The sequence below is a fragment of the Trachypithecus francoisi genome, unplaced genomic scaffold (assembly GCF_009764315.1).
Source record: "Trachypithecus francoisi isolate TF-2019V2 unplaced genomic scaffold, Tfra_2.0 Lachesis_group17, whole genome shotgun sequence".
NCBI lineage: Eukaryota > Metazoa > Chordata > Mammalia > Primates > Cercopithecidae > Trachypithecus > Trachypithecus francoisi.
The window spans coordinates 36,631,535-36,701,175 of NW_022681462.1; the positions used below are offsets into that span (position 1 = coordinate 36,631,535).

The following is a 69,641-nucleotide window of genomic DNA, read 5'->3' on the forward strand; positions in this document are numbered from 1 at the left end:
GGGATGGGTGAGGTGGGGACTTTATTTATACAGACAGGGTTTTGCCATGTTGCTCAGGCTGGTCTTGAACTCCTGAGCGCAAGTAATCTACCTGCCTTGGCCTCCCAAAGTGCTGGGATTACAGGCATGAGCCACCGCACTCAGCCCTGAGCTGTATGGTACTTCAAACTGCCAATACGCCAGCCCCCGACACTCGGATCGGTATTCCTTTCATTCATCAGACCCCCATGTGCAATAAAGGACTGAACGTTGAAATTGTTCTTCTTTGTTTGCCCAATCAGTAGATGGCCACTTTTTATAACTTTATAATTACTTAATTTTATTTTTTAAAGCTTATTTTGCTGTTTTTCGTGTATAGTATTTTACTGAGCTTCTGCAAATGCCATCGCAATTTTGTTTTGTTGAACAAAAAACATAAACTTCAAATGTTAAAGCAAGGGAATCAGTAAATTTATTGTTACATTAACACGAACTACAAAGCAACCTTTCGTATGTCTGATACCAAAGACACAACTGAAAAGTCATTTTTCCAAACCTTGAGCTTGCATTCACATACCCATCTAACTCTCACATGTGCTAATTAACGGCAAATGCCATTTCTGGACTTCACACACATTCTGTCACTTTCCCTTTTCTGAGGTGACTTCCCTTCCTTACCCCACACCTCCCAGAGCTGTCCTCAGGTGTGCCCTTGCCTGGACAGCCCTGCAGCCTGCTTTAGCCCAGCAAAGTATTCATCTAACCAGTCCATGGCCTGACTCCTGACATCACCCTTCGCTGCGTCACCCTTCCCTGCATATTTGGAGGATGAGGCTTGATTGAGTCTCAGGTACTGAGCTCCCCGAAGGTACCTTGATGCTGGCGCATCGAGAACCAGATGCCACCCCGATCATAAGGAAGACAGACCCAGGACTTCCATATGAATTGGATATGATCATCTGACGTGCCCCCTAATAACTGATGGATCCCGCTGTTACCCCAAAGCTCCAGACCACACCGGGCCAGACACAGGCATTTCCCGTGCCCTGAAGAGCCACTGAACCCAGCACAAAAGAGATCTAGAGCTCTCCAAACCTATGGAATGGCAACCAAAACCATGCCCAGGTTTTGAGTTAAGCCTCATTAGTCTCCCTTCTCCCTCGACGGTGTAGAACTGTGCAGCACAGCACTAAGTGAATGAGAGCAGAAGCCTCAGGACAGAACTGAACCCACCAGCTTTAGGTGACAACATTGCCAGGGGTTCTATCCACCAATGGAATTTTCTCTTTGATCACTGAGTGAGGAGGCATGGGTGAGGATGCAGAGTGCTGCTTGTCATGAGACATCAAGCTATCCAAGTCAATATCCTGTTAGTAGGGACAGGATGCTATAAAAGGCATCATAATCTCACCTGCCCCAGCTGGAAGCAATGATTCCATTGCCCCAGATTCGGAATTGTGATTTAAACTAGACCTTTCTTCAGGAATCAGAACCAAATTAGAGCGCCTTATATGTGCAAGGAACTAATGCAGAAAGACATTATGGGTAAGTCAAGGGAGATGCCCCAGCCATTGGGCAGATTCTTCTGGCTCCTCCCTGATGGAACTAATTCTTCTTCTTCTGTGCCTGGATCCTAGAGCCAAGATCCTTAAGGTCTGAGTACAAGTTCCGCTTCAGGATGGCACTGCTGCACAGCAGGGCACCTTGCAGGGCCCCCAGCAGCCCACAGGTGAAGATATCCTGGCCTAGGAGGCAAGAGCAGAGGCCCCTGAGCGTGACCCAGGCAGGCCCAGGGGAGGGGGGGGCCCTGGTGCTCTTCCCTCCACATGAGGGCCACCCAGAGCTGGCTCCAATCAGAAACGGGGCCACAGCCTGCCCAGGTAGCCCTGCTCAGGGGATGGGAAGCTGCAGGGGACAGCAGGGCCTGAGGACAGGAACAGAGGACGTTGGGTGACAGGGGCCCAGGGTCTCAGGTCCTGACAACATGGGGCAGTGAGTATACCTGTCAGGTAGAGGTTGGGGATGGGGCTCTGGGCCCTCAAGGAGGCCATCATACGAGGGTGCAGGCGGCCCAGGTCATGGTCAGCCCCGTAGCAGGCACCTCGGGGAGCAGCCAGATAGAACTGGTTGGTGAGTGGGGATCCTACAGTCACACTCTCCATCTGAGGGCACAAAAGGTGGGGCGGGCACGTGAGATCCTGACTCCCCTCCCTCTTCCACTGTCTCCCATTTGCTGACTGCGGGTATGGGTGCCCTGTCCTTCCCTGGGGCTCATGTCGTGGGGCCCAATTCCCCTGTCTTTGCAAGGAAAGGGCAGAAATGGCACCATGAGGTCCGTCACCACCCCAAATATTTTACCCCCTACCTTCCCCTCCAGTTGTGGGAACAGTTTCATGACCACTGACATAGAGGCTTCCACAAAGGAGTTTTTGAAGGTCTCATAGTCACTGCCCCGCTTTCCCTTCGGCTCCGCCTGCCACTCCTCAAACCACTCGTAGGCGCTGGGTATGAGCATGATCATGCTGGACCGGTCTGGGGGTCAGAGCTGATGTTACTACTGCCCGGCCCCTCCCTCCAGCCCCTCACCCAGGACCCGCAGCCCCACCTGGGAATCGGTCCTCCCAGGTCGGATCCTTGGCTGATGGGAAAGCGATGAACAGAAGAGGGATGTGTTTCGCAGCCTCTTCCCTGGGCATGGAGACGTAGCGCTCCATCCTGCGTGTGACAGGAGTGTGGTGCGATCTCCAGGCTTTTGTCCTCAAAACTCCAGAACTACTGCAAGGACTGCTCAGCCCTAGGGACTCCCCACAGGGGTGAAACTGAACCACAGCCTTGAGGTGACAAACTTCCAGGAACAAATTAGATATTGCCCATTTCCTCCCATTTCATATCCTCTGCTCATTCTCTGAGTCAAGCAGGGAGGCACAGGCCACACACACACACACACACACGTGCGTCTTACGCCTGGTCCATGTCCGTGTCATAGTAAACATAGTAGTTGGTGGATGGCAGATGCAGGTCCTCCTTGGTGCCTTGCAGGCAGATGAAAACAGACATCATGCCTAAGCCAGGCCGCACCATCCCCAGCTGCTGCTTCACACCTGCCAAGGGGAGTGGGTGGTGCCTGTGTGAACTGTGACCAGAGACGGCCACTCCCTGCTCCTAGGAGAGCCTTGGGGTGCCCGCTCTGGCACCTGCCTGAGGCATGCCAGGTCCGTGGCCACTCTGCTTCCTTCATTTAACTAAATATTTTTGAGGCCTTCACATCATGTTCAGGAGGAAAATTCACAGACAAGGGAAAATTGTAAGCAGATGGTGAGGGGGAGTAGGAGGGACAGGTGACTCGAGCAGGGCTGCCTGGCCAGGACAGTGTCAGTGCCCAGAGGTCCTGGGACAGGGGAGAAGGGAGGTCACGGTCACAGAGAGAAAGGCAGGAAGTAGCAAAGGCAGAGCCTGCCTGTGCACCATGCCCGACCCCCCTGCTCTGCCCCTGGGCCATCTCTGCCTCACCCCTTCAGCTCCTGAGAGTCTGAGAGAGGGGAGGCCATGCAGGCTGCAGGCTCAGCTACGAGGGGCAAAGAAAAGAGAGGCTGGCACTGGTGAAACCACCCTATGCCCTGGAGACAACCACAACTCACATACCACCCAGTCCCCATGAGGATAGCCAGGACCTCGCTTTACCCCCCAGCCTGCTCTGCTGTCCCTTTCCCCGGTTCCTCAGGGAGCAGCTCCTGGGCCCACCCTCCGGGGTCAGGACTCCTTCCCCTGCTTTCTGGCTCCTGCACCAGCCAGGGTTTCCACCATACCACATCCGGAGTTGCTCTGTGCTCTCCAGCTCCCGCCCCAGCCTGAGCCCTTCATCTGGGCCCCTCTCTCTCACCCCTGCTGGGTTCCTGGTCCCCTCTTCCCAGCGGCCTCCCTTCCTCAGATCACACCAGATGCATCCAATTACACGAAGTGGCGGGACCTCTCAGCCGCAGTGGCTCAGCGGCTCTGCTCCCTGTGGGCTGCCTGCTCTCCTGCTTCTCTTCCTGAGGCCTCTTCTCTGGAAGCCCCCTCAACCCAGAAGGGTGAGAGGAGCTGGAGCTTTCAAATCAGACCAGCTGCTCCACTCAGCCCTGCCCCTTTCAGCTGAGTGTCCTCAGGACTGTAATTAATCTGTATGGGCCTCAGTTTCCCCAACATTAAATGCTAGGGTTAGGATGACATTAGGGGCAGCGTTCTCACCTTGTTGCTTAAGGACAATCAGAGGGCCGGCCAAGAAGAGGGGAAGCATGACCCAGACGGAGCAAGTTGGCTCCAGAAGGGGACACGGTGGGGAACCTGCAAGAGGGGCAGTGCAGACCCGCCTTTTACCTGGCAGACAGCGGGTATTCCCTGGCAGTAGGTGCTCATAGGTGTTGAACAGCCCTGCATTGGAGACCACGACGGGGCAATAGATGTTCACCAGCTCATGCCCCTTCTTTACACTGACACCTGTAGGCACAAGAGCTTGGCTGAGGGTCTGCGAGCCCCAGGGAAAGAGGAAGGCCCACGGCCCCCATGGATCTCTCTCTGCCTGTGCCCATTTCTCAGACGTTGGAGTCCAGCTACCTAGACTCTGGCAGGGCAGGCCCCTGGGAAAATGCAAAGTGAGTGAATATTTTCAAGTGCTTTCAGCCTATCCTACAACTGCTTGGGCTTACTTTTCCTAGCTCTGTACCCACCTGCATGTGTGTGTTTGTGTGTACTCTGTGTTTGAGCCAAATCCCAGACAAAGCTCAAGGGCTAAAGCGCTTCCAGTGGAAATCTAGGCCCTTTTCTCTGCTGCCAGAGTTGCTTCCAAATACTCTTTAATACTCTCCAATCGGGGCTGGGCACATTGGCTCATGCCTGTACTCCCAGCACTTTGGGAGTCCAAGGTAAGAGGACTGATTGCTTGTATACAGGAATTCAAGACCAGCCTGGGCAACATAGTGAGACCCTGTCTCTCCAAAAAAAAAAATTTTAATTAAGCTGTATGGGGTTGTGCACACCTGTAGTCCTATCTCCTCAGCCAGACGAATGGGTTCAGCCCAGGAATTAAATGCTACAGTGAGCTCTGATGACAGTACCACACTCTAGCCTGGGCAACAGAGTAAGACTGTGTCTCTAAAAAAATGAATGAATGAATAAAATAAAAATCAAACCCTGCAATGATGCCTCATCCTAGATAAGAGAACCTCTGAAATCTTACAGCAGCCTGTGCAATGTGGTCCCTTCTGTGTGTCCAGCTCCACCCATCTCTGCTCACTCTCACTAAACTCCCACTAAACTATTAAGCAGAACCAATATCAAACAGCTGAGAGTCAACCATTTCTCACCTACAAAAATGGCAGTTTCTCATTGTTCAACCTAATACTTCTGGATGCCTGAAAACACTCAGCTCTTTCATGTCTCCATGTCTTTGTGCATGCTGCTTCCCCTTCCCAGAATATTCTCCAACCTCATCTGTTTGCTAGGTCCATCTCACCCTTTATTACTCAGCTCCACACCTGTGCCTCCGGGAGGTTTCCCCTGTTCCACCATGCTGTCTGTTACCCCCATCCTTAGCACACTCCTCCAGATGGCACGTAAATGAATGGTTTCTGTTTTTGTTTTTAAGACAAAGCCTCACTCCATTGCCCAGAATGGAGTGCAGTGGCGCGATCTCAGCTCACTGCAACCTCTGCCTGCCGGGTTCAAGTGATTCTCCTGCCTCAGCCTTCCAAGTAGCTGGGATTACAGGCTCCCAGCACTGTGCCTGGCTAATTTTGGTATTTTCAATAAAGACAGGGTTTCACCATATTGGCCAGGCTGGTCTTGAACTCCTGACCTTGTGATCCATGCACCTCGGCCTCCCAAAGTGCTGGGATTACAGGCGTGAGCCACGGCGCCCGGCCCTGGCTAATGTTTGTATTTTTGGTAAAGACAGGGTTTCACCATGTTGGCCAGGCTGGTCTCAAACTCCCAACCTCAGGTGATCTGCCTGCCTTGGCCACCCAAAGTGCTGGGATTACAGGCATGAGCCACCGGCGCCTGGCCTCTTTTATCTCTATCTTTTATTACCTAGCACTTGAAAAACAAATATATCTGGATTGTATTTACCTCAATTGATAAACCTACCTTGCTTCCTGGACCCCTTTCAGCTAGGAGAACTTGTTCACAGACATCAGAGAAAACCTTGCCCAACTGACAGCCACCTCTCTCTTACCACCCAGTAACTTCTCAGTCTCTTCTACTAATGGATTATCTCAGATCACTGATGGCCTTTTCTCCTCGATTTTTTATTTTGCACTGGGTCCCCCACTTATCACCTCCTTGAAAGGTTCCTCTGATAAATGCATGCCCAGTTTTTCTCAGGCCTCTTTTTGTCTGCTTCCTGGCTTCTTTAAGCACCCATTAGTCATGGATGGCCTATTCTGTTTAACAGACTCCTTCTTGCACAGACCCTCTATTCCAAGAGTCATTTATACTGGGATTCGGAGTCCCTATCCAGGTTACAGCATCAATCTGAGCCAGTGTAATAAGGTTCTAGGCCTCACTTTACAGACAGAGGCAGGGAACCTTGCTGGCCTCCATACTACCCTGTGGAATCCAAAGTTATTCATTCATTCCGTCAGTCACTGAGCAGCATTTATTGAGCCTCTAATATGTGCTAAGATTTATAAATACAAAGATAAAAGACAGTCTCTACACTCAAGAAGACAATTGGCTGGTCATAGTGGCTCACGCCCGTAACCCCAGCACTTTGGGAGGCCGAGGCGGGCGCATCACAAGTTTAGCAGATCGAGACTCTCTTGGCTAACACATGGTGAAACCCCGTCTCTACTAAAAATACAAAAAATTAACTGGGCGTGGTGGCGGGCACCTGTAGTCCCAGCTACTTGGGAGGTTGAGGCAGGAGAATGGCGTGAACCCTGGAGTGGAGCTTGCAGCGAGCTGAGATCGGGCCACTGCACTCCAGCCTGGGAGACAGAGCAAGACTCCATCTCAAAAAAAAAAAAAAAGACAGTCATAGATTACTGGGTAAATAATTTTATCTATTAAATAAATAACTAAATACTGTTCTTTGGGGACCATGCAATCCTTTATTTTTCTTTTCTTTTTTTTTTTTTTTTAGACAGTGTCTCGCTCTGTTGCCCAGGATGGGGTGCAGTGGTGCAATCTCGGCTCACTGCAATCTCTACCTCCCAGGTTTAAGCGATTCTTCTGCCTCAGCCTCCCAAGTAGCTGGGACTATAGGTGCGTGCCACCACACCCAGCTAATTTTTGTATTTTTAGTAGAGATGGGGTTTCACCATATTGGCCAGGCTGGTCTCAAACTCCTGACCTTGTGATCCGCCTCAGCCTCCCAAAGTGCTGGGATTACAGGCATGAGCCACCATGCTCGGCCATATTTTTCTTTTTTTTTTTTTTTTTTTTTTTTTTGAGACGGAGTCTCGCTCTGTCGCCCGGGCTGGAGTGCAGTGGCCCGCCCCCTCGCCCGGCTAGTTTTTGTAATTTTAGTAGAGATGGGGTTTCACCGTGTTAGCCAGGATGGTCTCGATCTTCTGACCTCGTGATCCGCCCGTCTCGGCCTCCCAAAGTGCTGGGATTACAGGCTTGAGCCACCGCGCCCAGCCCTTTTTTTTTTTTTTTTTTTTTTTACTTTTCTTTTTTTTTTTAAAGAGACAGGGTTTAACCATGTTTCCCAGGCTGGTCTCAAATTCCTGAGCTCAAGCGATCCTCCCATCTCAGCTTCCCAAAGTGTTGGGATTACAGGTGTAGACCACCATGCCCGGCTGATCCTTTATCTTTCCTGCTTCCTTTTTATTTCTGGACTAATCACTATCCCTGGACCGTGCTCTGGGGCAGATTCTCACCTTTAGCCCCCATAAGGAGTTCAGTTCTCCTACTCCGTCTGGTCTTAGGGACACCCTAGGTCTCGTCCACACCAACCCAGGGACCCAGAAGAGCAGGGCAGGGCTCTCACCACAGGCTTTCCCAGCTGAGTCCAGCAACACACTCTGCACAGTGGCCCTTGTAAGGACAGCGCCCCCAGCCCGCTGAATCACAGGGATGGTATGGAAGGCAATTTCACTGGAACCCCCTCGGGGATAAAAGCCTCCTTCCAGGTAGTGGTTAACCAGCAGAGCGTGCATGGAAAAGGCACTGTGACGGGGGGTGACACCTGCAGAAGGAAGGAAGGGTAGTGAGCAGGCAAAAGCAGGCACCAGCACCAGTCAGAAACGAATGTGGAATTCTGTGAGATAACACATAGCCCAGTCTATCCAAGGATCCACACGTTCCTCAGGGTTCAAGGCAGTCAGAGGAGACTTTCCATCCAGTCATGGGGTACCTTAGAGATCTTGGCACCAGTAGGAATATCCTCCCTGCAAACTGCCATGCTGCCAAGACCAGGGAAGACAGTGCTGGTTGAACTGAAAAATCATCCAGGGCATGGATGAAGAGAATTTTGACCAAGGAGTCCAGTAGGTGGCCAGACTTCTCATCCACAAGCTCCAGAGGGCCTGGGGTTTACACTGCTCCATATCAGTCAGTCAGGCAGGGTCAAGAAGAAAGACTGAGAGACGAGAGGGTAGCCCTTCCTCCTCCAGAAGCTGCCCAGAGCCCATGGCCAGTACCCACCGTAAGTGGGGAAGATGTAGCTGAGCACTGCCTGGAGCTCAGAGGAGGCCCCCAGCTGCTGCAGGACCTCAGCCAGGCTCTGGGTGGATGCATGAAGGAATGGAGAGAAACGAGTCAGCAGCCCACACCTGTCGAGGAGCTGAATCACGGGCAATGGGAGGAACTTCAACAGGATGGCATGAGGGACTCCATTGGATACCACCTGGGGGAGTGAATGAGGAGAGCAGGCCTCACCTCTGGAACCGCTGTGACAGAACTGCTATCCCCATAGCCTGGACCAGCCCGAGGATCTAGCAACACTTACCCCTGACTGAACTTTGCTGAATTTGAATTTTTAAAAAAATCTATACTCTGTGAATTTTTCCTGTCCTATACTTGGATGAGTCCTTCTTTTACTTTTTATTTTCCTGCTCAAATTCCTTTCCAAAAATCCCAGTCTGGTCTCGGATGAGTAAAAAGGAGTAGTGATCTGATGTCACGGAAGCCAGCCTAGTCAGGGAGGAGAGCAGGGCATCCCTGGAGGCCAGGGGCACAGCAGCAGTCGTGGAGCCAAGGCTCCAGAGAGAGAGAGAGACAGAGAACTGGATGGACTCGGGTGGAGGCTGAGCTAAGAACAGATATGACTCTTCCTCCCTTCCTGCCTCTCCCCACTGCACTCTTCACCCCCAGTGCCTCCATTAATAATGAAGAAAGTCAGTCTTCTCGGGAATAAACTCTGGGTCCTCAGCATGTCCATGTTACCTTAACCAGCTTTATATACTTGTCAATGATAGCTTCCTCCTGTGGAAACTTCTCTTTGAGGCCCTGAATGTAGGCTTTCTCTCCACTGTACATGGGGTACTCCTTTCGGCCATTAGGCCCTTCCAGTACCATGATGTCAAAAGGAGAAGACATGGGAGCCCAGTCCAGCTGCCCTTCAGTGATCTGGTCCAAGATAAAACGGCCAGTGCTGCCCTCCTCCATACGCCCAATATAATGGATTCCTGTTGGGAGATGGAAAAATGAGGTAGTAAAGGCATAGGAGGATTGAGCCCTGGAAAGGTGGCTGAGGAATTGAGGTGGAAGAGGTTATCTGGCCTGGCCAAGTTCATGCCCAGAGTGAGCTGCCCACCCTGTCTGTAGGGAGGTGTCACAGCAGAAACCACCAGATCCCTGCCTCAACTCCCAGTAGCTATGCTGTCACAGAAGAAAAGTGCCCAGAGGCTGGGCACGGTGGCTCACACCTGTAATCCCAGTACTTTGGGAGGCTGAGGGAGGTGGATCACTTGAGGTCAGGAGTTCGAGACCAGCCTGACCAACATGACAAAACACCATTTTTACTAAAAATACAAAAAAATTAGCAGGGTGTAGTGGCCCACTTGGGATTACTGAGTGTAATCCCAGCCACTCGGGAGACTGAGGCATGAGAACCACTCGAACTCAGGAGGTGGAGGTTACAGTAAGCTGGGATCACACCACTGCGCTCCAGCCTGGGTGACGAAGTGAGACTCTGTCTGAAACAAACAAACAAACAAACAAAAAAAGTGCCCAGAGAGAAGACGGCACTTCCAAAACAACAGAAATGCTCAGTATCACCCCACAAGGACTGCTCCAAGCCTCTTCAACATATAGCCATGCTCCCAACCCTTTTCCACACAAGCCTTACCTGTGTCAAATTCAAGGCCGTTCTTTCCAAAGGTATGACAGGTGCCCCCTGCCTTGGTATGTTGTTCCAGCACCAGGACTCGCTTGCCAGCTTTAGCTAGAATTGCAGCTGCAGCCAGACCCCCAAAGCCACTGCCAATTACCACCACATCCAGCTTCTCCGGCACTTGGCTGGCTGAAAAAACTACAGCAGAAGGGCCAAAGGGTGGGTTTCTCAGGCAGGGGCAGGGAAATAGCAAAGATAGGGAAACCAAAGAAGACTTCTCTAGCTTGTACAGTGCAAGAAACCTCTAGAGCAGTTTGGCATGGAACTCTTGACTAACATGTTTCAAACATTTTACCTGGGAATACTCAGAGCCAGCCAGGCAGATTTGGGGTTTTGTGTTTTTGTTTTTTGAGACAGGATCTCGCTCTGGCCCAGGCTGAAGTGCAGTGATGTGATCACAGCTCACTGCAGCCTTGAACTCCTGGCCCCAAGCAATCCTCCTGCCTCTGGCTCCCGAGTAGCTAGGACTACAGGTGCATGCCACCATGCCTGGATAATTTATTTTTATTTTTATTTATTTTTGAGACAAGAGTCTCACTCTGTCACCCAGGCTGGAGTGCAGTGGCGCAATCTCCGCTCACTGCAAGCTCCGCCACCCGGGTTCACGCCATTCTCCTGCCTCAGTCTCCCGAATAGCTGGGACTACAGGCGCTCGCCACCACGCCTGGCTAATTTTTTTTTTAATATATATTTTTTAGTAGAGATGGGGTTTCACCATGTTAGCCAGGATGGTCTCGATCTCCTGACCTCATGATCCACCCGCCTTGGCCTCCCCAAGTGCTGGGATTACAGGCATGAGCCACCGTGCCCGGCCTATTTTATTTTTTATAAAGACAAAGTCTTGCTATGTTGCCCAGGCTGGGTCTTGAACTCCTGGCCTCAAGTGATCCACCCACCTCGGCCTCCCAAAGTGCTGGGATTACAGGCATGAGCCACCATGCCCAGCACACAGGCTGGGTTTCTTTGGAAGATGCAGGGTCTGCAAGCAACAGTGGAGTAGCTGGGTCTTATGGTGGCTCTTCCAGGTCCTGATGGAAAGGCTTGGGCAGGACAGAACTGCTCAGAGGCTGCAGCTCTGAGAAATCACAGCACCAGCCTGTCCCATAGGGAAGGTCTGGGGCATTGCTGAGGGAGGCAGCACCTTCTCAGAAAACAAAACTGGATAGCAAGTGGTGCTATATGGTACTTCCAACACAAGATCTGTTCTTTAAATCACTGGCAAAGAACTGAGATCTGGGATGTTTCAAGATACAAGAGAACTTGGCAAACTGCTTATTTTTTTAATGTTTTTAGAGAGATCAATAGTAAAAAAGAAATTTCATATGTAAGTATATAAGATAAATATAACACAATGCAATACTTAGTGGAACTACGTATAATGCACTGTGATATTTTCTATTCTACTGCATTCTAAAATGTTAGTTGTGGCCCAGCACGATGGTTCACGCCTGTAATCCCAATACTCTGGGAGGCCAAGGTGGGCGGATCGCTTGAGGCCAGGAGTTCAAGAGCCTAGACAACATGTTGAAACCCTGTCTCTACTAAAAATACAAAAATTAGCTGGGCACGCACACCTTTCGGGAGGCTGAGGAACGATAATCACTTGAACCCAAGAAGCGGAAGTTGCAGTGAGCAGAGATCGCACCAGGGCACCCTAGCATGGGCAACAGAGCGAGACTCTGTTTCAATAAATCAATAAATAATGCCAGTTGCAACTCACTAAATTGATTTCATAGCCCACTAATAGATCACAACGCGGTTTGAAAAGCAGTTAAGCTAGTCATCTCATTTTTAGACCAGCCCAGGTAGGTGCTAATGGTTATGCAGCAAATTAGTGACAGTTCAAGCTAAAACTCAGTTCTCGGAAGTCCAGATGATTAGTCCTTCCACTTAGAACAGTACTGTCTCCGATTGTGCAGCAAGATACGACACGGAGAATTCTAAAATTTACAAGTGAGAGGGACTCTGTAGATCAAACAGGTGATCCATTATTTTTTAAAGCAGCAGAACTCTTTAAACCCTAGAAGCAACCACAAAATATGTTTTAAAGATGAGAGTGGAGAGCAGGCTCTGAGCCTGAGGCACCCTGTTGAATCTCTGCCAAAGTTTCAGAACTAGGGTTCAATCCTTATGACTCGAGACCATGCAAAGCCTGTTAAATCACCGGACGGGCAAAATGCAATTTCCTATGCAAGTTGGGACACATTTCTGTGTTGTCCCCCACACACTGAGCTCTCATGGGAGGGTAGGTGAAAAAGTTAAGGTCCTGGAACCAAGGGGAGGAATGTCTCTTATCAGTTCCGTGAGCTGCCGGGATTACAAGTGGCAGGGCGGGTGCCAAGACCTTGCAAACCAAGGACAATCACCGCGCCCTTGGGACTACTATTCACGGGGCCTGCTAGGGCGAAGGCTATGGGGCCTGCTAGGGCAAAGGCTATAGACAGTGTCGGACACTAAAGCAGGGCTCCTCCCCGTGCAAGGAAGCCCTCCCAGTACTTTATATATGGGGAAACTGAGGCCCGGGTCTGGTAGCGGCTGCCTTGGCAAAATGAGAACCCAAACCTGTGAGAATGCCTGAAGTGCAGCCCCGGATCCCAGGGTCCCTCCTACTACCTTGTTTGAGAACCTTCTTCCTGGCCTCCTTGTCAGTTACCAGGGGTGCTGGTGGCCGTTTGACATCTTCGGAGAAAGGATTCGGGGATTTGCCAGAGAGCAGTCCCAAGTAAATTTTGCAGACGACGGCCAGCAGCAGCACGGTCAGGAGCAGCACCAGCGGAAGCCACATCTCGCTGGCGTCGGGTCAGGTAAATGGGACAGCTCCGTCTGCGCTCAGCCTCTAGGACTGTGGCTCCGCCCGGGCTAGTTCGCTCTCCAGTCAGGAGGCGGAGGCAGCTTTGAGCACTGATTAACCAGCCAGCCAGCCAGCCAGCGGGAAGCTAACAATCCGGTGACGATTGACCCTCTCGGCTCTCCGTACTTCTTTTGCAGTGCATGGTTTCCATTGCCTACTGGGAAATGTAGTTCTCGGGGCCAGGGGAGACGGCACGGAAGTGGCCTGTGCGCAAGAGCAGATGAGGCCTAGCCGAGGCGGCGGGATCCCCAAGTTTGGAAAGCTGTGTTAAGTGTGAGAACGCCATAACACCTGCCAAGGAGTTAACCCCTTTGATAAGCTCCCTAACCCCTTTGATAAGCTGGTTGGTGCCTTTGTGGAGCTAGCAGCCGGCCTGAGGAGGGAGGGAGAATGTGATCCGGTGGAAATGATCACTGCAGGGCGAGACAAGGCCCAGAGTTGTAAGACAGAGAGAATTCCGACTGGGAGACAGGAGTCTTGAGTTCTGGTTCTGGCTCTGCCCTGGACTCGCTGCCCTGAGGTGTTAAATTGCTTTCCTCCTCTTACGCCTCCAGGCAATGCGAAAGTTCTGTCCAAAGTCCGTACACAACCCCTGTCTGACTGGGTGTCTTGAATTGAAATCTCTGTTCTGCGCATCGCAGCCGGTGAGCGTGTGGCTCTGTGCCCCTCAACATGGCCCATAGTTTTGTCCTGGGAGCCTGCCTGGGACGGAGTCCTTTATGGCGGGTCCCTAATGACACCCCATCCGTGGGGAACCTGGGGAACGGGGAGCCGCCTACGGACGAGCACGGTGAAAGGATCAGCGAAGGGCCGGTCTAATTTAAATTCCTATGCGGAGAGTCTAACCTCCAGCAAGCAGTTGAAGAATCATACCCGCTCCTTGCCTAAAGTGGATGCACAATGAATACTTGATTTGAGAAGGATCCATTTTTATAGGAAGGCCGTTAACTTAGGTCCAACTATCAGGAACTTGCCTTTGAGTACTTCCTTTTTTGACAGTTGTTGCTCTTTTCTTCTCTGATACAGATAGTAACTGTCCCTACCGAAGGCCCCAGCAGTACTCCAGCCAGGTGTGGAAAGCTGGTCACGATTCTACGCTACTTGGTTCATTTTCTACACAGCAACAGAAGAGCCCTCCTGAGACTGCTATTACCATACCCGCCTGTCATCTTGCCAAGGCTGGCCAATGTGTGTTTTGGCATAGGCTGTCATGGAGGCCATGGTGGAGGAAAAGGAAAGGGGAGGCAGATGTTGAGGCCCCAGAGGCCACAGTGAGAACAGTTTAGTTCCTGAGGTGCCAAGACTAAGGGGGCACTGTCCTGCCCCCAGGATTACAATGAGCCACATGTCCAGCCCAAGAGCCAGGAGGTATTCTTCCTCTCAGTGTTAATAATCAAAGCATCCTGACACCAGCAGCCAGTTCTTATGGAATCCTGATCATTATTACCACAGTGGAGGGCTGACCTCATAGAGGCTACCCTCCTTCCTTAGTCACCCAAGCCTGTGAACTATGATTGTCAGTTGTATGTGGACCATCTGCCCACTTAGCATGCAATTTTTGATGTGACAGACATCCCAGATGTCCAATTCCCCCGTGATGAGGTATGAGCCTTGTCCAGCCCTTTTCCTCAGGGAAGCAATGTCAGATGAAAGACTTAGAGTTGCCTAAACTGGCTAGCCAGTTTGTACTGCCACATGTACAGTATTGGTGATAACTGAGAAAGGTTAGAACATTGTGTTGCATTTTGAATTTCTACCATCGTTGGAACCAGGTCTAGTATTATAAGCCCCAGACCCAACCTGTGTGTGAGGCCTAAACAAAGCCTGAGCACTTCAACTAAGACGACCCACCAAGGTGCCACCTTTAGCCTAACCCCTTTGATAAGCTGGCCCAGGTCCCAGTAACTCCATTGTCGGAAACAGACCCCATCCCTTCTAGTGGTGCTGCTGCCTTCTGGGCACAGAATCCAGCCCACAGACCCCTGCATGGTCCCCTTTTTGCCATCCTGTGGCATGGGTAGTAAGAGGGAAGCATTTGGCTGAGGCAACTCATTCATTCAGAATAAATTCACAGCTGCTTAAATTTTGTCAACAGGCCGGGCGCATTGGCTCAAGCCTGTATTCCCAGCACTTTGGGAGGCCGAGGCGGGCCAATCACGAGGTCAGGAGTTCGAGACGAGCCTAACCAACATAGTGAAACCCTGTCTCTACTGAAAATACAAAAACTAGCCGGGTGTGGTGGTGCATGCCTGTAATTCCAGCTACTCGGGAGACTGGGGCAGGAGAATTGCTTGAACCTGGGAGGCGGAGGTTGCAGTAAGCCAAGATCGCACCACTGCACTCCAGCCTGGGCAACAGGGCAAGACTCTATCTCAAAAAAAAAAAAAAAAAATTGTCAACAGTGGCATAACTGAATGATGAAACTAGTTTTCTTTTTCAATTTCCTTTTTTTCTTTTGGGCAGAGCTGAGGCTTCAAAGACCTCAGGGGACTTCTCTCAGTACTCACAGAAACCTCCTACACCCTCAGATGGCACAAAGGGACCGTTTTCTTACTCTTGGTCTGAGTGACTGCCAAGAAGGAAGGCAAAGGTAGAGCAACTGGATCTCTGGCTCTCCACATAGCTTCTGATCTCAGACCTTATTAAAACCCTTTCTGGGCCCAAAGACAAAGCTCACATGAACAAGTGATTTTGAGTCATGAATGAAAAATCTTTCCATAGTAAAGAAGAATTCAGAGATGGACAGGTAAGCATGCACTCTTATTTGGGAAAGATGGTGTTGGTTTGAGGTATATCATTAAGTATAGTAAGAATATATTAAGAGAATATGAAGCTTTAGAAAAATTTAGAAACCTTCATGATAGTTCTCTTTGTTCTATGAGAAGGAGCTTCTGTTCACCTCAGGGTCAATTGCTTTTTCCTGATAGCTTGTTTTCTGACTAAGTTATGAGATTTTTGTTTTCTTTTTACTTGGGTAGTGGGGAGAATTTCATTGAGAAATCACCCTCAATGAAATTGATTTGTATTTCATTGATTTGGATCATTTACCTTACTAGCCTCTTCCCTGTGAAATGCTTGCTTTGGCCTGATCATCCTCAGGACTCAGTTCAGTGTGATATGTCTTTGTGTAAGCTGGGCACCTAACCCTACATGCCTTACCTTTCATGCTACCTTGCCTACCCAAAAATGGTCTTAAATGGTGGCTGTGGGATTCAGTGGCCAGACTGGAACAAAGCCTTTACTTTGGGTCTCCAGAAAGATTTTCTTCACTGTAGTAAGATGCGAACTGTTCCAAAGAGGGAAGTCTTTGGACACCGTAGGGGACTGAATTGGAGAAGGAAAGGAAGGGTGAAATGAATACCAGGTACACAGACCCCTGCAGGAAGTTGTTCAGCACAATGAATCACCAAATATTTTAGAGATAAAATTTCAACAAAAATTTGAGACGAATATTTTCTGCTTAGTACTGTGCCAATGGGTGTGAAACATATAAAAGAAATATAAGAGCCTGGGCACAGTGGCTCACACCTGTAATCCCAGCACTTTGGGAGGCTGAGTTGGGTGGATCCCCTAGGCCGGGAGTTGGAGAGCAGCCTGGCTAACTTGATGAAACCCTGTCTTTACTAAAAATACAAAATTAGCTGGGCATGGTGGTGCATGCCTGTAATCCCAGCTACCCAGGAAGCTGAGGCAAGAGAATTCCTTGAACCCAGGAGGTGGAGGTTGCCATGAGCTGGGATCACACCATTGCACTCCAGCCTGGGTGACAAAGTGAGACTCTGTTTCCAAAAAAAAAAAAAAAAACAAAAAAGAAATAAAAGAGAAGGTCCTTATACAGGCCTTTTGCAGAGGAACTTTTGCTGTATACAAGGGTTACTGGACTTACGGGCACGAGACAGCATTGTAGCCCCAGCTAGTAAGGTAGGTTGCCTTGAGAAGGTGGAATTGACCTTGATCAGAGAAGAGGATGAAGGTGTATTCTGAAGGAAAACTACATGAATGAAGGCATGGAAGTGAGGAGAGGATCTGCGGCAGGTGTGTTGATTGTATTACAGTGGGAAATCATAATGTTTAGCCATCATGAGCTCCATTACCAGGGAGTCTGGTCGGCTGTGGGGTGTTTTGGCCTCCATCCTTGCTCTGGAACATGAAGAAATGAAAGGTATGCTTAATGAGCATTAGTTGGAAATGGAAAAAAAAAAAAAAAAAAAGCAGAAGGATTAGAGTAACAGGATGAGCTGGGATTCCAGGGCTTTGGCATAATACATTCACATGGTTCAAAATCCAAAAAGTACAGAAGGATATACATATTCTGAAGAAACTACCTTCCACCCTTGTCCCCCAGCCACTCAGTTTTTCTGCTGGAGACAAAGCTACTGCTTCCTTGGGTATAACTCTGAAAATGGTCTCTGCAGAGACAAGCAAATGTGCTTATGTACTTTAAAAAAATAAAATGGTAAAATAGTGTATAGACTTGTCCTTTGCTTTTTCACTTAATACATCATGAAGATTGTCCCATATTGCTTGTAAAGCACTTTCTCATTTGTCTTTATGGCTATATAGTATCTTACTGAGTGAATGTGCTTTTATTTATGTAATCAGCCCATTAGTGAACATTTAGGTTTTTCCAGCCTTTTGCTATTATAAACAATGTGACAAAGAATCACACCATAAATGTAAACATGTCATTTTGCACATGGATGACTATATCTGTTAGATAAATTACTAGAATGCAGTATCAGGCCCCACATATACAAAACATGTATGATTTTGTTAGGTACTGTCAAGCTGTAGAGGTGGTAATAGTTTAATCTCCAGTGTTTTGTGCACTCTAGCCAATGTACATGTTATCAGACTTTTCGATCTTTGATAATCTGACTAATAAAACAGTAGTTTTACATGACTTTTTTTTTTTTGAGATGGAGTCTTTTTCTGTTGCCCGGGCTGGAGTGCAATGACACCATCTCGGCTCACTGCACCCTCTGCCTCCTGGGTTCAAGTGATTCTCCTGCCTCAGTTTTTCGAGTAGCTGGGATTACAGGTGCATGCCACCACGCCCAGCTACTTTTTTGTATTTTTAGTAGAGACGGGGTTTCACCACATTGGCCAGGCTGATCTTGAACTCCAGACCTGAGGTGATCCACCCACCTCAACCTCCCAAAGTGCTGGGATTGTACAGGCGTGAGCCACCACGCCCGGCGATGTGTTTTTTTGTTTGTTTGTCTGTTTGTTTTAATGAATGAGGTTGAGCATTTGCTCATATGTTTAAAACCAATTTGTGATTGTGCAGGATGGCTCGTGTCTGTAATCCCAGCACTTTGGGATGCCAAGGTGGCTTGAGCCCAGAATTTGAGAACAGCCTGAGCAACCATATGTAGACCCCATGACTACATGGGCATGGTAGTGTGCACCTGTGGTCCCCGCTACTTGAAAGGCTGAGGTGGGAGAATCCCTGGAGCCAAGAAGTGAGTGAGCCATGATCGTGCAGTCCCAGGTGGAGCAACAGAGCGAGGCTCTATCTCAAAAAAAAAACAACAACAACAACATGGAGAAATCCCATCTCTACTAAAAATACTCTACTAAAAATTAGCCAGGCGTGGTGGTGCATGCCTGTAATCCCAGCTACTCAGGAGGCTGAGGCAGGAGAATTGCTTGAACCCAGGAGGCATAGGTTGCGGTGAGCTGAGATTGTGACATTGCACTCCAGCCTGGGCAACAAGAGCAAAACTCCCATCTCACAAAAAAAGAAGAAAAACCATCATTTGGGTTACCTTTTGCATAAACTGTCTATATCCTTTTTCTAATGTTTCCACTGGGTTGGTTTTTCTTTCTTTCTTTCTTTTTTTTTTTTTTTTTTGAGACAGAGTCTCACTCTGTTGCCCAGGCTGGAGTGCAGTGGTGTAATTTCAGTCTACTGCAACTTCCACCTCCCAGGTTGAAGCAATTCTCGTGCCTCAGCCACCTGAGTAGCTGGGATTACAGGCATGTGCCACTACACCCAGCTAATTTTTGTACTTTTTAGTAGACATTGGGTTTCACCATGTTGGCCAGGCTGGTCTTGAACTCCTGACCTCAAGAGATCCTCCTGCCTTGGTCTCCCAAAGTACTGGGATTACAGGCGTGGGCCACCATGCCCGGCTGGTTTTTCTTTTTTGCCTTAATGATTTTTTTTTTATCTGAGATTAAACTTTATTAAAGTTACTTTTCCAGAAAATTCAGTAAATATGGTAATGTAGGAAGAAACTTAGGCTCATAAGTCTTTTAAATTTTTACATAATCTTTAATGATGTTGATCAGGAAATTCTTTCATTGGTAGAATTACTTCTCCAGTCTGCAGAATTGTATCACTTGGGAATATTCTGGGCTTCTTTTCAACGATGCCATATGGTTTTTTTAGATACATGATACTTCGCGGTGCTCTATATGTTCAGAGAAATTTCTCTAGTAACGAAATGTAGAAATGATGGTTTTTTTTTTTTTTTAAACAGCAGAGACAGGGTCTCCCCATGTTGCCCAGGCTGCTCTTGAACTCCTGGGCTCAACAATCCTCCTGCCTCAGCTTCCCAAAGTGCTGGGATTATAGCTGTGAGCCACCACACCTGGTAATTTTTAGGATTTTAAAAGAACACATTGAAAAATTAGCTCTGTATCTGTGACATGAGTTACAAACGATTGGCTGAGTATTTTGGTCAGTTTTTTGTTTTTAATCTGTAGCAGGGGATAGGTTTGGCTGAGCAGAAAGGCCATAGCAAACTGCTTCACTAAACTTCACTCACTCGGAACCCTCAGACTTTAAAGAGCCAAGAAATCGGTATAAAACTTTTGAGACAACATTAACTAAGCTTTTTGCAGTTTTTCTTAGGACCAGATTAAATAGAAGTTTTCCTTTACAGTATTCATTATGGTTGATATCTCTGGAGTTCAACCTTTTTTTGTGGTGCTAGGAAAAGGTGCGACATTTACCTTTGCAGGGACACAGATGGAGCTGGAGGCCATTATCTTTAGCAAACTAACACAGAACAGAAACCTATATACCACATATCCTCACTTATAAGTGGGAGCTAAATGATGAGAACACATGGACACATAGAAGGGAACAACGCACACTGGGGCCTATTGGAAAGTGAGGAGGGAGAGGATCAGGAAAAATAACTAATGGGTACTAGGGCAAATACCTGGCTGATGAAATAACCTGTACAACAAACCCCTGTGACACAAGTTTACCTATGTAACAAACTTGCACATGTACCCCTGAACTTAAAAGTTAAAGAAAAAAAAGGTATGACATTTAAACTGTTATCTTTGGGGGATTAATATGTGCCTGGGAGATTGACCCTTGTCTGTTTTACAGGGTGAAAGAATGTCTTCTGGATATTCTCCATCATATGACAACGACAAGAGTGTTCTGGCTTTCAGAGGAATCCCTGTATGTATCCCCCACACTTTTGGTACCTTCTGCCAGGGCTTTTGTTGTGTGTTACTGTGTGGTGTCAGAACTATGCTAGACACTGGGGACACAAGGGTGGCGTAGACCTTCGCTTTCTGGAGCTCACACTTGAGGGGAGTGAGGGGAGGGTGTATTGAATACAAACATACAAAACAACTTCTATTTAATAAGATAATTGCTATAATGAAGCAGGCTATAAAATGCAGAGAAAATACCAAAGGCATACCACAGTCTGAAATGAGTGTATGAATTTTTGTTTATTTACATTCAAGGTGGACATACACTTGTCCCCAACATCACCCAACTTCCACATCATAGTTGAAGTTTTACAGGTACCTCAATTTAAAATTGACTTCAGGCCGGGCGCGGTGGCTCAAGCCTGTAATCCCAGCACTTTGGGAGGCCGAGACAGGCGGATCACAAGGTCAGGAGATTGAGACCATCCTGGCGAACACGGTGAAACCCCATCTCTACTAAAATAATATGAAAAACTAGCCGGGCAAGGTGGCGGGCGCCTGTAGTCCCAGCTACTAGGGAGGCTGAGGCAGGAGAATGGCGTAAACCCGGGAGGCGGAGCTTGCAGTGAGCTGAGATCAGGCCACTTCACTCCAGCCCGGGCGACAGAGCAAGACTCCGTCTCCAAAAAAAAAAAAAAAAAAATTGACTTCAAGGCCAGGCACAGTGGCTCATGCCTGTAATCCCAGCACTTTGGGAGGCTGAGGCAGGCAGATCACTTGAGGTCAGGAGTTCCAGACCAGCCTGGCCAACACAGTGAAACCCCATCTCTACTGAAAATACAAAAACTAGCTGGGTGTGATGATCCACACCTGTATTCTCAGCTACTCGGGAGGCTGAGATGGGAGGAGCATTTGAGCCCAGGAGGTGGAGGTTGCAGTAAGCCAAGATCAGGCCACTGTACTCCAGCCTGGACAACAGAGTGAGACTCCATCTCAGAAAGTAAATGAATAAAAAGTAAAAAAAATAAAATTGACTTCAGTCACCCCATCAGGGCACCCTAGATCCTTTTGGCCTCCAGTGTCGAGGACATTCAGTACAGTGGATGGGAAGTGTTTGTGTATATGGGGGTATGTGGATTCCATCCTCACACTAAAGATCAGCTGCCTCTACAGATCTCAGAGTTGAAGAACCACGGCATTCTCCAGGCTCTGACCACAGAAGCTAATGAATGGGAGCCACGTGGTAAGGTTCCCTTCAGGGCCCTTGGAGTCTGGGTGTGACCCAAGTCAGATCTTCCCATGGATCTGCTGTTCATCATTTGAATTTCTGTCACTCCTTGTCTTTCAGAATTTTGTAGATTTATCATTCGTTGGGGAAAAATAGAATCAACAATGAATTAGGAATCAAAAGACTTGAGTTCTGATCTTCCCAAGTCAGACCTTCCCATGGATCTGCTGTTCATCATTTGAATTTCTGTCACTCCTTGTCTTTCAGAATTTTGTAGATTTATCATTTGTTGGGGAGAAATAGAATCAACAATGAATTAGGAATCAAAAGACTTGAGTTCTGATCTTCCACTGCTAGTGGTTTACTCTGTGCCTCTGGGCAAGCCATCAGATCTCTCATATTAGTACCTCCCTTATCCTCAAAGGGATGTTATGAAAATGAGACACCATATGGGAAAATCCTTTGAAAAATTGTTCTACTTTATCTGCTTTGCAAGGCACTTCCCCATACTATATTTAAAGTTCACTTCACTTGCCAAGTGATTACGGAGAAAGGTATAGTCCAACCTGGCCAACATGGTGAAACCCCATTGTATTAGTCTGTTTTCATGCTATTGGTAAAGACATACCCGAGACTGGGAGGAAAAAGAGGTTTAATGGACTTACAGTTCCACATACCTGGGGAGGTCTCACAAACATGGTGGAAGGCAAGGAGGAGCAAGTCACATCTTAATGGATGGTGGCAGGCAAAGAGAGAGCTTGTGCAGGGAAACTCCTGTTTTTAAAACCATCAGATCTTGTGAGACTTACTCATTGTCATGAGAACAGCACAGCAAAGACTGACCCCCATGATTCAATTATGTCCCACTAGGTCCCTCCCACAACACATGGGAATTATGGGACTTACAAGGTGAGATTTGGGTGGGGACACAGAGCCAAACCACATCACCATCTCTACTAAAAATATTTTAACAATTAGCCAGGTGTAGTGGTATGCACCTGTAATTCCAGCTACTCTGGAGGCTAAGGCACAAGAATTGCATGAACCCAGAAGATGGAGGTTGCAGTGAACCAAGGTTGTACCACTGCACCCATACCTGGCCACTAGAAATATGAACTTTTAAAAAAATACTAATTTTTTTTTTTTAGAGACAGGGCCTTGCTCTGTCTCCCAGGCTGGAGTGCAGTAGTGCAATCATAGAACCTGTGGGTTCAAGCAGTCTTCCCACCTCAACCTCCTGAGTAACTGTGTATCACCAGGCCTAGCTAATTTTTTTTTTTTTTTTTAAGAGACAGGTTCGCCGGGCGCAGTGGCTCACACCTGTAACCCTAGTACTTTGGGAGGCCGAGGCAGGCAAATCACGAGGTCAGGAGTTCAAGACCAGCCTGACCAACATGGTTAAACCCCGTCTCTACTAAAAATACAAAAATTAGCTGGGCGTGGTGGCATATGCCCGTAATCCCAGCTACTCAGCAGGCTGAGGCAGGAGAATCACTTGAACCTGGGAGGCAGAGGTTGCAGTGAGCTGAGATCGTGCCACCATACTCCAGCCAGGCAGCAAAGCAAGACTCCATCTCAAAAAAAAAAAAGGAAAAGAGACAGGTTCTTGCTGTGTTGCTCAGGCTGATCCTCACCTTAGCCTCCTGAGTATCTGAGAATGTAAATGTGAGCTTCTGTGCATAGCTAAAAAAAATTATAATATAGGAACATCATTTGGACATCTGTGAAGTTTCTTTTAAGGGAATTTTATCTTTATGGTGACAAACCCAGCATTAATATATTAATAATTTTTAGTTTAAATGCATATATATATATATTTACCCCCTCCCAGGGACAGGGTCTCGCTCTGTTGTCCAGGCTGAAGTGTAGTTATGTGATTATAGCTCACTCCAGCCTTGAACTGCTGGCTCCAGCAGGGACTACAGGTGTGCATTACCATGCCTAGCTAATTTTTAAAAATTTTTATGTAGAGATGGTCTCATTATGTTGCCCAGTCTGGTCTCAAACTCCTGGCTCAAATGATCCTCCCACTTTGTCCTCTCAAAATGCTGGGATTACAGGCATGGTGGCATATGCCTATGTCTCTGGCTAACTAAAAAAAAAAAGCAAAAAATAAATGTAGGCTGGGCACAGTGACCCACACCTGTAATCCCAGCACTTTGGGTGGCTGAGGTGGGCGGATCACGAGGTCAGGAGTTCTCTACTAAAAATATAAAAATTAGCCAGGAGGATCGCTTGAACCCAGGAGGCGGAGGTTGCGGTGAACCGAGATCGCACCACTGCACTCCAGCCTGGGCAACAGAGCGAGACTCCTTCTAAAAAAATAATAATAATATAATAATAAATAAAAATGTAAAAAAAGAATTAATAAGCTGACTCAATTGGCAGTGCTGTTGACTATATGAGTAAGTGGAATAGAGCTGAAATAAAGGAGACAATTATAAAAAGGAAAAAAGATAACCGAATTAATGTGAGCTGTGTTAATTATCCTGAATATTTGTCCTTTGCCCCCGTGTTCTTCTGTTGGTGGGGGAAGACAGTATTTATGTCACATGTAGGAAGCGTCTGCCTCGTTCCAAGAGAAAAGGAGAAGAAGCTCTTACGTGGTTTGGGCATTTGTGTTTTTAAGCACCAGCTTGCTATTGCTGGTGGAAACCTTGAACTTTTGTTGACTAACCTGTTTTGACAGCATATTCCCACCCCCTTGCCACTGTGGTTCCTGCTCCTGGCTCACAGACTTTGATCAAGCTGTGTGTTGGCAAGGGTGTATGGGGTTGGGGAGGGATTGGTTAAGTAGCTAGTACATGAGGCTCTGACAGGTGAAGAATAATAAATCAATAAAGCTACATGAAGGTAAAAGGGTGAAGGATCCTGTTCAACTTCACAATTAGCATTGCGTCCTGCTGTTCTACTCATGCCCTAACCCCCTCTTTTTTTTTTGAAACAGAGTCTCACTCTTGCCGCCCAGGTTGGAGTGCAATGGCGCAATCTTGGTTCACTGCAACCTCCGCCTCCCAGGTTCAAGTGATTCTCCTACCTCAGCCTCCCAACTAGCTGAGATTACAGACACCCACCACCGTACCCAGCTAATTTTTTTTTTTTTTTTTGTATTTTTAGTAGAGACAGGGTTTCACCATATTGGCCAGGCTGGTCTCGAACTCCTGATCTCAGGTGATCCACCCACCTCAGCGTCCCATAGTGCTAGGATTACAGGCATGAGCCACTGCATCCAGCCTTCTCTTCCCTTTGTGTTCAGCCACTTTGTCCCTCCTTTTTAGCTTTTATGCTGAAAGCGAGTTTTATTTTCTTGATCATCCAAGGTCAAATATTCTCTTCAAGCTGTCTTAGAAACTCCAAGGCTCAGTGTCTGCTACTCCGGAGTGGAGCGGGTGAGATGGAATTTCCTAGAGGTCCAGACATTTAGGACCTTGGACCCATCTCACCCGCTGCCTCTGGCCATTGCCGTGCTGGACCTGAGCCCACACCTGTGTTGATGATAGTGGCTTACCTTTGGGCCACATACTGTCCTAGAAAGTAGAAGAATTACCCCATCCTCACAACAGCCCCATGAGGGGTTACAGATGATAAGTAACTTGCTTGAAGACATACAGCTAGTAAGAGGCAGAGATGAAGCATTCACATGTAGTTTGGCTCTCAAGTGTACTTTCAGTAACTATCCTCTACTGCTTCCCAGCCGCTTTCTCTTTCTTATATTCTATTAGTGTCTGGTAGCATTTCATTTAATCTGCAGGTATATTCTCCCTACAATTTATTGCCATGTGATGTCCTCAGCCAAGATTGTGAGGCAGAGAGGAGCTGTCCTAACCTACTTTACCACTGAGGCTGGAGAGGTCATATTTTTGGTATTAAACTGGAGCCTCTCTATCCTTCACATTGTTGATGTCCTCGGTAGCAAACTGGAAAAGTCAGTGACAGAAGATGCCACTAGCAGTTTGAGCCAGAGAGTGACAGCTCTGGTTTGGAGAAAAGGGCTGGGTGGTGGCTCTAGAAAGCCCATCCTTCTGCTTTTTTTCTCCCCCTTGTATTTTGCTTTCATTCATTCATTCATCAAACATTTGTTGAGCACCTATTATGTGTCAAGCTCTGTGCTAGGCTCTGGAAAACCTGGCCCCATGTAGCTCACCATGGAGCAGGAGAAACAATGACTAGACTATGATAAGCACGGGTTGTCAGGGTCTCACAGAGCAGTGACCCCTCATCCGGACCCATGAGGTCAAAGAAGGCATCCAGGAGAGGATGGTGTCAGAGCTAACTGAAGAATGAGAAGGAGCTGCACCAGCAGGGGTTGGAACTGATGGTGGCAGTGCCTGGAGTCTTGATTCCAGTAGAGGGAGAGCAGTCTGTGAAAAGGCACCAAGGGTGGGAGAGGGCAGAGCACATGGAGGAACTTCAGGTAGTTCTGGATGACCCTGGGGCAAAGCTAGAGAGGTAAGAAGAATCTACAAATGTTCCTCGAGTTAAGGTGAACTTCCATCCCAATAAACCCATTTGGAAGCAAAAAATATAAGTCGAAAGTGCATTTAAGGCTGGTCCGAGTAGAATGATGTTTACAACGAATTGATCACAACCAGTTACAGATGTTTCTGTTCCTTCTCCACTCCCACTGCTTCACCTGACTAGCATTAAAAAAAAAAAAAAATTAAAAACAAAAGAAAAGAAAAGAAAAATGCATTTAATATCCTGATAAATCCATCTAAAAGTCAAACAATTGTAAGTGGAACTGTCACGAGTTAGGAACCATCTGTAGATCGTGAAGTTATGTGGATACTGTGCTGTAGAGTATGGGTTTTATCTGAAGGACTATGGAGAATCCCTGAAGGGTTTTCAGCAGTGATGTCTGATCTTACTTTTCTTTTTTTTTTGAGGCGGAGTCTCGCTGTGTCGCCCAGGCTGGAGTGCAGTGCCACGATCTCTGCGCACTGCAACCTCCGCCTCCCGGGTTCACGCATTCTCCTGCCTCAGCCTCTGGAGTAGCTGGGACTACAGGTGCCCGCCACCATGCCCGGCTTATTTTTTGTATGTTTAGTAGAGACAGGGTTTCACTGTGTTAGCCAGGATGGTCTTGATCTCCTGACCTTGTGATCCGCCCACCTTGGCCTCCCAAAGTGCTAGAATTACAGGTGTGAGCCACCACGCTGGCCTGATCTTACTTTTTTTTTTTTTTGAGGCGGAGTCTCGCTGTGTCGCCCAGGCTGGAGTGCAGTGCCACGATCTCTGCGCACTGCAACCTCCGCCTCCCGGGTTCACGCATTCTCCTGCCTCAGCCTCTGGAGTAGCTGGGACTACAGGTGCCCGCCACCATGCCCGGCTTATTTTTTGTATGTTTAGTAGAGACAGGGTTTCACTGTGTTAGCCAGGATGGTCTTGATCTCCTGACCTTGTGATCCGCCCACCTTGGCCTCCCAAAGTGCTAGAATTACAGGTGTGAGCCACCACGCTGGCCTGATCTTACTTTTCTTTTTTTTTTTTTTTTTTTTTTTTTTTGAGACGGAGTCTCGCTCTGTCGCCCAGGCTGGAGTACAGTGGCCGGATCTCAGCTCACTGCAAGCTCTGCCTCCCGGGTTCACGCCATTCTCCTGCCTCAGCCTCCCAAGTAGCTGGGACTACAGGCGCCCGCCACCTCACCCGGCTAGTTTTTTGTATTTTTTAGTAGAGACGGGGTTTCACCGTGTTAGCCAGGATGGTCTCGATCTCCTGACCTCGTGATCCACCCGTCTCGGCCTCCCAAAGTGCTGGGATTACAGGCTTGAGCCACCGCGCCCGGCCTGATCTTACTTTTCAAAAGCTCACTCTAGCAAACCTGTGAGGAGAGGATCAGAGGGTGTTAAGACCCAAGGCAGCCGGATGTGGTAGTGCATGCCTGTAGTCCCAGGTGCTCAGGAGGCTGAGGCAGGAGGATTGCTTGAGTCCAGGAGTTCTGGGCTGTAGTGTGCTGTGCTGATCAGGTGGCCCCACTAAGTTCAGCATCAATATGGGGACCACCCAGGAGTGGGGGACCACCAGGTGGCCTAAGGAAGGGTGAACTGGCCCAGGTCAGAAATGGAGCAGTTCAAAAATCCTGTGCTGATCAATAGTGGGATCATGCCTGTGAATAGTCACTGTACTCCAGCCTGGGCAACACAGTGAGACCCCATCTCTTAAAAAAAAAATAGGCCCAAGGCAGGCAGACAAGGCTGGGGTCTGCAGTAGAGGCCCAGACATACCTAGATCTCAGAGGGTCTCCTTTTCTCCCACTATTGCAGTTGTGAGTACAGAGGTGGTCAGAGCCCAAGAAGAATGGGAAGCTGTGGACACCATCCAGCCAGAGACAGGTAACTGTAGGAATGTTGCTATCTCCCCATAGCCTCTCTGCCAGCAAAGGCAACATTCACACATATGGCAGATGTTTCTGTGAGTCTGGGACTAGGAGACAGAGTTCCTAAGAGTGCTCATTTTAACTATATAACATAGATTACAATATCTTTTTCAAATCCGAATATGATGACATCCTACCTATGGAGGAAACCAGAGTGAAGGCCATGGAGAAAGGGCTGCCATCCCTGTCCATCTTCCACCCAGCCGTGAGAGAAGACAGGGTTGACCTTGGTTAGGGCAGCTTCTACAGCGTGGTGAGGTTGGGCAGGAGGATGGAGACAGGGCCCCTGTGTGAGGCTGCTCAGGTTGTTTACTGCACAAGGAAATCCCTGGGGATGGGAGCTGAAGCAATCTGCTGGAAGGCTCTGAAGGCTGAATCAAAGTTGTCTCCTGTTTCTTTCTAAGAGGTTTGGATGAAGCAATAGAACTAGGACCTATATCTAGCCTGAGCCTCTATGGAGCTCCTGGGCCAGTGAATAGTATCAGCCATCACCTATATTGCTAACTGATCCGTGAATTCCCTATTGGCTATCACAGAGGTGTGTGGTTGGGGGTTCCTATATAGTGTGTAAGAAGGGAAGAGTGGAAATTAGGAAAGGCCCCTAAACAAACTGGTTGCATGCTCTTATGTGGGTACCCACCCCAGGCAGTGACTTGCCCCCTCACAGATGAGAGAGTTTAGGGATCGCCTTGTGGGGCAGATCTGCCCCATACTCACTGCAGAGGTTGGCCTAGCACGACTGAATAGCCTAGTCCAAAAAGAGAGTCATCTTCGCAGATAATGCCAGCCTCTTGAAAGAAGATTGGTTGTAGCTGTAGGTGTCTGATGTTCAACTGAAAGTCAGTGCTTGGCTTGGAGGTGACAAGTAGGAGGACCTCAGTAAATGTTTGCTGACAGAATGACTCCTATAAATCCTGGCATGTCTTCCTTTTTGCCACAGGGAGCCAGGCTAACTCAGAGCAGCTTGGGCAGCTAATCTCCTTCAGTGAGGCCCTGCAGCACTTCCAGACTTTGGACCTTTCCTCCTTAAAGGTATGATGGTAGCAGGGTTTGGAGTCTCAAGCAAAGTGCCTTTTCCCTAGGAGCCAAGCTTCTGTCCCACCAGGATAGGGCATTGGGCAAGCAAATCTCCCCTAAGATCTTGGTGCCCAGGATCATGGGTGGCTTAGGACCCATGCTTCATTTGGGGCCTTGGTAGCTTTTGTGGGACTGTGCCCTTACAGCTCCTGTGGCCCTGTCATTCAGAGGCCTGTATAGCTGTTTCTCTACTCTTCCCTTTTAGGGATGGGGACATGTAGAATCAAGTACTAGGCAAGGCAAACTGTTGAGGGAGCTGAGTAATTCATGGCCAGTGGAGGAAAACCTTCCATTCCCTCAAGGAACCAGAAGCTATTTAGGAATTTAAGAAAGATATAAGTTAGAAAAAGAAGAAATATTTGGGGGAATAAATGCTAGGGGTGGGTTAGGTGCTGGGCATAGTGGCTCACACCTTTAATACCAGCACTTTTGGAGGAGTTTGAGGTGAGGGGGTCACTTGAGCCCAGGAGTTCAAACCTACATTAAGCTGTGATCACACCTGGGCAACAGAGTAGGACCCTGTCTCTGTGAAAAATAAAAAACACTAGGGAGCTTTCTGGGACATATTGAGTAACAATACATTTAGATAAATGTGATTTCAGGTCTTCTACCTAAATCCTGGCTCAGGGGAGAGAGGCTAAAAAGATAGGAACCAAGTTGTTTTTAGGACGCAGAGAGCCAAAAGCTACCAAAATCAGAATGTTCTAAGGCTTGCAGTAGTGACCCTGGGCCATGAGAAGCCAACATGACCTCATTTGGGAAGTGCTGGTTGTGACCAAAAGATTCCAGCTGCCCCTCAGAGTCATCTAACTCCAGTGAATCCCCACCTCCTGGGAAACCTGTCCTGGCACTTGTCTGACTGCCTGGGGGAGCTGGGCATGTGTAACCCCTGTGGGAGTTAGTGGAATAGCTAGTTCTGGAAAAGCCCAGAGGACTAAATGCAAATAATGGCTGATAATACCTACCCTTGGGGATGTCTCTTTCACCTTGCAAAAAATCTGGGAGCTGGAAGAGCCTGGCTCTAGAGACAACAGGTGCCTTGCAGCTTCTGCCTCCTTCCCCTGGCCCAGAGACCAGCCAGCTAGCTGGGGGAATTACTTTCTGCAAGCGCTGCCTCTGGTCTGAGCCTGATGGGAAGTTGGTTAAGGGAGATGAAGCAGCACTCTGCCCATTGCCTGCAACTTCTTCCCCAGAAAAGAATCCAGCCAACTATTCGAAGGACTGGGCTCACTGCCCTTCGACACTACCTCTTCGGGCCTCCAAAGCTCCACCAGGGCCTTCGGGAAGAAAGGGATTTGGTCCTGACCATTGCTCAATGTGAGTGCAATGTGAGCCCACAGGGCAGTTGCTGCATCTGTGGTGAGGCAAGACCCTGTGTGCTGACACTGTTGCTGAGGCTAAGCCAGGAATATTGCATGTACGATGGTTGGCGGGTGAGAGTGGGAGCTGAGAATTGGAAGTCTTTTTTTTTTTTTTTTTTGAGACGGAGTCTCGCTCTGTCACCCAGGCTGGAGTGCAGTGGCCAGATCTCAGCTCACTGCAAGCTCCGCCTCCCGGATTCACGCCATTCTCCTGCCTCAGCCTCCCAAGTAGCTGGGACTACAGGCGCCGCCACCTCGCCCGGCTAGTTTTTTGTATTTTTAGTAGAGACGGGGTTTCACTGTGTTAGCCAGGATGGTCTCGATCTCCTGACCTCGTGATCCGCCCGTCTCGGCCTCCCAAAGTGCTGGGATTACAGGCTTGAGCCACCGCGCCCGGCCAGAGAATTGGAAGTCTTGAGCACAGTCCAGATCTCACATTCTCTGAGCAGCACCCAGTTCTCCCATGAGGGGCAATCTGGCAGACAGTGTGGGTGTGTTTTGGGGCAGGTGGCCTGGATAGCCAAGACCCAGTGCATGGCCGAGTCCTCCAGACCATCTATAAGAAGCTGACCGGCTCCAAGTTTGACTGTGCCCTTCATGGAGACCACTGGGAGGACCTGGGCTTTCAGGGTAAAAGGGAGGAGTAGCTCATCTTCTTTTTCATGCCTCTGATTCCAGGACTAGAGTGAGAGGCCAGGTCGTTCTCATCCAGCACTATGAGGGGGAAGATCTCAGGGGAGTATTCTGGGAGGAGGGTGTAGCAAATGCAAAAGCCCTGAGAGGGCACCTGCTTTCTCTGCTTGAAAAATAGCCAGAGTAGGTCTGGCGTGGTGGGTCATTCCTGTAATCTCAGCACTTTGGGAGGCTGAGGTAAGTGAATCATGAGGTCAAGAGTTTGAGACCAGCCTGGCCAACATAGTGTAACCCATCTCTACTAAAAATAGAAAATTTAGCTAGGCATGGTGGTGTGCACCTGTAATCACAGCTACTCAGGAGGCTGAGGCAGGAGAATTGCTTGAACCTGGGAGGCGGAGGTTGCAGTGAGCTGAGATTGCACCATGGTACTCCAGCCTGGGCGACAGAGCAAGACTCTGTCCCGGAAAAAAATAAAAAATAAAAATTAGCCAGTCATGGTGGCACGTGCCTGTAATCTCAGCTACTCAGGAGGCTGAGGCAGGAAAATCACTTGAACCAGGGAGGCGGAGGTTGCAGTGAATGGAGATTGCACCACTGCACTCCAGCCTAGGTGACAAAGGGAGACTGTCTTAGAAAAGAAAAATAGCGAGAGTGTGGCTGAGGTGGAGACGAAAGTGACAGAAGAAAAGGTCACTTGGTGGTCTTTTAGGCTGTTGTAAACATTTACTCTAAGTGATATGTAAAACCCTGGAGTGATGTGACTTAGAATCTGGCATTTTTGGGTTTTTTCCTCTCTAAAAATTATTTATGAAAATTTTATCATATATTATTTTACTTTCTGAGTGAAACAGATCATTTCACCAGTTTTTAGGTTGTACTTTTTTTTTTCAAAACCATATCAAATTGGCCGGGCATGGTGGCTCACGCCTGTAATCCCAGCACTTTGGGAGGCCAAGGCAGGTGGATCACCTGAGGTCAGGAGTTTAAGACCAGCCTGGCCAACATGACAAAACACCATTTCTACTAAAAATACAAAAATTAGCCGGGTGTGGTGGCACGTGCCTGTAGTCCCAGCTACTCAGGAGGCTGAGGCAGGAGAATCGCTTGAACCCAGGAAAAAGAGGTTGCAGTGAGCCGGGATTGCACCACTGTACTCAGCCTGGGTGACAGAGTGAGACTCCATCTCAAAAAAAAATAAAAATAAAAATAAACAAAGCCATATCAAATTATATTTGTATAGAATAGGGAAATATCTTAATTTTGAAAGGAAACTTTAAGGCAGGGCACAGTGGCTCACTCCTGTAATCCCAGCACATTGGGAGGCCGAGGCAGGCAGATGACTTGAGGTCGAGTTCGAGACCAGCCTGGCCACCATGGTGAAACCCCATCTCTACTAAAAATACATAAATTAGCCGGGCGTGGTGGCATGCATGTGTAATCCCAGCTGCTCAGGAGGCTGAGGCAGAAGAATCGCTTGAACCTGGGAGGTGGAAATTGAACCCAAGATCACACCACTGCACTCCAGCCTGGGTGACAGAACAAGACTCTGTCTCAAAAATTTTTTTTTTAATTTTAAAAAAAAGATAAAAGGAAACGTTATGTACTCCTAATTAACTGGTGGTCTGTTGGTGTGGCAACATGGTTATGTCGCTGTTCCCTCTCTCATCTATCACGTAATCGTCTTAAATGTATCCTCTCTATATGTAGAGAATCACACCAGCAATGTAAGATTTTTGTTTCAATCAACAAACATAATTTTTTTGAGGAGGAGTTCTCATGAAGAACCAGAAAAACTGCTAGACAAATTATAAAAGAGCTGTGACACTGCAATAAATGTAATTTCTAAATCTCTGGAGAAAAAGGAAAATCTGGGCCAGGCACAGTGGCTCACGCCTGTAATCCCAGCACTTTGGGAGGCTGAGGTGGGAGGATCACGAGATCAGGAGTTTAAGACCACCCTGGCCAAAATAGTGAAACCCTGTCTCTACTAAAAATATAAAAATTAGCTGGGCATGGTGGCACGTGCCTGTAGTCCCAGCTACTTGGGAGGCTGAGGCAGGAGAATCACTTGAACCCAGGAGGTGGAGGTTGCAGTGAGCCGAGATCTCGCCACTGCACTCCAGCTTGGGCAACAGAGTGAGCCTTTGTCTCAAAAAAAAAAAAAAGAAAAAGAAAAAGAAAAATGTTGTGTTTACTCTTTCCATTGTTTGTTCTTCCTTCCTAATATTCCAAAGTTCCCTCTTTTATTTTTTTTCTATTTCAAGGACTTCCTTTAGTTATTCTCTTAGGATAGGTCTGCTGGCTATAAATTGTCTTTGTTTTCCTTCATCTGAGAATGTCTCAATTTCCTCTTCACTTCTGAATTCTGTGGATATAAAATTCCAGGTTGACGCTTCTTTTTATTCAGCACTTGAAAATGTGCTGCTTCCTTCTGGCCTGCGTAGTTTCTGATGAGAAATCCACTGTCATTTGAATGATCTCTCCCTCATAAGTAAGGAGTTCATAGTCTCTTTCTGCTTTCAAAATCTTTTCTGTGCCAGGCATGGTGGCTCACACTTGTAATCCCAGCACTTTGGGAGGCCGAGACAGGAGGATTGCTTGAGACAAGGAGTTCAAGACCAGCCTGGGCAACATTGCAAGACCCTATCTCTACAAAAAAATATTTTTTTTTTTCTTGAGATGGAGTCTCACTCTATTGCTCAGGCTGGAGTGCAGTGGCACCATCTCAGCTCACTGCAACCTCCACCTCCCGGGTTCAAGCAATTCTCCTGCCTCAGCCTTCTAAATAGCTGGGACTACAGGCCTGTGCCACCATACCCAGCTTCTTTTTGTATTTTTTAGCAGAGATGGGGTTTCACCATGTTGGCCAGGCTGGTCTTGAACTCCTGACCTCAAGTGATCCACCTGCATGAGCCTCCCAAAGTGCTGGGATTACAGGCATGAGCCACCATGCCTGGCCAAAAAAAAAAAATTTTTTTTTTTTAGTAGCCAGGTGTGGTGACACATGCCTGTAGTCCCAGCTACTGGGCAGGCTGAGGCAGAAGGATCACTTGAGCCCAAGAAGTGGAAGCTGCAGTGAGCTGGGATCACACTACATGCCAGCCTGGGTGACAAAGTGAGACTCTGTCTCAAAAGAAAGATCTTTGCTGGCCGGGCACAGTGGCTCACGCCTGTAATCCCAGCATTTTGGGAGACCGAGGCAGGCGGATCATGGGGTCAGGAGTTCGAGACCAGCCTGGCCAATATGGTGAAATCCCGTCTCTACTAAAAAAATACAAAAATTAGCTGGGCGTGGTGGCACATGCCTGTAGTCCCAGTTACTTGGTAGGTGGAGGCGGAGGTTGCAGCAAGCTGAGATCACATCACTGCACTCCAGCCTGGGCAACAGAGCAAGACTCCGTCTCAAAAAAAAAAAAAAATATTTGCTTTGTCTTTGGTTTTCAGGAATTTGACTGTGATGTGTCATTGTGTGGATTTCTTTGGGCCTCTCCTGTTTGAGGTTAGCTCAGCATCTTCAGTCTGTAGGTTTGTGTCTTTTGCCAAATTTGGTCAATTTTCAGCCATGATTCCTTTGAATACTTTCTTCAGCTCCACACTTTGTCCTCTCTTGTGGGATTCCAATGATACAAATGCTATCTTTGTTCATTGTTAAAAATCTTTGTTATAGCCTCAGATCTCTAAGGCTCTGTTCATTTTGGTTTTTGCTCTTCTGTCCCTCTGTTGTTCATATTATGTAATTCTGTTGTTACTGTCCCATATTCAAGTTCACTGATTCTTTCCTCTGCTGTCTCTGTTCTCCTGTTGACCCCATCCAGAGAGTTTTTAGTTCTAGTTATTCTATTTTTCAGTTCTAAAGTTTCTATTTGGTTATTCTTTATATCTGCTGTTTCTTGACTGAAACTTTATATTCTTTCATTTTTTCAAAGTATATTTGTTCATAATTGCTTACCAAAGGCATTTTATGGTAGATACTATAGTCATTTTCTGTCATTGCTGTAACAAATTACCGCAAACCTAGTGGCTTAAAACAACACAAATTATGATCTTATAGTTTTCTAGTTCAGAAGTCTGACTCAGGTCTCACTGAGAACCTGTGTTCAAGATCAAGGTGTTGGCAGCAGTGTTCTTTTTGGAGGCTCTGGAGGAGAATCCATTTCCTTGCCTTTTGCAGCTTCTAGAGGCCACCTCCATTCCTCCGTCTTCAAAGCCAGAAACAGCATCTCTCTGAGCCCCATTCTTCACAACTCTTTCTCTGGCTCTGGGCTTGTGCCTTTCTTTTCTACTTTTAAGGACACTTCCGATGACATTGGGCCCACCTAGACACTCCAGGATCATCTCCCTTTCTGCTGATCTGCTGAATGCTACCTGCAATCTTAATCCCCTTTGCTATGTTACATAACATAGTCATAGCTTCTGGGGACATGGCCATCGTGGGGCGGGGGGATTATTTTGCCTACCACGGCTGCTTTAAATTCCTTGTCAAATAATTCCAACAACTGTGTTATCTCAGTGTTGGTGTCTGTTGATCATCTTTTCTCATTCAAACTGAGAATTACCCAGTTCTTGGTGTAACAAGTGATTTTTTATGGTATCTTAGACATTTTGGATAGTTTGTATGAGACTCTGGATCTTACTTAAATCTACTTTAGCAGGCCTCCTCTGTTACTGTGCCAGCAGGGGAAGGAGGGGCGTCACCTTGTTACTGCCGGGTGGGGGTGGAAGTCCAGGTATCCCATCTGGCTTATACTAATACCAAGTTCGAGACCAGCCTGGCCAACATGGCTGGTGGGGCAGGGGTACCTCGTTACTCGTCCTATGTGACTTCCACATTGCAGAGGAGGCAAGGGGTCTCCTTACCCCTGGGAAAGATAAAGTCCCAGCTCCCCGCTGGGCCTTCTCTGATGCTACCCTTGTGGAGCTAAGGGTGCCTTGACAGTCAGGCCAGGATGGAAGTCTAGGGTCCCTACTCCGCCTTTTCTGGAGAAGAGTGGGGATAGGGCCACAGTTTTCTCTGTGGTGTTTTGCTGCAGTAGGGTGGGTGTTGGCTAAAGCTTTCTGTCTTGCTACACTGCCTCTTTCTCCACCCTTTGGCTAGAGAGAGCAGCTTTCCTTGGGGCTTTTTAGTCTGCTCCCATTGGCATTTCTGGGTTGCTGTCTTCTCCAGCACCACTTGGGCTATATTAGGCAAAAAGAAACCCAGGAATTCACCAGAGAGTCATTTCTCAGCTCTCAGGATTCCTAGTAAGTCTGTCTTCCCTCCTTTCAGAGTCTTCTGTTTATTTTATATAGTAATGTCCAGGGCTTTTAGCTGTACTTAGTGGGAGGAATAGGCAGAAAGTACATTATTCATCTTGTTCCAGAACTGTAAATTCAGCCTTTTTTGTAAAGGATCACTCTGGTTGTTTTGTGGAGAAGTAACTGTCAAGGGTCACAGACAGCAGCAAGAAAACTAATGTGGGAGGCTGCCCCAGGGCCCTGGGATCCCCATTTGGTACATAGCCCCTGCTTAGCTCATTAGAATGAGCCCCACAAGTGTGGCAGAAAGTGGACCTGTGCTGCTCATGCTCTCCTAGCCTGGGAAGAGGCCAGTGTCAGGGCAGCTTCCCACGGCAAGCTCTTAAAGCATTGCTCGCTGCCACACCCTGTTTCCTCATGGCCTCTGTTACAGGAGTGAATCCAGCCACAGACCTGAGAGGCGCAGGCTTCCTTGCCCTCCTGCATCTACTGTACCTGGTGATGGACTCAAAGACCTTGCTGATGGCACAGGAGATTTTCCACCTGTCTCGTCACCCCATCCAGGTGAGACTTTGGTGGGAAGCCAGAGGAAAGGAAAGGGCTGTGGAGCTAGGACCTGAGTGGCCCAGAGGGCTCCCAGGACAGCTGAAACAAGCCAGGAATGGGCCTCCCCATCAGTCTGACCTGCATTGAAATAGGAGCTCTACCATTTATTAGCTGTGTAGCTCAAGCAAGTTCCTGAACTCCTCAGAGCCTTGATTCCCTCATCTGCAGAATGGAAATCATAGTGTTGTTAGAAATGCTTGTTCTTTGCTGCCGTAAAGAAATAGCACTTGAACGTTAATTTCTTCAGCAAGGCTATTTTTTTACTTTCTACAGAAAGGGTACACTAGCTAGCAGTTTTGCCATGAGAGTACACTGAATAAAGGAGACAGGGTCATTTATAACTTGACCCATCTACTTTACTGCTGTGTCCGGTTTCTATTGGCTGGAACAGGACTTCACATTCTGTATTTGTCCTGATTGGCTAGCAACTTAGAACTTTTTAAAAGAGGCAAAGGCAGAGGAGAACAAAGGAAGGGGGAAGTAACTTGTGGAATACTGAGAAAGGTAAAAACACCTTCAAATAAGGATGAGGAACAGGCTATCACTTAATGCTTGCTTGGACTAGTATAAGCATGCCAGGGCAATACTTAGGCTAAATTGTGGGAGCTAAGAACATAAAGTACATTGATTTCTTTATTACGGCTAGTAGATGTTTAAGAATGTTAGCAGAGGTCTTTGAATAAATTTTGCTTCTAAGAGAAGTTACTATTTAACTTAAGTAGATGGGGAGGAAAGTCTTTGAAGAGGAACCTCTACTCTACTTTTTACAGTGTGAGCCCCAAAAATCTGAGGTCTCAGTTAATTTAGAAAGTTTCTTTTGCCAAGGTTGAGAACACAGGCCCGCCCGTGACACAGCCTCAGGAGGTCCTGATGATACGTGCCCAAGATAGTAAGAGCACAGCTTGGTTTTATACATTTTTAGGGAGACATGAGACATCAATTAACATATGTAAGAATGAACATTCATTCCGTCCAGGCAGGATGACTAGCAGCAAAAGCAGGAGGACTCTGAAGCAGGGAGGGGGCTTCCAGGTCATAGGTAGATAAGAGATAAATGATTACATTTTAATTTCTGATTAGCCTCTCCAAAGGAGGCAATCAGATATGCATTTGTCTCAGTGAGCAGAGGGGCAACTTTGAATAGAATGGGAGGCAGGTTTGCCCTAAGCAGTTCCTGGCTTGACATTTCACTTTAGCTTAGTGATTTTGGGGGCCCAAGATATTTTCCTTTCACATTTTCCCCCTTTTCTTTTTTGAAATCTTTTGGAGAAAGCATTTTAGAAGAAAATGAATCTCTGGTCTTAGGTTCATCTGATCTCTTATAGCTAGGATGGTTTATTCCTAGACGGGTAGGTTCTGAGTTATTAGGAAAGTTCATTTTTGGAAGGTTGTGAAGTCTCATGTCCTGTGAAGAGAAAATACGGGAAGGAAGGGAGAAAACAACAAACAAAAGAACAATCCTGGAAAATCAATATAGGCCACATTACTCTGAAGTCTATATCAGTAGGCAGGTATGAATGTGGCTTATGTATGTAAATAGGTTGCTGTTATTTTCTTCTGAAGTTGTCTGGCTTCAGTTTGCAGGGCTGCAAGAAAGCACGGCTTAGTTTTCAGTAACTCCAAATTAGAAAAATGGAAAAAAAAAAAAGAGGAAAAGAAATTGAAAACATTATTTTGTTTTGTTTTGTTTTGTTTTTTTGGAGACAGAGTCTCGCTCTGTCCTGTCAACCAGGCTGGAGTGCAGTGGCGCGATCACGCGCACTGCAACCTCTGCCTTCCGGGTTCAAGCGATTGTCCTGCCTCAGCCTCCTGAGTAGCTGGGATTACAGGCACACGCCACCATACCCAGCTAATTTTTGTATTTTTAGTAGAGACGGGGTTTCACCATGTTGGTCAGGCTGGTCTCAAACTCCTGACCTCGTGATCCGCCCACCGCAGCCTCCCAGAGTGCTGGGATTACAGATGTGAGCCACCGTGCCCGGCCAAAAACATTATTTTGAAGACTTGTAGCCAAGAAAATTAGAATTCAGCCCAAACTGTAGAAAATTATTAAAATTGAAAAACATTAGGCAATATTAGGATCTCATGACAGGTGTACTATAGTTTTTAAAACATAATTTTTCTTTCTCCAGTTTCTTGTTTTTACTAAAGACAAGCATGGTAGGACCGATTTGCTTTATAATACTTGGCCAGATTATTTGTATAAAATACAGCAAGAATAATTATTTTAAACATAGGCTTTTTAAAAACATTGACTTTGATGGAACTTTGTTATTTAGAAGGAATCTCAGGCAAGACTTTTTTAAAGCCAAGCCTTGCCAGGGATTTGTACCATCAAATATCTATGAGTTGGGTGAATTTCCTCTCCTCTTGAGGTTCCAAGATAAATCTGGGGCTCTTGGGCCTGTCGTAAAGTAACATTCTTTACTTAACACAAGTCAGAAACCCTGTTCAGGGACTGTGTACACAAAATATGAGGCCAGTTTCCCAAGGGCTTTATTGGCTCCATAAATCAAGTTTGATTCCTTAAAAGAAAGAACACGGTTCCAGTCAAAGCCTTGGTAAAATAATCAGTTTCTCCAGTTGTGTCCTGTTACCCGTGAAAATAGATTCTTATGGTACTTATGCAAATAACTATATTGCCATAAATTAAGAGTACTCACAAATAGTTTCCAAATCCCGGAGAAATTAGATAGAGAGAAACAAATATGTTCCAAATTTTGGTCATAGGAGTATACTAAATTGTTAAAAGCTGTCAATAGCTCAAAAGAAAAGTTTGAAGACTCTGAAAAACAAAACAAAGGATCAACAATGTTTTAAGCAAAAAGCCAAAAAAATTATTTCAGTCCATGTAGTTAATTCCTGTTCTGCTTTGATATTCATGAGCATTTGAGCTCTCCATGAATCTGAAAGTTTTTCCTCTATTCTGATGTCACAATCTCCAAAGTTATCAGAAACCTGCATTCAAGAGCCCCTTTATAGATGATGATTATTATTCATTTGTTTTTAGACTAGTCTTGCTCTGTCACACAAGATGAAGTGCAGTGGTGCGATCTTGGCTCGTGGCAACCTCCACCTACCAGGTTCAAGCGATTCTACTGCTCAGCCTCCCAAGTAGCTGGGATTACAGGCACCTGCCACCACACCTGGTTAATTTTTGTATTATTAGTAGAGACAGGGTTTTGCCATGTTGGCCAGGCTGATCTTGAACTCCTGACCTCAAGTGATGTGCTCGCGTCAGCCTCCCAAAGTGCTGAGATTACAGGCATGAGCCACCATGCCCGGCCTATTACAGCTGATTATAAAACCACCTTCTAAAGAGGACCAAGCAACACAACAATTGTCTGTGGATGACAAAGTTTTAGGGAAGCCATCCAAAGACACAGTTGATAAGGAAATTTGTTACCTCTGTGGCACAGAATAATTTAGCATAACAGTTATAATTATTACTGATAATGTACACTAAGTTATATCAGAATTATAGGAGTTTCCCATAATTTTAGATCACATACCAATAACATATTTTTACAAATACAGCCCGAAGAAAATAATACACCATTTCATATTTGACAATGCTTCCTGTATAATTTTTTTTTTTTTTTTTTTTTTTTGAGACGGAGTCTTGCTCTGTCGCCCAGGCTGGAGTGCAGTGGCCGGATCTCAGCTCACTGCAAGCTCCGCCTCCCAGGTTTGCGCCATTCTCCTGCCTCAGCCTCCCAAGTAGCTGGGACTACAGGCGCCTGCCACCTCACCTGGCTAGTTTTTTGTATTTTTTTTTAGTAGAGATGGGGTTTCACTGTGTTAGCCAGGATGGTCTCGATCTCCTGACCTTGTGATCCGCCCGTCTCGGCCTCCCAAAGTGCTGGGATTACAGGCTTGAGCCACCGCGCCCGGCCTCCTGTATAATTTTTATACCAAATAAGCCAAATTATGTCATTTTTGGACATTATGGAAACTTATATCTTAAAGGATTAATCGGGTCAGAAAAAGACATAATTTATGATTTGATTTTGGAAAGTTTGTCAAATATCAAAGGTTTAAAACTTAACATCACAAAATAGGATCACAGGTCATTGTAAAATAAGTTATTCTTTTAACCAAAGTGATAACTCAAGGATTTCAAAAAGAAGGTGAAAATATCCATTCCTTGAGAGTAGAGACTTGACTTTTCAATCAGTAAGGCCTAATAAAAATAGCAGGAAGCCAATTAAATTTGTTTTTCAAAATTTTATAAACAATCTATAAAATTTTAATCTTGACCATAAGATATAACTTCCAGGCCGGGCGCGGTGGCTTAAGCCTGTAATCCCAGCACTTTGGGAGGCCGAGACGGGCGGATCACAAGGTCAGGAGATCGAGACCATCCTGGCTAACACGGTGAAACCCCGTCTCTACTAAAATTACAAAAACTAGCCGGGCGAGGGGGCGGGCGCCTGTAGTCCCAGCTACTCAGGAGGCTGAGGCAGGAGAATGGCGTAAACCCGGAAGGCGGAGCTTGCAGTGAGCTGAGATCCGGCCACTGCAGTCCAGTCCGGGTGACAGAGCGAGACTCCGCCTCAAAAAAAAAAAAAAAAAAGATATAACTTCCATAAGCCTTTTATAACCTTTATAACCTTTCTTAAGGAGTTGCTTAATGCTTCAAGAATATCCTGTTAATTTGACACAGGGGGTCATGTGCTGCTTTTGCATCAGTGTATCTTTGACATTCATGATTAATTTATAAAGAAACTTTACCTATTTTATCTTTCAAAAATCAGCTCTTACAATCTCATGCACCCACCTCTTCCGCAAGAGTCCCTGGGCCTTGAGGAGTTGAGTAGCTTTAATTTCTGGCCCTGTGTCTTAGGGATGCAGTTTATCCTGATTGGCATCTTCTACCAGGCTTGAAGTTGAGGCTTTAATTGCTGTCAATGTTTAAGATTTGGCAGGACATAGGGCCGGGTGCGGTGGCTCACGCGTGTAATCCCAGCACTTTGGGAGGCCGAGGTGGGCAGATCACAAGGTCAGGAGATCGAGACCATACTGCCTAACATGGTGAAACCCCATCTCTACTAAAAATACAAAAAATTAGCCGAGTGTGGTGGCGGGCACCTGTAGTCCCAGCTACTTTGGTGGCTGAGGCAGGAGAATGGCATGAACCCAGGAGGCGGAGCTTGTAGTGGGCCAAGATCATGCCACTGCACTCCAGCCTGGGCGACAGAGCAAGACTCCATCTCAAAAAAAAAGATTTGGCAGGACATGGTGTTCTTTTTTAGACCCGGGAGTTAAAGCCCTGTAACTCAATGTCGCAAGGCCTTTTTTTTTTTTTTTTGAAACAGAGTCTCATTTTTGTCACCCAGGCTGGAGTGCAATACGTGATCTTGGCTCAGTGCAACCTCCACCTCCCCAGTTCAAATGATTCTCCTGCCTCAGCATCCCGAGTAGCTGGGACTACAGGTGCGCACCACCGTGTGCATCTAATTTTTGTATTTTTAGTAAAGATGGGGTTTCACTATGTTGATCAAGCTGGTCTCGAACTCCTGACCTCAGGTGACCCACCCGCCTTGGCCTCCCAAAGTGCTGGGATTACAGGTGTGGGCCACCACATCCGGCCAGCACTTTAAAAGCACATACAGAAAGATACATGGATGTAATAACCTTAATTTAAAAACAAGATAATTCAGTTACTTATCTAGGGATGGGTCTCAGGCTGTAGACTGCTGTCTACCATCCTAGAAGCAGGAAAAAAACAAAAACAAAACCAAAAAAACCAGCTCATCTTCCCTGTTAGAAGTGAGCTCAAACTCCAGAAAGGAGTCACCTGCCTTCCATTGTCATCAAAATAGGAAATCTTGCCTTCCTTGTTAAAAGCAAGTAAAACTCCAAATAAAAAGAGGAGTTGTACAACAAAATAAACTTTAGATCTTGTTTGTTTGTTTTGAGATGGTGTTTCACTCTGTCACTCAGGCTGGAGTGCAGTGGTGCAATCTTGGTTCACTGCAACCTCCACCTCCCGGGTTCAAGCAAGTCTCCTGCCTCAGTCTCCTGAGTAGCTGGGGTTAAACAGGTGCCCGCCACCACACCCAGCTAATTTTTTGTATTTTTAGTAAAGAAAGAGTTTCACCGTATTAGTCAGGCTGGTCTTTAACTCCTGACCTCAGGTGATCCACCTGTTTTGGCCTCCTAAAGTGTTGGGATTATAGGTGTGAGCCACTGCGCCCAGCCAAAGATCTTCACCAAATTTGGGGAAATCAGGGATTCTCTGGAGGGGGGTGCTCTCAGACCCTCCTCAGCAAATTGTCCTATTGGTTTGAGCCATAAAATTAGCTCATTCTGGTACCAAGCACTGATAGGAGATTTGTCAAAGGTCAGGGGCATCACCACTCAGAATCCATCCATAGTTACCAAAATGTGAACCTTGAAAATCTGAGACAGATCTCAGTTAACTTAGAAAGTTTATTTTTCCAAGGTTGAGAATGCACGACTGTGACACAGCCTCAGGAGGTGCTGATGACATGTGCCTGAGATCATCAGAGCACAGCTTGGTTTTACAGGTTTTGGAAGATGTGAGACATCAATTAACACTGTAAAATGAGCATTGGTTCCTCCGGAAAGGTGGGAGGACTGGAAGCAAAAGTGAGATGAACTGGAAGCAGGGAGGGGGTTTCCAGGTCATAGGTAGATAAGAGACAAATGTGTTCTTTTGAGCTTCTGATTAGCCTTTCCAAAGGAGGCAATCGGATATGCATTTATCTCAGTGAGCAGAGGGGTGACTTTGAATAGGATGGGAGGCAGGTTTACCCTAAGCAGTTTCCAGCTTGACATTTCCCTTTAGCTTAGTGATTTGGGGAACCCAAGATATTTTCTTTTCACAATAGAAACTTCAGCTGGCTCACTGGGAAAATTAGAGACAATGTACAAAAGTAGCAAGCACAGCTGTGATGTTGCTGTTTCAACTCTTTGCCCTCCCTGAGGAAATCCCTTGCACAGGGGTAGCGTCTCTTGGCCCTGAAAGAGAAGAGTTAGCCTTCACGTGTCCAAGAGGAGGAGATGGACCTCCATGAGTCATGTGAGCCACAGTCTTACCAACAGGCCAGAGGTGCTTTGGTAGCTCCTCTGTCTCTGTCTGGACCTGCTCTCTGGTGTTGGGTTTTATAGTTTTCTCAAGTAGCAAAAGGTGGCAATCCCTCCATCTTATTTTTATTTTTATTTTTTGAGACAGATTCTCACCCTGTTACCCAGGCTGGAATGCAGGGCACAATCACAGCTCACTGTAACCTCGACCTCTCAGGCTCAAGCAGTCCTCCCACCTCAGCCTCCCAAGTAGCTGGGACTACAGGTGTGTGGTACCATGCCCAGCTAATTTTATTTTTTAATAGTCTCTCCATTTTAGAAAACAAATTTGACCTGTTTCCTGCCATCTGTCTATCCCATATTCATGGGACCTAGGATTCATTCATTCACTGAACGAAGATTTTTTCAACATCCCTTGGTGCTAGTTATTCTTCTTGGTGCTTGGGATACATCAGTAAATAAAATAAAGATTCTTTCAGCAGAGATGACCATAAGCTCACTATAGTAATACATTATAGAGTGCTCTAGAAGGTAATAGGTACTAAGGAAAAAATAAATAGGATAGAGTTGACAGAATGTGAAGAGGTGGTTATAGTATTTTTATAGGGTGGTCAGGGTAGCTGTCAAGAGAGGGTGAGACTTAAACCAAACCTTGGAGGTGGGAATGTTAGCCAAGCTGATATCTGGGAGAAGAACACACCAGGCGGAGGGATTACCTAGAACTAGGGACTCAAGAAAGGAATGTGTCTAGCATAGGTAATGAGTAGTAGGGAAGCCACCTGGAGTGGAAAGAACACAGGAAGAGCAGTAGGAGAGGCGGTCATAGAGGTGATGGGCCAGAGGGTACAGGGCCTAGCAGGCTATGAAAAGGACTCTGGACTCTAGGTTTTACGCTGGGTAAAATGAGGAGCCACTGCAGGGCTTTGAGCAGCAGAGTGACACAATCCAACTTACTTTTTTTTTTTTTTTTTTTTAAATGGATCCTACCAACTGGTAAGTTAAGAATAATTTCCAGCCGGGCGCGATGGCTCAAGCCTGTAATCCCAGCACTTTGGGAGGCTGAGACGGGCGGATCACAAGGTCAGGAGATCGAGACCATCCTGGCTAACACGGTGAAACCCCGTCTCTACTAAAAAATCCAAAAAACTAGCCGGGCGAGGTGGCGGGCGTCTGTAGTCCCAGCTACTCGGGAGGCTGAGGCAGGAGAATGGCGTGAACCCGAAAGGCGGAGCTTGCGGTGAGCTGAGATCCGGCCACTGCACTCCAGCCTGGGCGACAGAGCGAGACTCCGTCTCAAAAAAAAAAAAAAAAAAAAAAAGAATAATTTCCAGTGAGGGCTTTTGTAATAAGTTAGAGATGATACTGGTTTGGACCAGCATTATTTTCAGAGGTGTTGGTGCAAAGTGGTCAGATTCTGGATGTAGAATGTCGAGTATATGGGCTTAAGAGAGTAGAGCCAGCAGGTTTTTCTAATGGACTGGATGTGAGTTTAAGAAAAAAAAAAAAGGGCTGGGTGTGGTGGCTCACGCCTGTAATCTCAGCACTTTGGGAGGCCAAGGTGGGTGGATCACAAGGTCAAGAGATCAAGACCATCCTGGCCAGTATGGTGAAACCCCGTCTCTACTAAAAATACAAAAATTAGCCTGGCGTGGTGGCGTGTGCCTGTACTCTCAGTTGCTCAGGAGGCTGAGGCAGGAGAATTGCTTGAACCCAGGAGGCAGAGATTGCAGTGAGCCGGGATTATGCCATTGCACTCCAACCGGGCAACACAGCAAGACTGCGTCTCAAAAAAACAAAAAAACACACAAAGAAACACTTTAGCTTCCTCTCTTATAACATGTGAAAATAATTTCAACCTCATAGAGGTGTCCCAAGTTGTAGATAAACAATGTAAAGTGCCAGGCACATTAGGCACTATCTTGTGTTTTTTTTTTTTTTTTTTTTTTTTTTGAGACGGAGTCTCGCTCTGTCGCCCAGGCTGGAGTGCAGTGGCCGGATCTCAGCTCACTGCAAGCTCCGCCTCCCGGGTTTACGCCATTCTCCTGCCTCAGCCTCCCGAGCAGCTGGGACTACAGGCGCCCGCCATATCGCCCGGCTAATTTTTTGTATATTTTAGTAGAGACGGGGTTTCACCGTGTTAGCCAGGATGGTCTCGATCTCCTGACCTCGTGATCCGCCCGTCTCGGCCTCCCAAAGTGCTGGGATTACAGGCTTGAGCCACCGCGCCCGGCCTATCTTGTGTTTTTTAAATCAGTTGAATACATATCTGCTTACACACACACACACACACTCACAAGCATCAGTAAGGTGGATCTGTTCTTGAATCTGAAACTTTTTCTATGCAAAACAAATACTCATACAGTTCCTGCCACCCAAGCAGTTTTTCATTTCTAACTTGTACTGAATATCTCTATCTTTGTAGAAGAAACACCCATTAAATCTCAAGGCTTCCCATATGCCTGTCTATTCTGGGACACATTGGAGGGGACCAGAGTGGGCCTTCATGAGTATCTGGTCTGGAGATATACTGGGACCTCACAAACTGAGGAAGTAGGCATATTCTCTGGTCTTCATGATTCAGGAAGGGAATATCTGGGTCAAGTTTGAGGACTGTGGTTGTTAGCTTATGAAACAGTGTGGTCTCTTGCAGGGACATTGCTTTGTTATATCAGATGCCCAGAGGTTGAGGAGTATCTTAGCTATCACTGGTCCAGCCCTCTCATTTTAGAGGTAAGAAAACAGAGACCAGACAGGGGAAATGGATTCCTCAGAGTCCTCCAGCTGAGATCAGTCTCGAAGTCTCAGAGATCAGTCATCTCTGACCTCAGGTCTCCTTCTTGTGGCTTATGAAGGCTCTCTTGTAAGATCTGCCTGCAGAAATATGGAAACCATGGTAGAAACCACGGTATATTGCCGGCTTAGAATCCCCCATTTGTTTTGAAAAAAGGGCTTGAATGAGGTGAGGGAGCAAGTCACTCAGATGTCAGGGAAGAGCGTCCAGGCAGAAGGAACAGCAAGATGAGAGAGGATATCCTGCGTACTTCAGTCTTCACACACCTAGACTGGCCACTCTCACCTGTCTGTTTCTTATCCCTTTACCTGCTGTCCTTTGAGGAATTCATCAGAGACTTTTATTTACTCCACATCAGACAATAAGAAACAATAGCAGGCTGGGTGCAGTGGCTCACGCCTGTTATCCCAGCACTTTGGGAGGCTGAGGCAGGTGGATCACGAGGTCAGGAGTTGGAGACCAACCTGACCAACATGGTGAAACCCCGTCTCAAAAAAAAAAAAAAAAAGAAAAAGAAGCAATAGCAGTAAAGTCAACAATAATGTATCATATACTTAAAAATTTGTTAAGAGGGCTGGGCACAATGGCTCACGCCTGTAATCCCAGCACTTCGGGAGGCCAAGGCAGGCAGATCACCTGAGGTCAGGAGTTAGAGACCAGCCTGGCCAACATGGTGAAACCCCATCTCTGCTAAGAATACAAAAATTAGGCAGGTGTGGTGGCACATGCCTGAAATCCCAGCTACTCCGGGCTGAGGCAGAAGAATCATTTGAACCCGGGAGGCAGAGGTTGCAGTGAGCCAAGATCGCTCCACTGCACTCCAGCCTGGGCAACAGAACCAGACTCTGTCTCGAAAAAAAAATTTTGTTAAGAGGTTAGAGCTGGCTGAGTGCGGTGGCTCACGCCTGTAATCCCAGCACTTTGGGAGGCCGAGGTGGGTGGATTACCTGAGGTCAGGAATTCAAGACCAGCTTGACCAACATGGTGAAACCCTGTCTCTACTAAAAATACAAAAATTAGCCGGGCATGGTGGCAGGCACCTGTAATCCCAGTTACTCGGGAGGCTGAGGCAGAAGAATAGCTTGAACCCAGGAGGCGAAGGTTGCAGTGAGCAGAGATCATGCCACTGCGCTCCAGCCAGGGCAGCAGAGCAAGACTCTGTCTCATAAATAAATAAATATATATATATATGAAATTTAACTTGACCGGCAACACTCATGAATCTTGAAAACAAAGAGTTTTCCAGGAGAGAATCTATAAGATCAGAATACCAGCTGGGGGATATAGCCCTGCCAGCAGCCAGTCTCGTGCTCTCCTAAGGAGAGAGTTGAAGTTTTAGGTACCCATAGGACAACCTGTTAAAGGAGAATTGTCCAAAATTGCAAACACTAGAGGGACTCCCAGGCTCCCATCCGTCCCAGTAGTATGGAAGTGCTTCAGCCACGCTCTCCTAAGAATAGCGCTACAGCACAGTCGCACTGAGAGAGGCACCATGCATCGAGTTCCTTGCTGGCAGGCCAGGAAGCACGTTATAATGATGCTTACTGGCTGGGCACGGTGGTTCACGCCTTTAATCCTAGTACTTTGGGAGGCTAAGGCAGGCTGATCACTTGAGGTCAGGAGTTTGAGACCAGCCTGGGCAACATGGCGAAACCCTGTCTGTAATAAAAATACAAAAGTTTGGCTGGGTTGCTGGCACATGCCTGTAATCCCAGCTACTCCGGAGGCTGAGGCATGAGAATCCCTTGAACCTGGGAAGCGGAGGTTGCAGTGAGCCGAGTTCACACCACTGCACTCCAGCCTAGGCGACAGAGTGGGACTCCGTCTCAAAACATACACACACACACACACACACACACACACACACACAGAAATAATGCTTACTTACAGATAACAATTTGTATAGTTTTCCAAGCAGTTTCCATCACTCCATTCCATCAACACGCCCATCCTGTGAGAGAGGTAGGGCAGAGATGAGCCTCATCAATCTCCCCTTGCAGCAGAGGAATGTGCAGGTAAGAGAGTCCAAATGTTTCTGAACAAAGCCATAGCTTGTGAGTGGTGAAGCTGGGCCTAGCCCTGTCTCCTGGCCTGGTGGTGGCGGTGGGCTCTGTACAGCATTGATTCCCAGCCAGCAGCACACCCTGAAGGGTCACATAGCAGTGGGAGTGCAGATGCTTAGACTTTCCCCATCAGAACCACTCAATTGGAATCTTCAGGGTTGGGGCCAGGTCAGCAGCAGCCACAAAAGATGCTCTGGTCTTCCTGTTTCAGCAGACAAAGGTTTTTAAGCCCAAATGTGAGGCATGAGGATAAATGAAATTGTAAATGGAAGCATAAAAATGTCCAGGTCTGAGTTCCTCTGTTGTGTTTTAGTCAGTTTCCTAATCATAGCCTCAGTGCAGTATTTTAGCTCTAAACAATGCTTCTTAGGTCTGAGGGAACTTCTGAAGGAAAGGAGACATGTAGATCTGAAATCCAATTTTTTACCGTTTTTTGATAAGTAGGCTTTTTTTTTTTTTTTTTTTTTTGAGTTGGAGTCTCACTCTGTCACCAGGCTGGAGTGCAGTGGCATGATCTCAGCTCACTGCAACCTCCGCCTCCTGAGTTCAAGCGATTCTTCTGCCTCAGTCTCCCAAGTAGCTGGGATTACAAGTGCCCACCACTACACCTAGCTAACTTTTGTGTTTTTAGGAGAGACGGGGTTTCACCATGTTGGCCAGGCTGGTCTTGAACTCCTGACCTCAAGTGATGCGCCCACCTCAGCCTCCCAGATTGCTGGGATTACAGGCCTGAGCCACCACGCCTGGCCAATAAGTGGGCTTTTTAAGAATGTTCCCAGGCTGGGTGTGGTGGCTCACGCCTGTAATCCCAGCACTTTGGGAGGCCGAGGCAGGCAGATCACCTGAGGTCGGGAGTTTGAGACCAGCCTAATCAACAGATCAACATGGAGAAACCTCGTCTCTACTAAAAATACAAAATTAGCCAAGCATGGTGGCACATGCCTGTAATTCCAGCTACTCAGGAGGCTGAGGCAGGAGAATTGCTTGAACCTGGGAGGCAGAGGTTGTGGCGAACTGAGATCGCACCATTGCACTCCAGCCTGAGTAACAAGAGTGAAACTCCGTCTTAAAAAAAAAAATTTTTTTCCTGAGAATGGATGAACATTAAGTCCAGGTCCTCTTGTTAATAATGTTGTTACTATACTGTTCTTCTCATATTTATTTTTAGATTGAAAAAAAATCAAGGGAAGGGATGATATTATGCAAGTATATATGATCATTAAATAGGCAATACATGAAGGTACAGAGGTGTACATGAAGGTCAGCACCAATGCTGTTCTCAGCTACTCATGTTGAGGCAAGGATAATAATGATGAACATTTGTTAATACCTACTTGGGCCAGGTGCTATGCCTAGTATTTTGCACATGTGCTCTTAAGTAATGCTCACAGCAACTCTGTGAGATGGGTGGTGGGATAAAATGTTAACTGTTGGCCGGGCGTGGTGGCTCAAGCCTGTAATCTCAGCACTTTGGGAGGCCGAGGTGGGCAGATCACGAGGTCAGAAGATCGAGACCATCCTGGCTAACACGGTGAAACCCCGTCTCTACTAAAAAATATAAAAAACTAGCGGGATGAGGTGGCGGGCGCCTGTAGTCCCAGCTACTCGGGAGGCTGAGGCAGGAGAATGGCGTAAACCCGGGAGGCGGAGCGTGCAGTGAGCTGAGATCCGGCCACACTGCACTCCAGCCCAGGCCACAGAGCGAGACTCCGTCTCAAAAAAAAAAAAATGTTAACTGTTGACAAAATCTATCTCATAAGGCCAGGTGCGGTGGTGGCTCATGCCTGTAGTCCCAGCACTTTGGGAGGCTGAGGCAGGCGGATCACTTGAGGTCAGGAGTTCGAGACCAGCTTGGCCAACATGGTGAAACCCGGTCTCTACTCAAAGTACAAAAATTAGCCAGGCGTGGTGGCACGTGCCTATAGTCCCAGCTATTTGGGAGGCTGAGGTAGGAGAATCCCTTGAGCCCAGGAGACAGAGGTTGCAGTGAACCGAGATCACGCCACTGCACTGCACTCCAGCCTGGGCAACAGAGCAAGACTCCATCTCAAAAAAAAAAAAAAGAAAAAATCTGTCTCATGGAGTTGTTGTAATGATTAGTGACTTGACTCTACCCAGTGTGGCACTAGCGCTAGATTTCCAAGACCACCCACAGGTTCAATGATTCCTAAGAGACACAAGGGACTCTACTTACAGTTATACTTAACAGTTCTGATTTAGTACAATGCAAGCAAAATCAGCAAAGGGAAGAAGTGCATGGGACAAAGTCCGTAGGAAACCAGGTGCCAATGTCCAAGAGGCCTCTCCCAGTGGAATCACACAGAACGCACTTCATTCTTCCACTGCCAAATTGTGCAACACGTGTAAAATGTCACCAATCAGGGAAGCTCATTAGAGGTACCCTGTACTCAAAGTTTTTACCATGACATGCTGGTCATGTAGGCATCCTCTGCCTGGCACATACCAAAATTCTAGAATCATAGAGGGAAAGCTGGTGTTCTGCATAAAGTATCTTTTTTGTGTTTGCTTTTTTGAAAAAAAAAATTTTTTTGTAGAGACAGGATCTCACCAGGCTGGTGTTGAACTCCTAGACTCAAGTGATCCTTCCACCTGTAATCCCAAAGTGCTGGATTGTGAGCTCTGGGCCCAGCCAGCAAAAACTATCTTGTTTGCCTGAGCAGTTGAGGAACAATGTTAGGAAATGATGGGAACCATCTCAAAATCCAAGTTCTCACCTGTCAGCCAGCCATGGCCTGATCTAAGAATTTTCTAAGGCTCAGGCTCTAAGGAGTTTCAGGCCTGCTGTTTTAACTTTTTTCTGCACAGCACTCAAAGTTTATTTCCTTTTTGATTTTGAGAGATGGGAAGGCTGAGTTTCACAGAGGTTGGGTGGCCTTCTCAAGGACACACAGCTACCAGGTAGCCAGGCCAAGATCTGGAATTCAGGTGTCATGGAAGACCCTGAGAAAAATCTCTGTGGAGCCAGAAGACCTTCTGCAGTTCAACCCTGTCCACAACTTTCTGCAGTGACAGAAATGGTCTAGATACTGGAAATGCGCCATCCAGTACAGCAGCCACTAAGCACACATGACTACTGAGCACTAGAAATGTGGCTAGTACCACTAAGGAGCTGAATTTGTATTTGTTTTTAATGTTTAATTCATTTAAATAGCTACATGCAGCTGGTCACCACCATACTGGGCAGTACAGTTCTATACTATAATGTAATGGAATTTTCTTCAACTGGGAAGCAGGTGGGATAAATAGATCTTGGTTCTTGATCTGTACTAAGGAATGCACTGGTCTATGTGTTCCTCTTACCGGGTGCCCTTGTGTATGTGCAACAGGGGAAAATAACATGTCATGTCTGCAAGTTCCCTGAAAAAAAAAAAAAGGCCCTTTCCATTCAGCGATTAGGCAAGCTTGGTTTCATTGTTATTAAAGAAAGGAGCTTGTCTGACTAAACGTAGAGCATTAAAGCCGCCCCCGTACGGGATTCTGAGGCCCGTCCTGGTGAAGCTCCCTTGCTGGACTCAGGCTGCCTCCTCTCCGCTTCTGACCTGCACAGCCGGTTCTCAGGCCTCTGTGTTATCACAAAACGGGGTGTGCCCACAAGTCAGGATGACCTACCCACGTGCATCCTCTCTGTCTGCCTTAGTATGAGGTGCTCATGAGCAGCCAGACAACCAGAAGCCCAGAGAAGGGGAGAAGAGACTTTAAGAACCTGTAGGGCTAGTTAGAGCACTGAACTTCTCTTCTGTCTTCATCCTGACGCCAGGAGGTGATGTGGGCCCAGGGGGTGGGTCTGCTGCAGGCCAAGGAGAGCTCTTGGATGATGAAGAGGCTGGAGAGCTAGCATGGGGGTTATAAACACCAGCTCTGGAGCAAATAACCTCAGCTGGTATCCTGGTTCCCATGCCTTAGGAAAGTTACTTAAGATCACTGAGCCTTAGTTCCTCATCTGTGAGATGGGAAGAAGATTATTGGGAAAATGAAGTGGGAGTAATAATAATATCAGCTGTTGCCTCTGGGGCTGTGCTTGCCTGCGAGCCACAGCAGGCTGCAGATGACAGGAAACACAGTGAGAGCGGGAGTTGCTACTGACTGGGCGCCCCCTCCATTCCAGCAATTCCCTTTCTGTTTGATGTCCGTGAACATCACCCACATCGCCATCCAGGCCTTGAGAGAGGAGTGTCTCTCCAGGTGAGTCCCCAAACACCAGCTGGTTAGAATGACCCAGCAAAGCCTGGTTCATCCCGACTCTGGCTTCATTTTCCCCAGCTCTACTCCACCTGCCGGCTCCTAGAGGGCCTGGACAAAGTCCCCATGCACCAGTCTCCCCAGGACTCTCCTCCCACCCATGGCTTTAGATGTCAGGCTCCTGGGGAATGGTGGGGGCATCCTGGGTTTGGGCTGGCTCCCCTCGGGAAATGGGGAGAGCGGGTGGGAGGGCACCCAGGTCTCAGCCTTCATCCACTGCTGAGCAGGTCACCCCACCTTCTTCCGGCAGAGAGTGTAATCGGCAGCAGAAGGTCATCCCCGTGGTGAACAGCTTCTATGCCGCCACATTCCTCCACCTTGCACGTGTCTGGAGGACACAGCGGAAGACCATCTCAGACTCCAGCTTTGTCCTCAGAGGTGTGCCCTTTCTTCTGGGGAGGCCTAGGCTCCTGAGTGCACAGTGCCCCAGGTTCAGAGAGTCCAAGGTGGTTGCTAGACTGGTTTTGGCTGCAGTTCTTCCCCATCCACACTTTCTCAAATTCCAGCTTACCAAAATCTCCATCACCCACCCCCTGGAGCTTGCTAGTTCTCCTTTCTCTGCCCTGAGTGTTGCCCCTTTCTGGCCTTATACTTACGACGAGCATATATTCTGATCAAAAATTGGGAGTTGGGGTCCAATAGTTGGACTATTCAAAGTTGCAATTGTCTGGACAAGGTAGAGTGTATGGTCCCTGTGTCTGTATCTGGCTCCCTGGCCTACCTCTCTAGTGATCTCTCCATCTGAGGCTCCTTCACCTTTCTCTCCATGGGATAGGGGTTGGGGGTGCTCCCTAGAGCTGCTAGGCTTGAGGCCCTGACTATTGTGTCACCGAGACCCCCCTCAAGCCTTCTGCTCCCCAATTCTCTCTGTTGCAGACTTGGAAGTATTGGCCAAGAAGAGCCCACAGCGGCTGCTGAAGACCCTGGAGCTGTACTTGGCCAGGGTGTCAAAGGGACAGGCCTCCTTGTTGGGGGCACAGAAGTTTTGTGGGCCAGAAGCCCCTCCCTTCAAGGATCTCACCTTCACAGGGAAGAGTCACCTGCAGCCTCACTCATCCTAAGGCATATGGCTGATCTGAACTCCGAGATGGATGGAGGTTTAAAGGCTGAGCTGCAGGGGCTTTCAGAGGGTCAGTGGAAACCATGTCAGGAGGCTGGCCGGGCCGCACCCCTTGCTGTCTCAGCAGACGGGATATAGGAAGCTCCTGGGCTTAGCTGTGCAAAACCAAGTACCCTCACTGGGATGGGACATGAGGGGCAGCTAGACTTCGTCCCCTCCCCGCAGACCTGCCTCCAAAGCAAGGAGAATTCTGCCTTAATCTGTTGGGCTCCAGTCTCCAAGGTTGAGTTCCAGTGTATCCCACTGGGAGTGAATGGATCATGAGGTGGGATGGCCCCATCTGGATGTTCTGCAGATCCACACATGGAAGGAGATTCCCAAGTAGAGGCAGCCAGAATTCTAACTCCCTGGCAGCGGCAGGGCTTTCAGGCGCTGGTGTCTGTGTTGTTAGAACTCAGAGGAAGAGGGCAGGGGCAGCACCCGATGGGGCAGCATGATCCAAGCAAGGGGCCTGAGTCCTCAGTGGGGCTGGGGCACGGAGGTACCTCACCAGGTGGGTGTCAGGCCCCCTCTAGAGTTTCTGGCCATTCACTTACCACTGTGTTCTCCCCCTGACCCCCGCTCCATTGTTTGTGATGGGAAAATGGACATGTGGCTGGGTGTCTCTCATGGCTGCTCCATCCTAGCCCCCGCAAGCTGGGACTTCCTCGTGTAGAGGCTGTGCCCGCCCCATGATGGGTTTCTGGCCTAATTGAGGGAAGGAGGAAATTCATACCAGCGGTTTTCAAATAAAGGAATTGTTCTAAGTAAGCATCTTATGTGTTTTTTTCCAAGACAAGTCTTGCACCATCCTGTGGTCCTATTGTTCCAGGACCTGGTTAGAGCCAGGCACACCCAAGGGTGAAAGCATAGGTAGGTTCCAGCCTGGTCATGGGCTCCAGGAGACAGAAGGTTGCGTGCTACAGCCAAACCCTGCTGAGTTCATAGGGTGTCCATCCTCTGCTATACTTACAAGCCCAAAGACTCCTTGTAGGGTCTAGCCAGTGGACGAGGTAGCCCAGTTCTTGTTAAGATTGACTGGTATAAGGCATCCGCACAGCATTTTTCCTGCATCTGCTTCTAGGAAAGGCCAGCACTGTTGGTTCCTTCCCAAAAGAGCCTCCAGGCCAGGGTACCTGAGCTGGAGAGTGGGGGGCAGGTGAGAGCCCCACTATGCTGCCTTCTGTCCTCTGGACTCCCTCAAGTGGAATGCTATGAAAGACCACTGTCTAGCCCTGCAGGCCTCTTTAAGTCTGACCCACTGCAGGGGGGAACCATCACAGAGGTGGGGAAGAGAGGTGGCCACCCAGGCATGGAGGGGAACTCCTGACTGCTGTCAGCAGAATGCCTCAAGGGTGGGGCTGGTAACAAACCAACCCCATAGTTTGCCTTGTGTTGTCTGCTGGACCTGAACTAACCCTTTCATTCACAATACTTCCTCCAGTCTGGTCCTCAGCTAACCAGCAAAGATGGCAGGGAGATTGCTGGGCATGGCATGGCAGGAGTTGGAACGCAGGGGAGAAAAGCTGCAGCTCGGCCTCCACTTTGGAGCATCAGGTTGGGTGATTCTTCCCTCTGCAGGGTCCTTTCTTCCCCCCTCCCACCTGTTTAGTGCCCCCCAGATGACAGTACTCACCGCTTCAGACCCTGGAACGTTAGCAATGATGTAGTCTGACAGTATTAAATTTACAGTTCTGTTAATGAACTGGTGGTGAGAGGTACCTGAACCCTCTGAAAGTAGATGCAAAAACCTTTTTTTTTTTTTTGAAATGGGATCTCACTCTGTCACCCAGGCTGGAGTGCAGTGGCGTGATCTCGGCTTACTGCAACCTCCACCTCCCGGGCTCAAACCATCCTCCCACTTCAGCCTCCTGAGTAGCTGGGACTACAGGTGTGTGCCACCATGCCCAGCTAATTTTTGTATTTTTGGTAGAGATGGGGTTTCACCATGTTCCCCAGGCTGGTCTCAAACCCCAAAGCTCAGGCACTCTGCCTGCCTCTGCCTCCCAAAATGCTGAGATTACAGGTATGAGCCACCGTGTCCAGCCACAAAAATCTTAATCTGTGTATATTTATAGGGAAAGGGCCTAGCCTTTCATAGGAGGATTAAAATACTCCCTACCTCTACAAAGGTTGTCGGAACCACTAATGTAGTGCAACCTTTATTCTCTCCCCTTTAAAAAACCATCCCTGGCACCTGCTCTTTGTGTAGACTGTCAAGTAGGGCTGAGAAGTCTGCGGAGAAGATAGGGAGGCAGATGCACAGAGGAGCTCATTTCTTTTTTACTTTTATTTTTTGAGTCAAGAGTCTCTGTCACCCAGGCTGGAGTGCAGTTGCACAATCTCGGCTCACTGCAACCTCCACCTCCCGGGTTCAAGCAATTCTCCTGCCTCAGCCTCCCAAGTAGCTGAGATTACAGGCATGCACAACCATGCCTGGCTAATTTTTTTGTATTTTTAGTAGAGACGGGGTTTCCATGTTGGCCAGACTGGTCTCAATCTCCTGATCACAAATGATCCGCCCGTCTCGCCCTCCCAAACTGCTGGTGTTATAGGCATGAGCCACCGCACCCAGCCGGGGTATCTATGGTTCTTGGCACAAAATCAGCAAGCTCAACTTGCCGATTGATCAGAATTTTTGTTTTGGGATGAAAGAATCCAATTTCTAGAGCTTGGAAGCCACATAGCCCAGAGGACCTGGGGGTGAGGGTGAGTCAGGGTGGTTGCAGCCTTGCCAAGCCTCATGGCCTCTGGTCCGAGCTGACACAGGCTCACTCACACCCTGCTCTTGGCCCCCAGGCATGCCTTCTCAGATGGGACCTCTTTTTGGCTACTGCATTCTCCCTGCTATTCAGCTCTCTAGCCTCTGACATCCAACCACCACTTCATTACACAAGAGAATGAACCAAGGTCTAGCAAAGGAAAGTAACTTGCCTAGGATCACAGAGGCAGGGTAAGAACCAGACTGAAGACTGTCCATGCTAGCCTGGTGCTTTTCGCACAGCCCTGCAGTGGCCCTGGGCTCACCAGCCAAACATGCAGTGCAATGTGCCTACGAAGTAATAAGCCAGGCTTGCTACAGTTGTGAAAAGCTGTCCTCTCTTGCTCAGCGAGTGCTTTATTAGGGCATCTGAGGAAATACTGGCTTAAATGGAGCTGCATCCCAAGCCCATCGCCACAACCTTCTTCCTGTTGGGAACGTGAGACTGAACTGAACCCCCGGGTGAAAGTGATCCTGAGGGCTGGCACTGTGCCACCTCCTTAGTGGGTTCACAGCAGTCCCTGCAAGCCTGGCTGGGACTCCTCAGTCATGCAAAGCAGCTCTGGTACCTCCAAGGCTGTGCAATTGTCATCTGTGTGCTACTCCACCCCCGTCATGGGGATGAACCCAGGTGAATAGGTGGGTGACAGAATCAGCCCAGGTCAGGCAGTGCAGGAAAAGAGCTGGGAAAGCACTTATCTCCTTTATTGAACACCTGCAGGGGGCATCTCTGCACTGACCAGGCAGCCAGAGAAGCAAGTAGGCAGGCGGTGGGGGGCAGGGAAGCATGGGGCAGGAAGACGCCCACCCTCATTTCCAGTCCTTGAAAAATTGCTTGAAGATGGGACTCTCACGGCCCTGGGGCAGAATCTCCACCTGCAGGGACAGCGGGGGAGAAGTCTGGTTCACAAAGTTGCACCTCTGCCTCTGCCCGGGAGGACAGGACGGGGCCAGAGCCAGGGAGGAGGGTGTGGGCACCCGGCCTGAGTCCATGTGCAGTCCAGGCCAGGAAAGCTCCCCTGGATGAGCCACGAGATGAGAACCAAGGTTTCAGGGACGCAGACTGAAGCAACAGACTGCTTCAAGGACGTGGATGCACAGTTCAATAAACGCCACCAACTGTAGGTGAGCCTTCTCAGCTCCCTGCGGGATGACTTGTGGACACTGTGCTGCGGCTGGAGGGGTGGCACCAGCCAGGGGAAATCACCCAGAGGAGGAGCACCCAGTTCTCTGTGTGCCCAGGGGAGTGCTGCCCAACATCCTCTTTGAAAATAATAAGTATTTTGACATTTTGAAGGATTGAGATGGGCTTTCCCACTGGATGGGTCTAAGAGGGAAGCCTGGTTGTTCCTGACAGTGCCCGAGGCGCTCTTGCCCTTCCTGGCCAATTTGAGGGGTCAGGGGCCACAGGAAGAGCCCTAGGAGAATGGCTGGGGCATGGGCATCTCCTCACCTGAGTGTTCAGGGCGTACTGCATGCGCGAGATGAAGCCCTCGGCCACTTGCAGGGCTGCCTGCCGCTCCTTCTCATTCGCTTTTCGCCCTGGATCATAGGAAGGAGATTTTGAAAAAGAGCAGGGACCCTCTTTAGCCCCCATCCCATTTTTCTTGAGGAAATTTAAGGGAGTCCACAGAAGAGCCAGCAATTTTTACAATAAATGGACCAGGGGTCTCAAGAATGCTGAGGGGCTCTTTGGAGATGGGGAGTCAGTCCCTTAAGAATTTTCCCACACTGGCAGCACCAAGGTAGATGAAAACCCCTCTTCTGCCCGGGTCTGATCATGCAAACCTGTTCTGACCTGGGCCCCTTGAATATTTCAGGGAGAGGAACAGGTGTTCACCCTAGCATCAGACTATGAGGTTACAGGTCTCCTTTTCCCCCAGGACCCCTCACCTCTTGAGTTCATCAAGCCTTTTCTGAAAAACTAAATAAGACAAAGGGTACAATTTATTATAGAGGTGAACTTACTCCCATAATGCCGGCAGGGCTACACTGGCCAAACGGTTATGCTAACTAAGTGCTTACAAAAATGAAGACCCCGGCCGGGCGCGGTGGCTCAAGCCTGTAATCCCAGCACTTTGGGAGGCTGAGACGGGCGGATCACGAGGTCAGGAGATCGAGACCATCCTGGCTAACACGGTGAAACCCCGTCTCTACTAAAAAAAAAATACAAAAACTAGCCGGGCGAGGTGGCGGGCGCCTGTAGTCCCAGCTACTTGGGAGGCTGAGGCAGGAGAATGGCATAAACCCGGGAGGCGGAGCTTGCAGTGAGCTGAGATCCGGCCACTGCACTCCAGCCTGGGCAACAGAGCGAGACTCCGCCTCAAAAAAAAAAACAAAAACAAAAACAAAAATGAAGACCCCACATAATCCAGTCATTTCTGCTGGCAGTCCTGAGAACTCCAACTGCTCATTCCAGGCTTTTTTATTTTTATTTTTTCTGAGACACAGTCTCGTTCTGTCGCCCAGGCTGGAGTGCAGCGGCACCATCACAGCTCACTACAGTCTCAACCTCCCAGGCTCAAGCAATCCGCCCACCACAGCCTCCCGTGTAGCTGGGACCACAGGTGCACGCCACTACACTCAGCTAATTTTTGTTTTTTTGTAGAGAAGTGATTTTTTGCCACGTTGCCCAGGTTGCCAGACATTTTTCCAAGGAAATGATGCTGAAACGATGCCATGATGTGGTTGGCTCTCTAGGCAGGCTTTAAAATGCCGTGAACTACAATGTATCTGAAATTAATATGCTGGATTCCTTCCTCTGTCAACTGATCAGCTGCCCCCCTACCCATGAGATCCTTCTCTTCCTGGCCTCCCAAGTCTCCTGTTTCTCCTCTGGTTTCTCTTTCCGTAGTGGTTGGGTTCCTTGCTCCGGTTTATACATGCTTCTGTGGGCCTCTGGGAACCCCCCTCTGCTTGGCATTGGTTCTAAGGGATATGTGCCCTCTGGCAGTAGAGAAAAGGCAGCCCTGCAGCGCACGCACGCCTCTCTCTTCCCACTTTTGCTGCTCCCAGCTCCTTCCTTTCATCTCTATCTCTGCTGAGTTTCAGAAGCAATACTATGAAATGCCTGGTAGCAGCTATCTGTAGATACCCACCTACTTGTCTGCCTTCCTGACCAGGCTAGGGTCTCGCATTTTCTCTGCCTTGGTTGACCCCACAACTGGGTGTTGAGCAAATGCTATTGGTGAAAATTATCAGACCCTAGACAGAGACTTAGAACAAGTTTGTTTCATTTTCAGTCAAACCAAGTAGAAGAGGCTCTGCCCAACAGTGTTTCTATTTCCAGAAGATAGAATCTCTTGGAAAAACAAGTTCTACAGGTTCACCACTCACTGCATAAGATGATGTTTAATTTGTCTAAAATTCATTTCTGTCAAACCTTGAGGCAGAATCCCAGGATCAGGGATCCCAGAAGCCCCGAAGGTCTAGAGCTCGGCTAGGGCAGTGGTTCTCAAAGTGTGGTCCCTGGTGCCAGTGGCACAGACGTAACCCGGAAACTTGTTAGAGATGCCCGTTCTGCCCCACTCCCGACCTAATGAGTCAGAATCCCTGGGGATAGAGCCCAGCCATCTAAACAGGCCCTGAGGTGATTCTGAGGCTTGCTGAAGTTTCAGAGTCATTGTCTAGAATTTAGGAGGTGGGAACAGCAAAGAGAAAATGGTGAGGCAGTGGCACATGTCTGTAATCCCAGCACTTTGGGAGGCCGAGGCAGGCGGACCACTTGAGGTCAGAAGTTTGAGACCAGCCTGGTGGTGAAACCCCGTCTCTACTAGAAAAGACAAAAAAATTAGCCGGACGTGGTGGCGGGCACCTGTAGTCCCAGCTACTTGGGAGGCTAAGGCAGGAGAATCGCTTGAACCCAGGAAGCAGAGATTGCAGTGAGCTGAGATCATGCCACTGCACTCCAGCCTGGGTGACAGAGCGAGACTCCATCTCAAAAAAAAAAAAAATAGACAGAAAATAGCGATGCCTGTGCCATGGCTCACGCCTGTAATCCCAGCACTTTGGGAGGCCAAGGTGAAGATCACTGGAGCCCGAGAGTTTGATACCATCCTGGGCAACATAGAGAGACCCCATCTCTATCTTTAAAAAACATTTTTTAAAGAGAGAGAAAATGGCCAGCCAGAAGCATGCAGACTCCCTGAGGCTGTCTTTTACAAGCAGCTGGACAGGCTGAGCCCTGCAAAGGGAAGCCTGCCCAGGTCAGAGAAGCTACAGGCATCTCAGGCTGTTACAGAGGAGCCACGTACCCTTCCAGATATAGATCTTGCCACAGAGCCCATTGTCCAGCACGAAGCAGTCATCAGATATCAGCAGTTCAAGGGCAAAGGGGCTGGAGTCGGCCACCTTGGTCAGGTTCATCTGTCCAGTGGCATCAGAGACCTAGGGAAGACGGACAGTGCCTGATCTCACCCCCCACACATCAGCCCTCACCTCAGCCTGAGGAGGGGGAGGCTGGCCCTCGCTTGCTCCCTCCCACTCTGCCCCACTGCCCACCGCCCAGGTCCCAGGAGCAGACAGGAGAGTGAAGACCTGAAAAGCAAATTCCAGGCAGCCCCACTCCCTCCCATCACCCCAGTCCCTGCAGCACAGGGGCCCCAAACCCATTTGGAAATTAGGTGCATTCCAAATTACAAAGAAAGGCACAGAATTCAAGAAAGAAAAGTTCAGCATTGGCTTCAAGCCTTCACCAAGCACGGGCTGGAAGTGAGGTGCACTCATCTCCTCAGCAGGGCCTGCCTTCCGCCCACTCCCCATCCTCCTCTCACTCCCAGTCCTGTATAACTCCCCACCTCCCACCCCGGTTCCAGCCCCACCTTCCCCCTGCCTTCTCCCCTCCACCCTGCTTGCACACAGCTGTGCTGTGCAGGCTCCCACCCTCCCTGCTGCTGGGTCCCAGGGCAGGCTTGTGGGGCCCACCTTATACAGAGCTGCGGCCTGGGCATTTGCCTTGTCAGCTATGAGGTCTTCCTCGGGGTTGCCCTCCTTCAGAGCAGGCTTGGGGCCCAGGACCTGCAGGGGCCAGAGCAGGCCAGGTTTATAGGGACCCCTGCCCTGGAACTTCCCAGCCCATCATGCCCAGGGCCATAGCTTCTGGTGGGGCAAACTGCACCCTGCACTAGGGCACCCAGCAGAGGTGAGGTGAGTGTCCAGCCCACCCCACCAGCGAGGCTGCTCAGCCTCCAGGATGAGCATCTACTCAGAGGGGCACCCTGTGAGCTGGCCACAGCCCAAGGCAGTACCCCAGATGCCCCCTGTCACCCTCCACCGGCCACCCTCAGCCCTCAGCTCATCACCACCTCTCTTGGCCACTTTCAAGCAGAGGCTCCCGGCTGCCCACTCCAATGTCCCCCAACCTGGATCATCTCAGCAGGCTCCTCCCCATCAGTGACAATCTCCACCTGGGCTTTGCCCTGTCGCTCACTGTCCCGGATGGCCAGGGCCAGGTCCCTCGCCTTGTTGCGTTCCAGGATGTTGGACTTTCCACCACACCAGGCGAAGATGTTCTGCAGGGAAGCAGGAAAGCCTGGGTCAGAGCCAGGTGCCTGTATCCTGCTCCCCCGCTCAGAGAAGGGCCCACAGCACTCCCTCTCTCCTCTCTGAACTGTCCCTGAGGCACGACAATCAGGAAGGCAGAGCAAAGCACAGAGGGCTCTCTGAGAATGCCCACGACCACCCTCTGCAACTATTTCTCTGCCCACCTGCCATCTGTCTTCCTTTCTTTTTTTTCAAGACAGGGTTTCACTCTGTCATCCAGGCTGGAGTGCAAAGACACGATCATGGCTCACTGCAGCCTCGACATCACAGGCTCAAGCAATCCTTGCACCTTAGCTTCTAAGCAGCTGGGACTATAGGCACGTGCCACCATGCCTGGCAAATTTCTTAATTTTTTGTAGAAATGGGGTCCCACTATATTGCCCAGGCTGGTTACAAACTGCTGGGCTCAAGCCTCTTTCTTTTTCTTTTCTTTTTTTTTTTTTTGAGATGGAGTTTCACTCTTGTTGCCCAGGCTGGAGTGCTCACCGCAACCTCCGCCTCCTGGGTTCAAGAGATTCACCTGTCTCAGCCTGCCAAATAGCTGGGATTACAAGCATGTGCCACCATGCCCGGCTAATTTTGTACTTTTAGTAGGGATGCGGTTTCTCCATGTTGGTCAGGCTGGTCTTGAACTCCCGACCTCAGGTGATCCGCCTACCTCAGCCTCCCAAAGTGCTGGAATTACAGGCGTGAGCCACTGCACCCGGCGCCTCTTTATTTTTCTTCCCATCACACATCTCCTATGTTTAAACATCTCTTACCACCTATCTCCACCTACTAGAAAGTGAGCTTCATTAGAACATGAAGGTTTTGTTTGGCTTTGCTCACTGCTGTGGGTCCACTGCTAAAACAGAGCCTAGCATGGATTTAGGTGCAAAATAAATATTGACTGACTTGAGTGAAGGACTAGATGGGTGAATGGCTGAATGTCTCCTTGAGTGCAGCATCTCACACTCCTACCTGCCACCCTGCCTGGCAGAGGCCCCGTCACCTCTCCTCTTCTGGTAATGGCGAGGTCTGTTCACCCATCCCCTTCCTTGTCTCAGCACGTGTAGTCCTCCTCACCAAGAGCTCCTGGATTGATTTCTCTGCCCCAAATCTTCAGCGTCACAAGATGCAGCCCATACTCCTCAGCCAGTCAATCTCCTCATAACCTGGGGCTCACCTTCCACCTTCCTTAGCAATTTCCCTCTCGCTGCTCCTGTCCCCCAGCCCAGGTCCCAGTCTCATTAGACCCCTGGTGTGTGCATGTCTGCACCTTTCCCCACCTTGGTGGCTCAGCTCACCTTCTCCCTTTGCCTGGAGTGGCATCTCCCCTCCTATAGGTCTAGTCCAATGTCACCTTCCTGGGACAACTGGCTTCGGCTCAGGCTAGAGGGCCCCTCCCTGCCTCAAGCCCCCAGCACATGGCAGCTGTCCCCCTTAAAGTCCTCATCACATCCTGCCTCAGGTTATGGCAAGTGACCGGCCCATCTTGGCTGTCTCCCCAGAGCGAGCTTTTATGGTCCCTGTGCTGGCTCAGAGAGGGCATCATAGATTCACTGAATGAAGAGATCAGTGACTGAATTAATGAATGGTCTGGCAGGCAGTGAACTCAGAGGCTTCCAAGAGGAGGGAGAAAGCTCCAGAGCATCAGAGGCAATGTCTAGATAGCAGAAGGAGGCTGGCATCAGTCCTTACAAATATAGGGACGTTCTCTAATGGTCAGAGGGCTCTGACTTGGAATGGGCTTACAGCTTCTCAGCTTCTCTCCCTCTTTCCTGGCCTCCTGCCCCTCTGTCCTTGTAAAGGATGGTGCCAATACGGAGTGCTCAGTCTGGCCAGCCTACCCACCTGGCCCAGGTCCAGGATGAAGCAGTCCCCAGTGTTGAAGCTGTCCCAGTTCAATGCCTGCTCGGTGGCACGGATGTTCTTCTTCCCCTTCACCTGGTAGAGTTTCTTGATGGCAGCTGGGGCTCCTGTGGAGGTCTTGTGAAATGCTGACTCCACACCACCTTCCTGCAGCCCAGACAGCCCATCTGAGTGGACTGACAGGAGACCCAGAGCCCTTTGCACCCCATCCCACTGGGAGATGGGCAGAAAGGTGGGGATCCAGCCCCAAAGGCACCTGGGTCTTCTGCAGGTTAAGAACCAGCCAGAAGCGGGGCTGGCTCTGAGAGAAGCTGCAGGGTGGGGGTGCCTGGAGGTGGGCTCTGACCTGGTACTTGAGGCCTCGTGGGAAGTAGCTCATGAAGAGGTCAGACTCATTGCCCTGCACCTCGCGGTGCTGCACAGGCCGCTCTCCCAGCAGCGTGTTGAGGTGCACAGCCAGCACAGCACAGGCCCCCTGCTCATCCCGGGATGACTGCTGACCTGGGACAAGTGGGAGAGGGCAGGGCAAGGCCCCTGCGATCCATGCCAGACCCCTCCCTCCCCTGCCTGGGCCCAACCTTCCCCCATCCAGATCCCCTTACCTATCCACAGGTGCAGATGGGAAACCTCTTGTGGGCCATTGTGCAACACTAGGTAGGAGTGCCCCGAGAAGAAGACACCCTGGTTCTCTCGTGCCACAGGCACTGGCTTCAGCTTCTCTACCCGCCACACATGCAGGCCTGGATCCTGCACTGAGCCTGGGAATGGAGAGCCACTGCGAGAAGAGAGAGGGTTGACAGCAGCCAGGACCCACTGGCCCAAGCACAGCCCTGGGCAGGCCTGGCGACTGCAGTCTGGGGATGAGGAAAGCGGTGGGGAGGGGCAGCCCTTGGAGGTGAAGAAGGGGAAGTTGTGAAAGGAGATGGGGCATGCAGCTTACCTCTGGGGAATGGCTGTGTACATGCTGTCTTCAGATCTGGAAAGAAAGAAGAAGCCATTATTATTACAAATGCCGCAAAAAGGACCTCTCACATGGGGCTGGAGAGGCCCTTCCCAGTGGCCAAGTACTTTCATATTCATCAACTACTTCATCTCTAGGAGCCCTAGTTCCATTATGCAGACAAAGAAAATGAGTCTCACAAATTCTAAGTCTAAGGCCACACAGTTAGTGAGTGGTTCATGGAAATAAGGTCTCTGATCCCTGGGCCAGGGTCTGCCCTCTGCTGAGATCTCACAGAAATTAAAATAAGAGCAGAAATTAACAGAAAACAGAAACAAGAGAGAAGAGTAATGAATCTTTTTTTTTTTTTTGAGACTGAGTCTCACTCTGTTGCCCAGGCTGGAGTGCAGTGGTGTGATCTCACCTCACTGCAACCTCCGCCTCCCGGGTTCAAGTAATCCTCTGGTCTCAGCCTCCCAAGTAGCTGGGATTACAGGCACCACTATCACACCTGGCTCATTTTTGTATTTTTAGTAGAGACAGGGTTTTGCCATGTTGCCCAGGCTGGTGTTGAACTCCCGACCTCAAGTGATTTGCCCACCTCAGCCTCCCAAAGTGCTGAGATTATAGGCATGAGCCACCATGCCTGGCCTCAACTTGGCTTTTTTTTTTTTTTTTTGGAGACAGAGTCTCACTCTGTCACTCAGGCTGGAGTGCAGTGGTGTGATCTCGGCCCACTGCAACCTGTGCCTCCTGAGTTTGACTGATTCTTGTGCCTCAGCTTCCCAAGTAGCTGGGATTACAGGCCCACACCACCACGCCTGGCTAATTTTTGTATTTTTAGTCGAGACAGTGTTTCACCATGTTGGCCAGACTGGTCTTAAACTACTGACCTCAGATGATTCACCTGCCTCGGCCTCCCAAAGTGCTGGGATTAGAGGCGTGAGCCACTGCGCCCGGCAAGTTGTTTTTTTAAACCAATAAAATTGATAAATCTTTAGACAAACTGATTAGCAGAAAGAGAAAACACAAATCTCAATACAGAAATGAGAGATATGAGATCACCACAGATTTTACAGATATTAAAAGGATAAAAGGAATATTACAAAAACTTGATGCCAATATATTCAACCACTTATATAAAATGGGCAAATTCCTTCAAAGATACAAATTATGAAAGTTCACTCAAGAAGACACAGATTATCTGAACAGTGGCCATATCTATTAAGGAAAATAAATCTGTACTAAAAAACTCATTCCCCCAAAACCCAAGCCCAGATAGCTTCATTGGTAATTTCTACCAAAAATTTAAAAAGGATATATCAATTATACACAAAATCTTCAAAAAAATAAGATGACAGAACACTTCTCAATTCATCCTATGCTGCCACCATTCTCCTGATAACAAAACCAGATAAATAAATTACACAAAAAGAAAATTACAGATCAATATTGCTCATGAACATACACATAAAGAAATTTACAAAATTTGGCTGGGCACGGTGGCTCACACCTGTAATCCCAGCACTTTGGGAGGCCAAGGTGGGTAGATCATGAGGTCAGGAGTTTGAGACCAGCCTGGCCAACATGGTGAAACCCTATCTCTACTAAAAATACAAAAATTTGCTGGGTGTGGTGACACGTGCCTATAGTCCTAGCTACTCAGGAGGCTGAGGGGTGAGAATCGCTTGAACCTGGGAGGCAGAGGCTGCAGTGAACTGAGACCACGCCATTGCACTCCAGCCTGGGTGGCAGAGTGAGACTCCGTCTCAAAAAAAAAAAAAAAAAAAAGAAAATTAACAAAATTTTAGCAAATGAAATCAAATAATATATAAAAAATAAACCATGATGACCAAATGAGGTTTACCCCAGGAATGCAAGGTTGGTTTAATATCTGAAAATCAGGGTGACAATAGCTAATAATAATGCAGTGTATATTTCAAGATAGCCAGAAGAGAGGATTTGAATGTTATCATCACAAAGAAATGATACATGTTTAAAGTGATGGATATGCTAATTACCTTGATTTGATCATTATACAATGAAACATCATACTGCACCTGCTAAGTATGTACAACTATTATCTATTATAAATTTAAAATAAATAAATAAAGCAGCTCACAATGCAAAAAAAAAAAAAAAAACCACCAAAATTTGAAAATCAATGCTATCCACCCTATTAACAAACATCTATGTGTAATCATCTCAATAGATGCAGAAATAGCATTTAGCAAAATTCTACATTCATTCCTAGTTTTAAATTTTTTCGGCCGGGCGCGGTGGCTCAAGCCTGTAATCCCAGCACTTTGGGAGGCCGAGACGGGCGGATCACGAGGTCAGGAGATCGAGACCATCCTGGCGAACATGGTGAAACCTCGTCTCTACTAAAAAAAAATACAAAAAATCAGCCGGGCGAGGTGGCGGGCGCCTGTAGTCCCAGCTACTCGGGAGGCTGAGGCGGGAGAATGGCGTAAACCCGGGAGGCGGAGCTTGCAGTGAGCTGAGATCCGGCCACTGCACTCCAGCCTGGGCGACAGAGCGAGACTCCGTCTCAAAAAAAAAAAAAAAAATAAATAAATAAATAAATAAATAAATTTTTTCAAGCCTGGGCAATATAGGGAGACCTCAACCCTACAAAAATTTTAAAAATCAGCCAAGGCCAGGTGCAGTGGCTCACATCTGTAATCCCAGCACTTTTGGAGGCCGAGGTGGGCGGATCATGAGGTCAGGAGTTCGAGATCAGCCTGGCAAACATGGTGAAACCCCATCTCTAATAAAATACAAAAATTAGCTGGGCGTGGTGGTATGCATCTGTAATCCCAGCTACTCGGGAGGCTGAGGCAGGAGAATTGCTTGAACTCAGAAGGCAGAGGTTGCAGTGAGCCAAGATCATGCCACTGCACTCCAGCCTGGGTGATAGAGTGAGACTCTGTCTCAAAAAAATAAACAAACAAACAAACAAACAAATAAATCAGCCAAATGTGGTAGTGCAAGCCTGTAATCCCAGCTACTCAGGAGGCTGAGGAGGGAGTATCGCTTGAGCCCAGGAGGTAGAGGCTGCAGTAAGCCAAGATCATGTCACTGAACTGCAACCTGGATGACAGTGAGACCCTCTTTCAAAAAAAAAAAAGAAAGAAAAACAAAATTTTTTTTTTTACCAACAAACTAGGAATAGAAGGAAACCTCCTTAACTTGATAAAAAGGTATCTATTTAAAATACAACAAACAAACCAACCAACCTTCATCTAACATTATACTTAGTGGCTGCTCTAATCCTAAACTCCCTCCCTGGGAAATTTCACCCACTCCCAGGCATCAGCTATCAATTCTGTACGCCCAGCTTCCCTCAAATGCCAGAATGATGAACATCAGACTTATTCTGTGGGCCAATGGGAGCAACTTTTTCTGGACAAAAGTCATTCAAAGGAAAAAATGCTAAACACAAGCATTTTTTTAAAAAATTATCTTTTTAAAAAATTCAGAAAATGCAACAGCTACAGCTCCACTCACTGTCGCTTTCATAAGTTCCCATCACTACAGGATTTCTTTTTTTGGCTCAAAATGCAGAGATCACAGAGCCAGCATGTACTTTGTACATAATACAATTCATGCTGTGCATCCATTCGGACAGAGTTTGTGTAAGGTGAGCCCCAGTGGCACGGGGTAAGGGCTTGGGGAACTGGAAGGTAAAAATGCAAGTTGGCACCATCAGGAGATTCTTGGGGGCTGGGGCATCAGGATCAGGAAGTGCAACATTTGGCAGGGGCCAGGGAAGTCGGGGGTCAGGGGAAGGTAGATGACAGAGCAGAAGGTATTAAGTCTGAGTAGGAAACAAAGAGGGACAGGTCAAGGGCAGTGGTAATGGATATGAAATGCTGTGTGAATTATGACTTTCCTTTTCCTTTCCCAACCTATAAAATAGTGGAAGGCATATTTTGGCACCACGATTCCGGAGGAGGAGCCACAGAGAGCAGAGGTTTGCAGAGGGAAACTTTAAGGTTTCTCCATCCCACAGAGGATCACATGCTGTGCCCACATCCCCTGCAACAGGCAGCCCGGCTTGTGACCCAGGCCTGGGATGGTGAAGTGGCTGCCCTAAGCTGAAGCCATCAGGGAGAGCTCAGGAATGAGACATGGAGTGCGCCAATTGTCAGCTTTACTATTTTTCATTCTGTGTTTAACTCAAAATCAGGCAGCCAACATGCCAGAGA

The 69,641-nt window shown here is 48.1% G+C and overlaps 3 protein-coding genes and 1 non-coding gene across 10 annotated transcripts in view; 1 reads left to right on the plus strand and 3 right to left on the minus strand.

Moving 5' to 3' along the window:
- Positions 1-428: 428 nt before the first annotated feature.
- On the minus strand, positions 429-13,311 carry RETSAT (retinol saturase). 2 transcript variants are annotated; one of them, XM_033175289.1, is made up of 11 exons: positions 12,911-13,311; positions 10,253-10,435; positions 9,478-9,590; positions 8,608-8,809; positions 7,952-8,149; positions 4,336-4,455; positions 2,942-3,080; positions 2,585-2,694; positions 2,345-2,511; positions 1,982-2,141; positions 429-1,724 (listed from the first exon to the last, which is right to left on the minus strand). In XM_033175289.1, the coding sequence occupies exons 1-11, from the start codon at positions 13,080-13,082 to the stop codon at positions 1,585-1,587; spliced, it is 1,704 nt and encodes a 567-aa protein (XP_033031180.1). In that variant the 5' UTR covers positions 13,083-13,311; the 3' UTR covers positions 429-1,584. The 2 variants fall into 2 exon arrangements, with proteins under 2 accessions (XP_033031180.1, XP_033031179.1); XM_033175288.1 differs by having other exon boundaries at positions 9,349-9,590.
- Positions 13,312-13,392: 81 nt separating this feature from the next.
- ELMOD3 (ELMO domain containing 3) lies at positions 13,393-54,094 on the plus strand. The gene is made up of 11 exons (XM_033175297.1): positions 13,393-14,516; positions 15,612-15,894; positions 20,500-20,574; positions 21,726-21,795; positions 28,044-28,112; positions 29,097-29,188; positions 30,427-30,550; positions 31,102-31,224; positions 36,899-37,029; positions 53,105-53,181; positions 53,489-54,094. Exons 2-11 carry the CDS (start codon positions 15,847-15,849, stop codon positions 53,850-53,852), a joined length of 1,173 nt encoding a protein of 390 aa, XP_033031188.1. The 5' UTR covers positions 13,393-14,516; positions 15,612-15,846; the 3' UTR covers positions 53,853-54,094.
- On the minus strand, positions 32,996-33,057 carry LOC117063130. The gene has a single exon (XR_004428747.1). It is a non-coding gene; the product is annotated as a U7 small nuclear RNA (small nuclear RNA).
- Positions 54,095-57,768: 3,674 nt separating the features above from the next.
- The window catches only part of CAPG (capping actin protein, gelsolin like), a 21,969-nt gene continuing 10,096 nt past the window's right edge, over positions 57,769-69,641 (minus strand). For 4 of the 6 annotated variants that reach the window (XM_033175292.1, XM_033175294.1, XM_033175293.1 and 1 more), the window contains exons 2-10: positions 65,431-65,466; positions 65,093-65,265; positions 64,837-64,991; positions 64,473-64,637; positions 62,459-62,608; positions 62,022-62,114; positions 61,352-61,484; positions 58,552-58,640; positions 57,981-58,126 (exon numbers count right to left, since the gene is read on the minus strand). In XM_033175292.1, coding sequence (XP_033031183.1) covers positions 58,004-58,126; positions 58,552-58,640; positions 61,352-61,484; positions 62,022-62,114; positions 62,459-62,608; positions 64,473-64,637; positions 64,837-64,991; positions 65,093-65,265; positions 65,431-65,453 — 1,104 coding nt within the window. In that variant the 5' untranslated portion in view covers positions 65,454-65,466 and the 3' untranslated portion in view covers positions 57,981-58,003. The other 2 variants (XM_033175296.1, XM_033175295.1) reach the window with 1 other exon arrangement.

Bases quoted from the DNA above. Each gene is read 5' to 3' on its own strand.
- ELMOD3 (XM_033175297.1), top strand. From the start codon at position 15,847: ATGAATGAAAAATCTTTCCATAGTAAAGAAGAATTCAGAGATGGACAG. The intron at 21,796-28,043 runs GTAAGGTTCCCT...CCACTATTGCAG, and splicing joins TAATGAATGGGAGCCACGTG to TTGTGAGTACAGAGGTGGTC. The intron at 31,225-36,898 runs GTAAAAGGGAGG...CCTCTGTTACAG, and splicing joins GGAGGACCTGGGCTTTCAGG to GAGTGAATCCAGCCACAGAC.
- RETSAT (XM_033175288.1), bottom strand. From the start codon at position 13,082: ATGTGGCTTCCGCTGGTGCTGCTCCTGACCGTGCTGCTGCTGGCCGTC. The intron at 10,436-12,910 runs GTAGTAGGAGGG...CTTCTGCTGTAG, and splicing joins GAAGAAGGTTCTCAAACAAG to TTTTTTCAGCCAGCCAAGTG. The intron at 2,512-2,584 runs GTGGGGCTGCGG...TCTGACCCCCAG, and splicing joins CTGGGAGGACCGATTCCCAG to ACCGGTCCAGCATGATCATG.